The 72,089-nt window shown below is 36.5% G+C and overlaps 1 protein-coding gene across 1 annotated transcript; it reads right to left on the minus strand.

The window, feature by feature from the left end:
* Window positions 1-27,777: 27,777 nt before the first annotated feature.
* On the minus strand, window positions 27,778-29,450 carry LOC128639827 (uncharacterized). The gene is made up of 3 exons (XM_053692027.1): window positions 29,412-29,450; window positions 28,861-28,914; window positions 27,778-28,430 (listed from the first exon to the last, which is right to left on the minus strand). Exons 2-3 carry the CDS (start codon window positions 28,892-28,894, stop codon window positions 28,000-28,002), a joined length of 465 nt encoding a protein of 154 aa, XP_053548002.1. The 5' UTR covers window positions 28,895-28,914; window positions 29,412-29,450; the 3' UTR covers window positions 27,778-27,999.
* Window positions 29,451-72,089: the final 42,639 nt, after the last annotated feature.

The raw sequence follows: 72,089 nt of genomic DNA on the forward strand, positions 1-72,089 counted from the left end.
CGAGAGATTTAGAGATGTCCAACTCCTCCCTGATCTCTCGGCCCATACTCCTCAGCAACATCGGCAGTTCCAGCCTGTTACCACCATTCTCCACAAAACCAACATAAATACAGATGGGTCTACACCACTAGACTCATCCTTACCAACAGAGCCGGTGCTAGGATTTTTGACCACACAGACGAGGATACATTTTGCTGCCCCCCCCCCATTACATACCATCCCATTGCTAGTTAAAGGGATATAAAACCCAAATTTTTTAGAGCATGACATTTTAAGTAACTTTCTTATTTACTCCTATTATCAATTTTACTTCATTCTCTTGGTATCTTTATTTAAAAAGCAGGAATGTAAGCTTAGGAGCTGGCCCATTTTTGGTTCAGCACCTTGGTAGAGCTTGCTGATTGGTGGTTAAATTCAAATCAATCAGTGGTAGCGCAGCATAGCAAATCAAACAGTGGTAGTGCAGCAACACCAAACCAGACAGTGGTAGTGCAGCATAGCAAACCAGACAGTAGTAGTGCAGCATAGCAAACCAGACAGTGGTTGTGCTGCATAACAAATCAGTCAGTGGTTTTGCTGCAGAACAAATCAGTCAGTGGTTGTGCTGCATAGCAAATCAGACAGTGGTTGTGCTGCATAGCAAATCAGACAGTGGTTTTGCTGCCTAGCAAATCAGACAGTGGTTGTGCTGCCTAGCAAATCAGACAGTGGTTGTGCTGCCTAGCAAATCAGACAGTGGTTGTGCTGCCTAGAAAATCAGACAGTGGTTGTGCTGCATAACAAATCAGACAGTGGTTGTGCTGCATAGCAAATCAGACAGTGGTTGTGATGCCTAGCAAATCAGAAAGTGGTTGTGCTACCTAGCAAATCAGACAGTGGTTGTGCTGCATAACAAATATGACAGTGGGTGTGCTGCATAGCATATCAGACAGTGGGTGTGCTGCATAGCAAATCAGACAGGGGTTGTGCTGCATAGCAAATCAGACAGGGGTTGTGCTGCATAGCAAATCAGACAGTGGTTGTGCTGGCTAGCAAATCAGACAGGGGTTGTTCTGCCTAGCAAATCAGACAGTGGTTGTACTGCATAGCAAATCAGATAGTGGGTGTCCTGCATAACAAATAAGAAAGTGGGTGTGCTGCATAGCAAATCACATGTAAGAAATCACATGTAGGGAATACAGATGCTCTAGTCTAAGCTCTAACCAGACAACTGATGTGTGTAATGGGGTTTTTTACTATATGGGGTAAAGTATCACTGATGTGTGTAGTGGGGAGTTTTACTATATGGTGTAAAGTATCACGGATGTGTATAGTTGGGGTTACTGTATGGGGTACACTATAACTAATGAGTGTAGTGGGGTTTACTGTATGGGGTAAAGTATAACTGATGTGTGTAGTGGGGGTTACTGTATGGGGTACAGACAGTATAACTAATGTGTGTAGTGGGGGTTACTGTAAGGGGTAAAGTATCACTTATGTGTGTAGTGGGGGTTACTGTATGGCCCATACAGTAACCCCCACTACACACATCGGTTATACTTTACCCCATACAGACAGTAACCCCCACTATACACATCAGTGATACTTTACCCCATATAGTAACCCTCACTACACGCATCAGTTATACTTTACCCCATATTAACCCCCACTACACACATCAGTGATACTGTACCCCATATAGTAACTCTCACTACACACATCATTTACTTTACCCGTCCCCATACAGTAACCCACACTACACACATTAGTTATACTGTACCCCATACAGTAACCCCCACTACACACATCAGTGATACTTTACCCGATATAGTAATAACCCCCAAAACACACATCAGTTATACTTTACCCCATACAGTTTGAAGTAAAGTATAACTGATGTGTGTGGGGTTACTGTAGGGGGTAAAGTATAACTGATGTTTAGACCGATATGAAGGAAGCTGGACATCTTGTCAGCCAGCATGGTCACTCAGTGCAGCACCAAAAGCATGTGATGGTATATGCCCCTGCGACATGTTGCACGCACTCCCGCGCCCAGTGCCAGGCATTAAGGACAGGCAGGCAATGCAAAAACAGGCTCACTCACCTCTGTCACACCAGCAACGGCAGGCCAGGCTGCAGCCCTGCAACTTCTGCAAGGTGTTAGCAGGGAGGATGACTGGTGGTGGGTGGGTGCATGACAGAGCGCCGCAGGCACATTATGGTAGAGCAGGAGGAGGCGGAGCTTATACCGGAACGGCACACTGCTGGTCTGGCACCTTAGGGAAAGTTTGGAAAATGGTGCTGCTGCCAGCTGGGCCCTCCTAAGTAGCGGATATCCAGGGTCTGGTGGCCGCAAATGGATATGTTTATGCAACCTTTGGGACCCTGGAAGTTCCGCTGCTGATAAAATGTAAAAAAAAAACACTACACACATCGGTTATACTTTACCCCATACAGACACTAACCCCCACTATACACATCAGTGATACTTTACCCCATATAGTAACCCTCACTACACACATCAGTTATACTTTACCCCATAGTAACCCCCACTACACACATCAGTGATACTGTACCCCATATAGTAACTCTCACTACACACATCAGATACTTTACCCGTCCCCATACAGTAACCCCCACTACACACATTAGTCATACTGTACCCCATACAGTAACCCCCACTACACACATCAGTGATACTTTACCCCATATAGTAATAACCCCCACTACACACATCAGTTATACTTTACCCCATACAGTTTGAAGTAAAGTATAACTAATGTGTGTGGGGTTACTGTATGGGGTAAAGTATAACTGATGTTTAGACCGATATGAAGGAAGCTGGACATCTTGTCAGCCAGCATGGTCACTCAGTGCAGCACCAAAAGCATGTGATGGCATATGCCCCTGCGACATGTTGCACGCACTCCCGCGCCCAGTGCCAGACATTAAGGACAGACAGGCAATGCAAAAACAGGCTCACTCACCTCTGTCACACCGGCTACGGCAGGCCAGGCTGCAGCCCTGCAACTTCTACAAGGTGTTAGCAGGGAGGATGACTGGTGGTGGGTGGGTGTGTGACAGAGCGCCACAGGCACGTTATGGTAGAGCAGGAGGAGGCGGAGCTTATACCGGAATGGCACACTGCTGGTCTGGCACCTTAGGGAAAGTTTGGAAAATGGTGCTGCTGCCAGCTGGGCCCTCCTAAGTGGCGGATCTCCAGGGTCCGGTGGCCGCAAATGGATTGGTTTATGCAACCTTTGGGACCCTGGAAGTTCCGCCGCTGATAAAATGTAAAAAAAAATGTTTAAAAATAAAAAACACTGCTCGCTCTCCAATTTTGCGCCCTAAGGTGGTTGCAAGCACCGGGCCTGATTACCAAAGATAACCAAACCTCTGTAGCCGCTACCGTTTCCCAGGGACTCTCACTCCTTACATCTTGGGGTCTCTTCCATGAACCTCCGTCCACACAAGTGCCTCCTCATCCTAAACTGTGTGTCTCTGTGTCAGAATGGTCTGCAAAAGACCAAAAATTAAAGCACCCTAGGATGCATCAACCTCAGGATGCTATCAGATCTCTTGGGGATGCTACCTGATTCCATGGGCTACGGGTTATACCCTATGTAAACGTTCCTCTACATCACTTGTATGTCAGGGCAACCTGATAATTTATTACTTTTGCTGGACTGTTATTTTGTTCATACCTACAAATATTTAGATATGCACTTATCACAATGTACTTTATCTTATTTTGCACTGTTTAAGCCAAGGTTACCTGTTTACTAGTTATTGTCATAAGTTTCTTCTGCTCTTTAGCATAGTGTCCCCCCCCTAATTAGAAGCCCACTCTAGGGTTCCTTTGTGTTGAACTACTTCCACCACACCTTCAGACACTTTACTAGTGTCTAATCTACCCTACCTACCCTTACCCTGACTCCCTTTTCTCCCACCTATCCCTTATTAAATAGTTTGCATCTATCACTTTAGTTTTACCTGTATTTCAGTATATGGATAAGTCAACTCTACGAATTCTCACCCACAACGTTAGAGGTCTTAATTCTCCACATAAACTCAGTCTACTACTGCACTCACTAAAACACCACAACCCTGACATTGTTTTCCTGCAGGAAACACACTGGTTAGCGAACAAACCCCTCAGATTCTCCTCCAAGTCCTACACTCGCATCAAATATGCCCCCTTTATCAAGAAAGTCAGAGGTACTATTTTACTCCATAAGTGACTCGCATTTGAGTTAATCCAGGTCATTAAGGATTCCCAAGCAAGATATGTCATTTTGATCTGCAAATTGAATCAAGTAGTCTACACGCTGGCCTCTGTCTACCTCCCTAATACCCATCAGCCCAAATGCCTAAAACACATCCTCCAAGTAATTAATCAGGTCAAACAGGGTAGAGTTATTTTGGCTGGGGACTTTAACATGGTTTGGGGCCACAGGGCTGATAGGAAAACTACTGGTATAGACAAGGCAATTCGCCCCCTGAACTTTTGGCCAACAGGTTCCGCAATCTAATGTCTTGCTCAGGGTACTATGACATTTGAACGGATATCCACCCTAAGGACAAAGATTACACACATTTCTCACACCCACACAAACTGTATGCTAGACTTGACTACATATTTTCCATGGCTGACTCACTAGACCTAGTTACACAGGCTAAAATTTCCTTGTGTGCTTGGTCTGACCACGACCATGTCTTAGCTGATATGCACTCGGCAAACATCCCATATACTAGGGCTCCATGGCGTATGCCTTACCACGTCCTTGGAGATGTCGCGTTTAGAGAGATATCACACATTTTATACAGACTAATGATAATGCACTAGTCTGGGATGACACCTTATGGGGGGCTCAAAAGCCACTATAAGGGGGCTCATGATTGGTAAACAAGCGTACCTCAGAAAGCAAGCCTGCCTCACTCTATCACGAGCCCATATTAAGCTTAGAAACTTAGAAACACAAAATAGGAGTACCCCATCTGCAGCCTTAACACTCCAAATTACCAATGTCAAGAACCACATCTCTCAAACCAAGCTATGAAGAACACAACTTAACCTAACTAAATTTAAACAGTTATTCTGCTATAAAAGTAAAATCAGAAACAGGGTAGGTGCCTCTTGTATTCACAGTATACGTTCTTCACACTCATTCCTCAAAATCCCATCCCAAATAGGAGAAGAGTTTGCCAAGTATTACTCAAATCTGTATAATATAGATAGATCTGTAAGACCACAGACAACTTCTTTAGAAAACATACATGCATTTCTGGATTCTTTAAAGCTCCCTAAGCTTACTCCTGAACAGCGCGACCCTCTAAGCTCCCCTTTTTCACTTATGGAAATTCAGCGGGTTAGCAAAAATTCTTTCAAATTCCTATGGCCCAGATGGTTTCCCAGTTCATTTTTATAAAATCTTTATCCGGGAACTTTCCCCCCTATTACTTAGGCTCTACAATCTTGCAAGAGAGAAAGGCTGTTTTAAAAACGAATTTCTAGAAGCTACCATTGTTACTATCTTGAAATCAAATAAAGTCCCCTCTTTGTGTACCAGTTATAGGCCGATATCCCTCATTAACGCTGACATAAAGTTTTACTCTAAATTATTGGCTAACCTTGTAGCAAGTCTCTTACCATACCTTATCAACCCGGATCAGGTGGGGTTTGTCCCACAATGAGAAAGCCCGGATAATACTAGGAGTTTGTAAAATATACTTAGTCTTTCCTCCAACCTTAACAAGCCTTTATCGGTTATCTCTCTGGATGCCGAGAAGGCTTTTGACCATGTGCAGTGGCAGTTCCTATGGGAGGTCCTTGAGAATTTTCAGTTCCCCAGCAAAATGATTTCATTGGTTAAAGCTCTTTACTCTACTCCCACTGCTTCGGTGAGAGGTCTTGGTTTTCATTCTCCCCTGTTTTCTATAATGAACAGTACCAGACAGGGTTGCCCCCTGTCGCCCCTATTATTTGCGTTGGCCATTGAACCACAGGCGGATCAAATTAGAACTGATTGTCAAATTGAGGGAGTTACTTTATTCGGTACTGTGCATAAGATAGCATTGTTCGCAGATGACGTTACTCTCTTCTTGTCGGACCCTGCACATACTATCCCTAGGCTCGTGAAGATCTTGGACTCCTTTGGAGTCCACTCTTTTTATAAGTTAAATTTATCAAAAACAGAGATCTACACACAGGATATCCCATGTGATCAGTTATCACCCTTAAAAAACAGATTTTGCTTCAACTGGACAGGGAAGTCTATTTTGCACCTAGGAGTTAAACTTTCCAGTGGCTTTGCTAAGGTAATTAAGTGAACTGATTAAATACATTTGGCAGGGTAAGCCCCCTAGAGTGGTGCAAAAAATACTCCAACTTCCTAAGAACTCAGGAGGTATAGCGTCACCTTCTGTGATTTGGTACTATGAGGGAGCAATGCTCACCCACGTTGCACAATGGGGAGTTAAACACTCCCAGGGCAAATGGAGGTCAATCGAACAGGCCTCGCTACCTTATAACAACCACCTCCGAGACCTAGTATGGAGCCCCCCACACTTCTGCAGAGAATTAGACTTGATTAGCCCTGTAGTTTGTGAGTTTCTAGGTATGTGGGACAAGCTTCGACATTATCCCCACATAGCCCCGCATCCCTCCCCTATAACTTCAATGGTTGGTCTCCTCATGGGATTACAGGAAACCCACCCACATAAATGGGCTCAGCTGGGAGTCAATATGGTCTCAGACCTATGGCCCTCCCGCTTGCAGGATTGCTTTAAACATATTACCCAATTCGGAGTCGGGACCCGAATTCACCATATTTACCTTTCAAATTCCATAGAATTAAAAGCTTCTTAATCAGTTGTGGTTTCAAGCCAGGCTTAGCTCAACCACTGACCCCCTTGGGAAATTATCTGGAGCCAGGGTGACAGACTCCGCAGACCCTTATCCCTACATTATTCACTAATTGGGGGAACTCCATTCTCTGACATGTCGGTTCACCTGCAACAATGGGAGTCCCTTCTGGGTATCCCTGTACCCTCACGTATCTGGAGGCGCACCCTGGAACTCACTCAGAAAGCTATCCATTGTACAACACTATACGAAACCTTTTGCAAACTCCTAGCGCACTGGTATTACTTCCCCACTAGGTTAGCTAGAATGTTTCCGAGTGCATCCTCTGAATGCTGGAGAGGTTGTGGTCAGAGGGGCAGCACAATGCACATCTGGTGGGAGTGTCCTAAGATCTGACCTCTATGGAACACATGTTTCTTAGTTCTGTCCAACTTGGGTATACCCCTTCCCAGGTCCCCATCCATAGCCCTATAGCATATAGGCGTACATACCTTACCGAAGCATCATTCATATATATGTATTTACCTCTTCACAACAGTTAAAAATGTTATAGCTTGTGCATGGAAAAAAGAGTCCCTGCCAAACTGGGCCAAAGTTTGTAATACTAAGGCATATGTATATACCATGGAGAAGGATATATACTGGAAATTAGATAACTTAGACCTCTTTGAACTTGTTTGGTCGGACTGGAAAGACAAATATGACACAGAATCGAGACCTAATCTTTTGACTCCTGACTGAGTTAGAGACTGTAAGAGGGTAAGTGAGACTTACGTTGGAATCCCACATACAAGTTAGTAATTATCCCTATCCCCCTTTACCCTCCCCTCCTCCCTCTTCTTTCCCTGATTCAACAAACCAGAAATGTCAGGGACTTCTGGGTCCCTCCTGTGCTTTGATACTACAATTCTTTACGTTTTTTGAAAAGAAGTCAGTTTTCTGAATAATGGCCTAATATACTCTTGTGATTGGAATGTAAATATATGTCAATTTTTCGGGTCTCATGACCTTTTATGTACTCAGTTGATTTTCTATCCTTCTGTAATTCTTATTGAGCGATCAATAAAGCTTTTGAAAACTGAAAAAAGACACCCCAAAATAAAAACACCCCATAACCTAACAATAAACTACCAATAGCCCTTAAAAGGGCCTTTTGTAGGGCATTGCCCTAAGGTAAACATATTTTTTACCTTAAAAAATTACAAAATCCACCCTAAAAGTAAAACCCCCCACCCAACCAACTGCACAAAATAAAAAACCTAACTCTAAAAAATCCTAAGCTATCCATTGCATCTAAAGGCATTCAGCTCTTTTACAGACCATTAAAATAAAAAATAACTATTCTAAAAGAAAACACCCAAAAAACTAAAAACCCCAAATAGGTACTCATCGTTTCTGAAGTCCAGGTGAGAAGGTCTTCTTCCAGGTGGTGAAGTTTTCTTCCAGGCGGCGATATCTTCATCCAGGGCGAAGGTGGCGCTGAGCAGAGGGGACCGTGGAGCAGGACCGGCGAACGCGGAGCCATCCAGCGTGGACGATCCTCTTCATGTGATCGATGCCGCACACTGAAGCTTGAATGCAAGGTACCCTTTTATATTTGGGGTACCTTGCATTCCTATTGGCTGAATAATTAAAATCAGCTAATAGGATGACAGCTACTGAAATCCTATTGGCTGTTCAAATCAGCCAATAGTGTATTACTTAATGTAATAAGTAATAAAGTTTGGTCAAGTGAAAATATTTAGGACAGGGTGTCTATTTTTTTAAGTATAAACACAGTGAAATACTTATCTATGAAAAAAACAAAATATTTAACACAGAGAGAAAAGTTAACCTATCATAACCTAAAATAATGAGGTTTTCATGACACCTCCTCGGAAAAAACAACATGGCAATCCCAGATAATTGTTTCGGCCTTCCGTGTGCCTCGTCAGTGAGGTGCAGCTATATCCCTCTAAGCACACTGGGCAAGGAGTCCAGATATGATTTCCCACATCACCCATAGGGAGACTTCCCCAAGGTCATAATACAACTGCATACAGAACGAAACATAATAGAGTTCCTGAGAGAGCACTTCTCCTTTTGTATGGTGTTGCAAATATATACTTATGCTGCAAGGTAATAAAAAATATTAAAATATTTCAGCTTATTCAAATTTGTGCAAAAAAATATTTATAATTTTGAATCAAAATATTTTTAATGGACAAGGGCAATCTATTAATACAATTAAATACATTTAAATGATAACAGTGATGATGAATTTATTTATTTACTTATTATTGAAAAGGGGTTTAAAAATGGATGTTTTTCTAACAGTGATTTAAGATGAACTCATGAGATTTCCAAATGGTTATCTTGAAACGTGCCCTAATTTATGATGAGCTGCCATATAATTTATTTATGATCTTAGTTCTAAAAATGGACATAAACACTCAAAATAATTTCAGCTACATTAACTTCTTCCATATATGTTTTGATTATTTAATTTAATTTAATTTTTTCATTTATTTTTATTTTTGCTTGCCAAGTTTCTTATATTGTTGGAGTAGGGAAATGGGTCACAAACCGCCAGTCTTAAAAGTGTTTTGACAGTGCCAGTAAAGCACTATTCTCCAGAGGAAGAATGAGGTAAACATAACAAAATCTCTAGTGAGTTAGTTGTGCTATCTGTAAACTTCAATCTAGCTTTGCTTTTACACAACTCTGAATGTTAGATGAATTGACTAAGTGATTGTTGAAAAAAAATAACTGTTTAAGATAACTATTCAAGATTATTAAATAATAAATAACTGATGAAACAAAACCTTTCAATAAGTTACTAAATTTAAAGGTTTTTTTACACTGAAAATAAAAGAAATGTTTAGAAACCCTGTATGTAATTGTTATTTAAGCTTTAACTGACATAAAATAAACCCGGACAGGCAATGGTGGTGGGATATAATGAAAATAAAGATAAAATAAAAACCAGGGGATTAGAATGAAAATCTTAAAAGCTGTAAGCAAATGGAACATGGTTCTTGAGTATCCCTGGTGTAACTGCCCACTATTTGTTGTCCAAGTGGAGTAATTGTAGAGGAGGGAATGGGTAATTTATTTTGATGGAGGGGGTAGTTAAAACATTAATTTTTTTTTTCCTTTTCCATTTTTTTTTTTCAGACAATTTTCAAGGTCAATAATGATATGCACATTTTGTGATAAAGGGAAGGCTTTTATTTTGATAGCATTTGAATTACCCTTTTAAACTTCTGAACATTAGGCTTAACTCTAGGCAAGGTCAATACAACCTTTCATCCTTCTGAGATAATCATCATAGAAGATTATAAATTATCAGTTAAAATGCTTGACACTCCCTGCTAGCGGCCGATTGGCAGCGAATTTGCAGGGGGCAGCAATGCACAAGCAGTTCACCAGAACTGCTTGTGCAATGGTAAATTCCGACAGTGTATGCTGTCGGCATTCAGCGATGTCTGGCGGACATGATCCTCTACAGCGGATCATGTCCGCCAGACATTGATAAATCGGCCCCCTAGGGTGCTGTTTAATGCTCCCGCTCGAGCGTTAACTCTGCTAGAAGTAAGCTTTATACACGCGTCAGGTTGCGCTTATTTTCACTTAAGCACTAACTCAACATGCCTTAAAAGCCAAACTTAGAATATCTTGTGCGTAATATCGTATCTTCCTATAGAACTCAATGGAGCAAAAAAAGTTGAGAAAAAAATAGCATCCCAATAGCATATTCTCAAGTGCGCTAAACAAACAGAAAAATATGAATATTTCACAGTGCGGATCAGGTCCCACAGACATCGCTGAATGCGGAGAGCAATATGCTCTCCGTATTCAGCATTGCACCAGCAGCTCTTGTGAGCTGCTGGTGCAACGCCGCCCCCTGCAGACTTGCGGCGAATCGGCCGCCAGCAGGGGGTGTCAATCAATCCGATCGTACTTGATCGTGTTGAATTCCGGCGATTCCTGTCCGTCTCATCAGAGCAGGTGGACAGGGTTATGGAGCAGCAGCTTGTGATTTCGTTTTTAATCATTTTTATTAGCTAGTTATTATGATTGTAACTGTACATTGTAATGTATTTTTGATGTGGTTTGCGACACTTTTTTGTTTCGCGAAACAGTTAACCAGAGCTCTGAGGACGCAGTAATCATTCTAGTGTAAATCACGATTGCGCTCAAGTGATATCATTTACTTTCAACTTGTAATACGAGCAGAAAACCCAATGCGCGCAAACACCCGTGATAAAGCCATTAACGCGCCATTCGTAATCTGGCCCCAAATACATTATATAAGCATAGCATTAGGTTATTCCCCGCCTCCCTCTAGTCATGGGTCTCACCACGTTGATATTTAGCTTTCACTACATTCTAGTGTTGACGTGTTTGCATATGTGCAGCAACTCTTCAGATACCTGCAGTGTAACATAGGATCCAAAATGCCAGCACCTATTTAGAGGGAGGTGCACAACATGTAGTTAGTGTTTAATGTCTCTAACATTACCTGATCATTTTTGCTTAACATAAATATGCACAAATCCTTGGTTATTGAGTATCAAGATTTTGGATACTGTGTTCTGTCCAATACCATTGGCATTCTCTTAAACCCTTTACCCAATAGGACATATATATACGTCATGCGGTGCGAAGCTCATCATACCGCATAATGTATATATATGTTGGAGCTGCAGAAAGCTCCAGCAGTTTCGGTTGTAAAGTTACAGCAAATGACTGGAGTTCCTGAGCTCCAGGCATCTGCCTGCATATACAGGGAGTGCAGAATTATTAGGCAAATGAGTATTTTGACCACATCATCCTCTTTATGCATGTTGTCTTACTCCAAGCTGTATAGGCTCGAAAGCCTACTACCAATTAAGCATATTAGGTGATGTGCATCTCTGTAATGAGAAGGGGTGTGGTCTAATGACATCAACACCCTATATCAGGTGTGCATAATTATTAGGCAACTTCCTTTCCTTTGGCAAAATGGGTCAAAAGAAGGACTTGACAGGCTCAGAAAAGTAAAAAATAGTGAGATATCTTGCAGAGGGATGCAGCACTCTTAAAATTGCAAAGCTTCTGAAGCGTGATCATCGAACAATCAAGCGTTTCATTCAAAATAGTCAACAGGGTCGCAAGAAGCGTGTGGAAAAACCAAGGCGCAAAATAACTGCCCATGAACTAAGAAAAGTCAAGTGTGCAGCTGCCAAGATGCCACTTGCCACCAGTTTGGCCATATTTCAGAGCTGCAACCTCACTGGAGTTCCCAAAAGCACAAGGTGTGCAATACTCAGAGACATGGCCAAGGTAAGAAAGGCTGAAAGAAGACCACCACTGAACAAGACACACAAGCTGAAACGTCAAGACTGGGCCAAGAAATATCTCAAGACTGATTTTTCTAAGGTTTTATGGACTGATGAAATGAGAGTGAGTCTTGATGGGCCAGATGGATGGGCCCGTGGCTGGATTGGTAAAGGGCAGAGAGCTCCAGTCCGACTCAGACGCCAGCAAGGTGGAGGTGGAGTACTGGTTTGGGCTGGTATCATCAAAGATGAGCTTGTGGGGCCTTTTCGGGTTGATGATGGAGTCAAGCTCAACTCCCAGTCCTACTGCCAGTTTCTGGAAGACACCTTCTTCAAGCAGTGGTACAGGAAGAAGTCTGCATCCTTCAAGAAAAACATGATTTTCATGCAGGACAATGCTCCATCACACGCGTCCAAGTACTCCACAGCGTGGCTGGCAAGAAAGGGTATAAAAGAAGAAAATCTAATGACATGGCCTCCTTGTTCACCTGATCTGAACCCCATTGAGAACCTGTGGTCCATCATCAAATGTGAGATTTACAAGGAGGGAAAACAGTACACCTCTCTGAACAGTGTCTGGGAGGCTGTGGTTGCTGCTGCACGCAATGTTGATGGTGAACAGATCAAAACACTGACAGAATCCATGGATGGCAGGCTTTTGAGTGTCCTTGCAAAGAAAGGTGGCTATATTGGTCACTGATTTGTTTTTGTTTTGTTTTTGAATGTCAGAAATGTATATTTGTGAATGTTGAGATGTTATATTGGTTTCACTGGTAAAAATAAATAATTGAAATGGGTATATATTTGTTTTTTGTTAAGTTGCCTAATAATTATGCACAGTAATAGTCACCTGCACACACAGATATCCCCCTAAAATAGCTATAACTAAAAACAAACTAAAAACTACTTCCAAAACTATTCAGCTTTGATATTAATGAGTTTTTTGGGTTCATTGAGAACATGGTTGTTGTTCAATAATAAAATTAATCCTCAAAAATACAACTTGCCTAATAATTCTGCACTCCCTGTAGAACTGGAGTACAGTCGGAGCAGGCAGATGCCAGATCGTTACAGATGGTGACAATGTGTGTGTCACCGTCTTTAACGATCATCTGTTGGTGCAGGCGGGAGGTGTGGGAGGGAAAGTAAGAGGTGGGTGCTCTGCTCCCTGTTCTAATCACCAGTTCAGATATCTATCTATCTATCTATCTATCAAGTATTTATGCTAGGACTGAACACCTTATTATTTTTTACAGAATTTTTAAAACTGCTTCAGTATACATTTTCTGAAAATCATATTGCCACTCAATGATACATTGCACTGTTAAAAATGTTGTACTACTCACCATAGAACTCTATTTAATTAACCCAGCAATTGGGTTTAACACATAGGTTGAGGTCCTATTCTGGAGTCAAAAGCACTACAGCTCCCAAACTGAACATTGGGGGTGATTAGCAGGTTTTGCTACTACCAATGATATTTGGCTTAACAGCTGCTTGCTGCTGTAAAATAACCCACTTGCACTACATAGGGGGTTCAATAAATAAAAACAAGACAATAAAGTTACACTAGGACAGAAGTTCCACATGGAGCTTACTATTATGGCAAGAATTCTAAAGTTAGGCTAAAAAAAATGTTGGAACAGCTGAAGTTTAGGTTGCTGAGTTGTCAGCTTAACCAGCATGAGTAACTTCATGGATGTCAGAGATCTCAATTGAGTTCAGGCCTGCACCTCAATGGGGACCATCTGTCATGCAATCAGTATTCCTTTCTCTTCAATGTGGCCTTTTCGCGCCCGGTTTACACCTGCATCATGCCTATCTTTTTTTTTGTGCTCCCCTGTAAAATAGGGCCCGCATTGTAAAGAATGAGTATGCCTTTACAAATTTAGGTTCAAGGTTTCCAAGATGGCCAACACAGCAAAACCTGTCATCATAATTGTACGGGATGGCTGCGGAAGTACATATATATTTTGTAGACTAGCAAAGGGGAAAGGATGACTGCAGGACCAATGGCAGCCTTTGCCCTGGGGCCCAATATGAATTAATTATGCACCTGCACCACTTTGAAAACCTATTTTAAATATTTGGTCTAACTAATTCTGTCCTAGAAATGGTAGCTGACCCAGTAATATAAGTAGCCAGTACATCTTCAATGTTCCAAGCCAAACAGTATTGCTTTCTGGATGTCTGTATACATCAACATAAGTACATTCTTTAAACATAACAGTATTCCTTAAATCACAGTGAAGAGGCTCTTATGAGCTTTTTCCATCCAAGTACTCGCTAGTGTTCTTAGCAGCCTATATATATAGAGAGAGAGAAAAAAGTCATTCAATTCCAAACTTTTTCACATTAGTTACACAGGGAGAAACAGCTACTGATTTAAAGGAACATAAAACCCAAAAGTTTCATTCAGGATTCAGATAGAACATACAATTTTAAACAACTTTCCAATTTACTTCTGTTATCACATTTTCTTCATTTTCTTGTTATCCTTTGTTGAAAAGCAGGAAGGTAAGCTCAGGAGTGTGCACGTGTCTGCAGCACTATATGGCAGCAGTTTTGCAGCAATGTTATACATTAGCAAGAGCACTAGATGGCAGCACTGTTTCCTCTCATGTAAAGCTCCAGACATGCGCTCGCTACCTATTTAGATATCTCTTCAATAAAGAATAATGCAATTTTGATAATATAAGTAGATTGGAAACTTCTTTAAAAATGCATTCTCTATTTCAATAATGATAGAAAAAAATGTGGGTTTCATGTCCCTTTAAATGTACAAATGTATCTATCATCTATCTATCTGTGTGTATCTATAGTTTTGTATTTTTGCTGCTGTTAATTATTGTTATGGTTAAAGTTCAGAAGAATTATTACTTTGATCTCTTCAACAGCAATAACTATTTTCAACACTTCATAGGGATATTTGGTGTGGTTTTTTTTTTATCATCACTTCATTATGGTTCAAGTTATTTTCATTTTTAACCAAATTTTTTTGTAGCCTGCAATGGAAACAACATCAAAGAGCATAGATGAAAGTACCTGCCTTTGCCTTTGTATTAAGGAGAGATAGTGAAATTATGTTTTACGGTGCTAATCGTTTGCCCCTGTGAAAACTTTAGTAATAAATACAGTATGTTGTTAGAAATGTTACTGTCTAATAAACAAACTAAAGGAAATGTCAGCTTTATGAATATATATATATATATAGATGTAGAAAGAGAAAGTCAAAACAGAAAAAAAGGTGCACAGTATTATGTATGTATATAAACAGAACTGCAGTTGGTAGTCTATTCAGTCTTAGTGGCTGTACAGTTCAAAAAAATTATTATTTGTTAAACGTTCATATTCTTCTTTTTAGAAGTTGACTTCTTGAATAGGGTAAGTGTATTGTGCTTACCAGAAGGAACCTCAATCCTATGAGGTAAGTGAACAGCAGTAGAGATGTTATCTTGGCTCCTTATAGGATCGATAGCCTGATGTTTCCCTTTAGTAGCTTAGCCTTGAAATGGCGATCCTGGACTCTGGTTCCTGAAGTCCGGCGGAGAAGGTCCTGTTCCAGGCGGTGAAGTCTTCGTCCAAGCGCAACTGGAACTTTGTTGTGTCTGGTTATTTCAGGACTTCTAGTCTCAGCACCTGGCTTTTGGCTTTATTTTCAAAAATCATCAAAACTTCAGTGTGCAAGTAGTGCTGTCACTTTGAAGAAGAAGAGGTTGCGCTTGGAAGAAGACTTTGCCGCCTGGAACAGGACCTGGAACAGTAATGCAACAACTACCTATGCATTTCATACTTTCATACACAATATAATCACAGCTGAATACAGAAATCAACAATTTACAAACAGATAGGAGTGGAACCGCATACAGTGGGGGGTAGTTATCAAGCCGTCAACCTCAAATACGCTGCGTATTCCGCAGCGTATTTGTGGCGAGGCTGATACGCCTTAGTTATCAAAGGCTCGAGACCGGCAAAAGTAGAATTTTGTGACGTCAGCTTCGATCCGCCGGACTCAGTCCGACACAGATCGATTCTTACGTCACTCCAGATGTTCCGCACACAAGTGCGGCACATTCTCACTACTTTTGCTAGCTATCAAAAAACTAGCAGGTACGCTCGGCACTTTTACGGCCCAGCGTACCTGGTTTTCAAAGCGCCAGCCTGGAGGTGGCGGATCCCATAGGAATCAATGGGAGTCTGACCATAGCGAAAGTACAAGTTCGCTGCTGACAGACATCCCATTGATTTCTATGGGAGCTGTCTACACCTAACACCCTAACATGTACCCCGAGTCTAAACACCACTAATCTGACCCCCCCTACACCGCCGCAAATAAATAAAGTTATTACCCCCTAAACCGCCGCTCCCGGAGCCCACCGCAAGCTACTCTATACATATTAACCCCTAACCCGCCGCTCCCTGAACCCGCCGCAACCTATATTAAATGTATTAACCCCTATCCTGCCCCCCCTACACCGTCGCCACCTATAATAAATTTATTAACCCCTATCCTGCCCCCCACTACGCCGCCGCCACTGTAATAAAATGATTAACCCCTAAACCTAACCCTAACGCCCCCTAACTTAAATATTAATTCAATAAATCTAAATAAATTAACTCTTATTAACTAAATGAATCCTATTTAAAACTAAATACTTACCTTTAAAATAAACCCTAATATAGCTACAATATAAATAATAATTATATTCTAGCTATCTTAGGATTTATTTTTATTTTACAGGTACCTTTCAATTTATTTTAACCATGTACAATAACTATTAAATAGTTATTAACTATTTAATAGCTTACCTAGCTAAAATAAAGAGAAATGTACCTGTGAAATAAATCCTAACCTAAGTTACAATTACACCTAACAGTACACTATACTTTAATAAATTATTCCTATTTAAAAATAAATACTTACCTGTAAAATAAACCCTAAGATAGCTACAATATAATTAATAATTATATTCTAGCTATCTTAGGATTTATATTTATTTTACAGGTAACTTTGTATTTATTTTAGCTAGTTAGAATAGTTATTAAATAGTTATTAACTATTTAATAACTACCTAGCTAAAAGAAATATAAAATTACCTGTGAAATAAATCCTAACCTAAGTTACAATTAAACCTAATACTACACTATCATTAAATTAACTAAATAAACTACCTACAAAGAACTACAATGAAATACAATTACATAAACTAACTAAAGTACAAAAAATAAAAAAAGCTAAGTTACAAAAAATAAAAAATTAAGTTACAAACATGTTAAAAATATTACAACAATTTTAAGCTACTTACACCTAATCTAAGCCCCCTAATAAAATAACAAACCCCCCCAAAATAAAAAAAAATCCCTACCCTATTCTAAATTACATAAATTTCAAAGCTCTTTTACCTTACCAGCCCTTAAAAGGGCCATTTGTGGGGGCATGCCCCAAAAAGTTCAGCTCTTTTGCCTGTAAAAGAAAAATACAACCCCCCCCCCAACATTAAAACCCACCACCCACATACCCCTAATCTAACCCAAACCCCCCTTACAAAAACCTAACACTAATCCCCTGAAGATCATCCTACCTCGAGTCGTCTTCACTCAGCCGAGCCACCGATGGAACTGAAGAGGACATCCGGAGCGGAAGAAGTTAATCCTCGAAGCGGCGCTGAAGAAATCTTCCATCCGATGAAGTCATCATCCAGGCGGCGCTGAAGAAGTCTTCGATCCGGCCGATGTCATCTTCAAAGAGGCGCTGAAGAGGTCTTCTATCCGGGCGAAGTCATCTTCCAAGCCGGGTCTTGAATCTTCCTTCCGCCGACGCGGAACCACCTTCTTCACCGACGGACTACGATGAATGACGGCTCCTTTAAGGGACGTCATCCAAGATGGCGTCCCCTCAATTCCGATTGGCTGATAGGATTCTATCAGCCAATCGGAATTAAGGTAGGAAAATCTGATTGGCTGATGGAATCAGCCAATCAGATTGAGCTCGCATTCTATTGGCTGTTCCGATCAGCCAATAGAATGCGAGCTCAATCTGATTGGCTGATTGGATCAGCCAATCGGATTGAACTTGAATCTGATTGGCTGATTCCATCAGCCAATCAGATTTTCCTACCTTAATTCCGATTGGCTGATAGAATCCTATCAGCCAATCGGAATTGAGGGGACGCCATCTTGGATGACGTCCCTTAAAGGAGCCGTCATTCGTCGTAGTCCGTCGGTGAAGAAGGTGGTTCCGCGTCGGCGGAAGGAAGATTCAAGACCCGGCTTGGAAGATGACTTCGCCCGGATAGAAGACCTCTTCAGCGCCTCTTTGAAGATGACATCGGCCGGATCGAAGACTTCTTCAGCGCCGCCTGGATGATGACTTCATCGGATGGAAGATTTCTTCAGCGCCGCTTGGAGGATTAACTTCTTCCGCTCCGGATGTCCTCTTCAGTTCCATCGGTGGCTCGGCTGAGTGAAGACGACTCAAGGTAGGATGATCTTCAGGGGATTAGTGTTAGGTTTTTGTAAGGGGGGTTTGGGTTAGATTAGGGGTATGTGGGTGGTGGGTTTTAATGTTGGGGGGGGTTGTATTTTTCTTTTACAGGCAAAAGAGCTGAACTTTTTGGGGCATGCCCCCACAAATGGCCCTTTTAAGGGCTGGTAAGGTAAAAGAGCTTTGAAATTTATGTAATTTAGAATAGGGTAGGGATTTTATTTATTTTGGGGGGGTTTGTTATTTTATTAGGGGGCTTAGATTAGGTGTAAGTAGCTTAAAATTGTTGTAATATTTTTAACATGTTTGTAACTTAATTTTTTATTTTTTGTAACTTAGCTTTTTTTATTTTTTGTACTTTAGTTAGTTTATGTAATTGTATTTCATTGTAGTTCTTTGTAGGTAGTTTATTTAGTTAATTTAATGATAGTGTAGTATTAGGTTTAATTGTAACTTAAGTTAGGATTTATTTTACAGGTAATTTTGTATTTCTTTTAGCTAGGTAGTTATTAAATAGTTAATAACTATTTAATAACTATTCTAACTAGCTAAAATAAATACAAAGTAACCTGTAAAATAAATATAAATCCTAACGGCTAGATTTAGAGTTCGGCGGTAGATGGGCTGTTAACGCCACGCGTGTTTTATGTCTAACGCACGTCATTGTTTGACTCCGGTATTTAGAGTTAATATAAGACCATCTAACGATGCTCCTAACGCGTGTATGTCACACGCGTAATCCTGCCCGCGTTAGACAGTCTCCCATAGAGATCAATGGGAAAGGCAAAAAATAGCTTTTTTTACCTAACACTCGATCTCGCGAGAATACGCACAGCTCGGTCATATGACGCATACCACATCATGCACAACAATAACACGCCGCAAATGTCACAACATCAATCAATCAACAAAGCACACAAGCATTACACATTCACAAGCGGGGGAAGTTTTAATACTATTTATACGGGGAATACGCATATACTTTAAGATGCGGAAAATCGCACAATAACAACAAGGAATAAAAAATATATACATACACTAAAAAAAAAATCGCATTCAATATCATTATATATTATGAAAAACATACATATACAACACTTCACGAAGAACACACCATCGCAAATTCACATTTAAAAAGAATACTATTGGACAATGTTAGAGAAAACGACCACTATGACATCATCGCATTCTACACATTCCACAAATACCAACTCAAAATGAGCATGCGCAAATTAACACACCTAATACACATTGCAATAATATTAATTGCTAATAAAGCACACCTGAACACTAATTACAATGGAAATTGGGACATCATTAAACATTTACACAGGGTATATAAGCACCACACAAGCAGGGCTTCTTTGACTGTGTTGCTGGTGGGTCTTTGGAGATTTAAGAATAGAGATTTTGCGAATTTTTGAGAGTGTGTTAGCGTGAGATAGTCAGTTGGTAGTGTTAGCGTGAGAGAGTCAGTTGGTAGTGTTAGCGTGAGATAGTCAGTTGGTAGTGTTAGCGTGAGAGAGTGAGTGAGTTAGTGGGAGTTAGCGGGAGTGGGAGAGAGTCTGTTAGTGGGAGCGTGAGTGAGTTAGTGGGAGTTATTAGTGATAGTTGTTAGTGTGAGCGTCAGTTAGTGGTAGTTAGTGAGCGTTAGTGGGAGTGTTTGTTATTGAGAATTAGAAGTAGTGTTAGTTAGCGAGCGAGTGATTTATCTGTACACTTAACACATTTACACGCAAACACATTCAATACATACATACACTTATCAATAACACTACATACACTCCATACCCCCTACCCCCTCATACTACACTCCATACCCCATTCCTTGTAGTCCCATTCCCTTTCATCCCATTTACTCTTATCCCATACCCCATACCCATCCCATACCCATCCCCTAGTTACATTTAGTTTACATATCCTCCTTTTAGTCTTATTCTTTTCGTTTATTTAAATACTCCTTACCCTCTTTTTTTTTTACATCCCTCACACTTTAAGCACCTTTTTTGTCTTTTTAGTTCTTTATTTTGACCCCCTTTCATTTCATCACACTCACTTTTTTTTTATTATTTGGGGTTTAGTTTAGGGAGGAGATGGAGGCCAGGCAGGGGACAGGTAGAGGGGGGAGTAGAGGGAGGGGGAGAGGAACAGGGCAGGAAGGGGGGCAGGAAGGGGGGCAGGAAGCGGGGGTGGAAGCGGTGGGTGGACCCAGCCACTTGGTTCAAGATGACCAAGTGGCTGGGCCCAGTGGCGGTCAGAGTAGGGCTTCACAGTCCGGGAAACAGAGGGCATCGTCACAGGGGAAGGCCAAGGCGACTAGGGAGGCGAGGTTTACGATGGAGGAGAAGGAGGCCCTCGTAGAGGCCTATATGGCCAGGTATAGGATGCTGCAGCACCAGAAGACTACCCCGACTGACAGGAGGAGGCTCTGGAACGAGATTCGGAATGCAGTCAATGCAGTGGGTGGCCGGAACCGGGATATGGATTCCATCAAACATCGGTACCGGGACTGTAAACTTGAACTTAAAAAAAAGTTAAGCCTGGAGGCCCGACATGCTGCAGGGACCGGTGGCGGCCCTGCCCTTGAAATGGAGTACTGCAGATGGGAGGAAATGTTGCGGCCCAGCATCTCCGAGGTGGAAGTAGTCGGTATCGGAGGAATCGATACCGGGAACCTGCCACTCTCATCTGACGGTAAGCTCATTGAACAATAATTTCACATACGAATGTATTTCAATGGACACTATACGCAAACATTTACTTTCATGATTGAGGTAGCGAATACAATTTGACAAAACATTCAAATGTACTTATATTACATAATTTGAATCATTCTTGAGATATATTTTAATGAAGAAATAGCCATGCACACGGTGAAACAATCACAGGAGGCAGCTATATTCAGCTAACAATCAGAATCTTATAAACATATTTAGATATGCTTTTCATCAAAGAATATCCAGAGAATGAAGCTAATTAGATAACAAAAGTACATTCGAAAGTTTATACTAAATGTATGCTTATAAATCATGAAAGATAAAACATTGGGTTTCATGTGTTAAGGATCAGATTAATGCTATTACGCTGTTTACACGCATTCTATTACTTAGCGGTTACATCAGTATCTAGGCTATAGGTTAGGTGTGCATTTAAACAGACTGAAAACAAACGCAAAAACATTCACATTGACCAGATATCACAAACACTGTTTAGAAAAAGCGGAAATAGAATTGATTGTTTGTTAGATTTCAAAGTGGATTAATGATTCTGCATTTGTAATTGTATCGTAAGCTAAGTCATTTAAAACTTTATTTGCAAATATGCTAATATATACATTTCTTTTTTTCTTTTTTTTTTAATATACAGAGTCTGGGGACGAGGCAGCACAGCCTCCTGCATCTCCCCGGGATGAGAGTGGTGGTGAGGAATTCCCACTTCGGAGGGAAGAGGCCCCCCGTGACGAACAGCGCACGGGAGATGATCAAGAGGCCCCGGAAGCACAGGAGGATCCCGCTGAACCCGCGGAACCCGAGGTCCCTCAAAGACCCGCACTCCGCCGTGCACGGGCACCCCGCCGTGCACGGGTTCAACAGGCACAACAAGAAGAAATAGCGGAGGTGCGGGTTCTACTGGAGTACATAGACCAGATGCGTACCTCCCGGATAGAAAACATAGAAGGACGGCGCAGAATACTTGATGGGCAGAATCAAATAATTCAAGGCCAAACTGAAATAATCAGTATACTGAATACAATACAAGAAGGACAAACAAGAATGTTCAATCTTCATCAGGAAATGTTCACATTTTTCCGGGAGGCGCATGCTGGTCTACCTCCTGTTGCTGGGCCTCTTGTTGCTGGGCCTCTTGCTGCTGGGCCATCTCCTCCTGCCGGCCCATCTCATCATCCTCCTCCTCAGCCATCTACTCCTCCTCCTCCTCAGCCATCTACTCCTCCTCCTCCTCAGCCATCTTCTCCTCCTCATCCATCTTCTCCTCCTCCTCCTCAGCCATCTACTCCTCACCTTGGTCGTCCCAGTACTCTTCCTTCCACTCCTCCCACAACAGCTCCAAGGAGGACTCTTCGGAGTCGGCAGTTGCCTCTCCCAGAGCCTCAGCCCCGTGGGAAGAGGGGAAGGAAGAGGAAGTAAGTATTTTTTTCCATCTTAAATTATTTTTTTTGGGTAATGGATAGGTATGTGATGATGTGGTTTTCATACACTTGTGGACCACACTCTGTATATAATCGACTTCTATGGGACCGGGTCCATGGAGGAAGATTCTTTGCAGAGTGTGGGTTATAAGTGTGTGAAAACCACATCATCACATACCTATCCTTGTTCATGATATTGATTGGTTTCTGTGATGTGATGTCCAAACTGTTTCCCGAATCGCTAACTAAATTACCATAACAATTATCCATGATGGCATATTACTGTTTGAATGCCAATAACACAGCTTAAAGGGACAGTCAGAAAATTATTGATTACAAAGAAAACACTGTATTACGCATTATAAAGTTTGAAACAACAAAACATGGAGAAATACATGTGTGACTTATGTGCTTACCCTTGTATCTATGACTATGAAAAATGACCACTTATTTGTTGTTCTGACATAACAACATTTTAGATATCAATGATCAATACATGGTCAATAATATGCTGTATGAGCACAAGGTTTTACATATACAAATGCTATCCAAATGCCCTCTAGTGCTCAAATTGTATAATGATTACAAGCACTCTTCAAGATTTAAGAAATGAGCACACCAACCTCATAGGTTTAGATAGCAAATTTAAATAAACCCAGACAAATGTTCAATTGTTGAGAAACATTTGATATCCTTGTTATTACAGAATTTACTTTTCGAATAATGTAAAAAAAATTTTTTTCGAAACTGTCCCTTTAACAACATTACATATGCTAACACATTTTAAGCTTGTTGCTATATCTACATGTACTTTTTCCAAAAAAAAATTTGAAAATCACATTTATATTGACGTGTTAAATAAAGTCTATTTTCTTTAAGAGACATTATTGTGTTAATATTTTATTGTAACTATTTTTATTTTAACAATGAATATGGTTTAAATTCCTTTTAGGAGTGGGGGGGTGAAATATGCTAACAAAAATATATTTGAAGATTAAACTATGTGGATCTCATACATGATACAAAAAAACAACATTTGCATTCAAGGGACAGTATCCTATATTTTTTACATAACTGTATGTAATAGACACTACTACAAACAACAAGATTAACATATACTGATAGCAATATTAAAAAGCTTCAAACACTTGCAAATAAAATAGGGTTAGCTATATTTTAAATATAGATGAACCACCATTACAACCGTAAAACACAATACCCCATCATTAACATATGAAAAGAACCTTTACACAAACTGGACAAAGCTGGAGATGGTACTCACATGAAACTCATTGGCTTTGCGAGGAGTAAGAAAATAACTTACATTTTCTTACAACACAAGACAAAATAAACCTATTGGTTAAACAATGGACTATCTAACTATAGACAAAATCAAATATTTTTATTTATAATGTGAGTGTCTAATGAACCTTTCATAAAATATACAACGAAATTACATTTAGAAGAAGTCGGCATCATATATTTAGCATATGATAAATGCATATTGATTACTTTATTCAAACACAATAGCGCATATTTATTAATTAGATATGTTCAACATTAAACACAACATTAATTTTTAAGAAAAAGGAACATTGTTGACAAACATATTAAACATGGACTGTAGAGATTTGCACTTGCCTAGAAATATCCTATGCATGAAAACATTTTGCTTTCGTTCGTTGATTCAACCAGACATCCAGCAAAAGAGAATGTGTTGGTCTTTATCAGCTACGGGTCAACAATGTAACATGATGCAAATAATACATATTCGCAAGCTTTTTAAAATTGCATGCAGTCACAAACGTTTTTAACGTGCACAAATATTGCGGGACTACGCAATCCAATCACACGTTTTTTTAACTTTACATGTGCCGTCTTAACATGGCGCTTCCTTGATCACGTAAGAACGCCATCCAATGAAAGGCACATTATTGATCACGTAAGAACGCCCAAAAAAAAAAAGGCGCATCCTTGATCGCGTCAAAACGCAATCCAATAAAAGGCATATTCCTGATCACGTAAGAACGTCAGTCAATACAAGGAATCATTGGACAGCCTGGCAGGTGACGTCTTAAGCAAAATGGCGCATCCGAGATCGCTGAAAAACCGCAGACAATACAAGGACTCAGTGACATCTTGGCATATCATTAAGAAACGTATTTATATTTTATGAACTAGTATGTGTGTAGATTGCTATCTAGGAATGTCACCAAATCATGAATCATCTTTTCGGACTTGACTGTCCCTTGAACTATAGCTATGGTGTATATCTTTAACATTTAAAAGATACACATGAGAAATACATATGCCATTGATGTTTTAAGATATGTTTGGATTGTTGTTGAATAACAATAGTTATACATGTATTGATTAAACGTGTCATTTATTCAAGTTTAATTATGGTCAGCCTACCTATAGCCATATATGGGAGGAGATGTATTTTGTTAACATATTAGTTAACTAATATTCATCATCTACATTATTTGTATTACACACAGAGATTGATTTGGTTACACTTTGACAATAATATAGATTTGAAAATGAAATACAGGTGCTGTCAACATTACAATAAGATTGTTTATTAATAAAATTATATGTCCTTGTTCTTGTAAAAAGGACAAAAACGCTTTACAAATGGAAATACATTCATTTACAATAGTGATCAACATCACTTAAAGGGACATTATTTTGTTTTTAAAAAGAGCATACACATAGTCAATACTATTTAAATAAAATGAACACTTTACAGGGATTATATCATTGTATCAATACTCAGATCATTTTGTAAAGGTGCATCAATTCATGCAGAGTTTATAAATACACACATGGATATGAACATTTAAATATACATATATACACAAATACAAAAATATATATACATATATAAAGAAATTACTCTGCTAATCATAATCAGGCAATGATAGAGCTAAGAGAAAATAATATAAACACAAATAATAAGATTACATTGGAGATGTTAATCTTAAAGTCATTTACTATTGTCTTACATATATGATTTCATTATAACAAATAGATTTGTTAGGTCCCTTTAAGGATAAACAACATAAACTAGAGCTTGCAAAAAATAACAGGAAGAATGAGGACAAAGATTTGTGAAATAAAATTTATTTTATTAGTATGTAAGAAAACATACACAACGTTTATAAATAATCTTTTAAAAATAAGGAATATATGAGCCATATGACAAGGTAACACAGTGCATCACAGTCCATGAAGAGAGTTGCCAAGGGCCAGCATAGCCCCATTGGAGACACATGGCAAGGTAACACAGTGCATCACAGTCCATGAAGAGAGTTGCCAAGGGCCAGCATAGCCTCATTGGAGACACATGACAAGGTAACACAGTGCATCACAGTCCATGAAGAGAGTTGCCAAGGGCCAGCATAGCCTCATTGGAGACACATGACAAGGTAACACAGTGCATCACAGTCCATGAAGAGAGTTGCCAAGGGCCAGCATAGCCCCATTGGAGACACATGACAAGGTAACACAGTGCATCACAGTCCATGAAGAGAGTTGCCAAGGGCCAGCATAGCCCCATTGGAGACACATGACAAGGTAACACAGTGCATCACAGTCCATGAAGAGAGTTGCCAAGGGCCAGCATAGCCCCATTGGAGACACATGGCAAGGTAACACAGTGCATCACAGTCCATGAAGAGAGTTGCCAAGGGCCAGCATAGCTCCATTGGAGACACATGGCAAGGTAACACAGTGCATCACAGTCCATGAAGAGAGTTGCCAAGGGCCAGCATAGCCTCATTGGAGACACATGACAAGGTAACACAGTGCATCACAGTCCATGAAGAGAGTTGCCAAGGGCCAGCATAGCCTCATTGGAGACACATGACAAGGTAACACAGTGCATCACAGTCCATGAAGAGAGTTGCCAAGGGCCAGCATAGCCTCATTGGAGACACATGACAAGGTAACACAGTGCATCACAGTCCATGAAGAGAGTTGCCAAGGGCCAGCATAGCCTCATTGGAGACACATGACAAGGTAAAAGAGTGCAACAGGCACAACAAAAAACTGATAAAAAGGCCAAAGGGCAACAATATAAATACAAATTCAACATGTGGACGGAGGATTATTATCTGCCACCATGGAGCATATCCAGATCCTCCACTTACTGGTCATCCTCTTCATTGTCCTGTGCATGTCCAGCTCCAGATTCAGGCCTTGAACGTAATTGCATAATTTCACGCAGAGTCAAGTCCTGAACCCGGAGCTGGGCCTGCATGGTGTCGTTCATCCCTCTCAGGACAGCTGCGTTCCTCAACACGGCCTGCTCTACTCTTGCTATCCCTTCTAGCATGAGCCATGCTGAGTCACAGCCTAAAATAAAATAAAAATTAATATTAAGGATAATTACACAACAGAATAAAAGATTTTAATACATACATTGTCATCATAAAGACAAATAATTATTTACATCAATTATTTTTCATATATTCTTTACACATGAATTAGGTTATTCAGACAGACAGAAATCATTAAAGGCTCATGTTACTCAAACATGTTGAACCCTTTAATTGGTTTTAGATGATCCACTTATACAGCTTGAGTGTATCAAATCTTGTTAAAGGATTTACATTGTACTTACATCAGCAATTTAAAAATTCAATTTAGACTGTGGTAGGCACACCTATCCTTAAACATTTTGGCATTGAGGACAAGCTGTGTAAACATAGCAACCAGAAGAAATTACATTCCCACTGGGTTAGACAAGAGATAATGTATCCACATTTGGACATAAAATTTTGGATCCAAGTAGTGGTGTTTGGTATATGTAGTGATATCCAATTAAAGGGACACTGAACCTAAATATTTAATGGACTGATTCAGATAGAGCATGACATGACAAATCTTTAGAAATTACACATATTCATTATATGTTTTAATTGTCAAGCTATATTTTGAATGCAAGAATGTTGGTTTTTATGGAAGCCAATATTTGTTGATGAACCTTGTTTGTGCATGCTGGTTGATGGATACATTCATCCAACAATAAAGAAATGATGGCCACATTTATTTTATTGTTTAAACTAATTATAGGAATAAGTTGTTTTCAATAAATATATCAAGAGAATGACGAATAATTCATAAGAGTATTCTATGATACATTGGCTTAACATTGCATGCTGGATTTGAATCACAATTTAACCAATTTAACTTCACTGTACCTTTAAGTATCTTATAAAGTGTATTTAGAATGATACTTACAGCTGTGCCTGGGAAGGACAATCTGACACCCAGGACAATGAAGGTTTAAACAGGGGGAAGGGATGGGATTGGCTCGGGGAGGGATGGGAATGGCTTGGGGAGTGGTGAGCTGCTGCTCCAGGGTAGGCCGTACAGCTGGGGAGTGGGGAGTTTGGGTCTGGGCAGCTGTACGGGCCAGAATACGGGGAGAGCGGCGAAGGGGGGTGTATGGGCGTTTTTTGGGAGGGACAGGATATGAAAGATGGGAAGGGCTGGCAGTGGTCGGGGCATGGTCATGGGTTTGGTGATGGGAAGGGCTCTGGGTGTGTGCAGAGGTGTGGCCATGGTCAGGGGTGTGTGCACGGGGAGGGGTCTGTGACTGGGCAGGGGCGGAATCCAGATGACCAGAAGTGGTGGATCCATCTGAAAATGTAAAATAAATATATTAACATCTCATACATCCTGACATCAAATCAACGCATTTAAAATTGATTATGTTTTCAATATACCTCGAAGTGTGTTTGAATCTGTAAACTATTCTGAAATGAGGATATGGTATCTATATAGGCACTCAGATGAATCTCAATGACTGTCTGTACAATGTGAAACTTATTATTGTGTTTTGGCATGGAATATGCATGTGACATAATGATGGCATGAATTATATATTCTTACAAAAATATATACAAGCAGATTTTCATGCTGCCTGATATAGAAAGGGGGCAGTAGTGTATTTGAACAGACAAATAATATTCCTTTTTAAAGGGAAAAAGCTGTAGACTTTGAATGTCTTCAATAAAATGATTTCAAAAAAAGAAACATGTTGGAAACATGATAGATATATTTCACATACCATCAGACTCCAAGGCAGCCTCTTCCTCCTCCATCCCACATGTGACATCAATCTCTGTAAAACATAACATGTTGTGTACACCTTAAGATCAGATATTATAACATATGTTACTGTTGCTCAAATACGCACATCAATGTTGCATTAAAGATATACACACACAAAGTTATGATTTACATCATTTTGATGGAGCATACAAATGACAATAGATTTGTTATTGTCAATAAATCAGAATCTTAATGTATTGTTTGTCTTAATGTTAAATTCATAAAAGCATAGTACATAGAACATTTAAGATTTCTCATGTGTGTATCACTTGATGACTGTTGTTAAAAAAATTAAAAAATGAAAAAAACATATGTTAGACATCTTATGAATAACAAATGTGTAGAATAATAAAGTAGAAATTATTAATCGCTCAATATAAAAAATAAATATATAATCAGAAGATAAATTCTATGATTTTTTATAATGTTATGCTTCATCGGAATCATGATCATAATATTGATTAGCAATACACCTTCAATTACATATAAATGAGTCAATGGACTTACCAGGAGCCCGCAAAGGCGGCTCTATGTCACTGCTGGATTCCTGTGGGCTCCCCACACCAACTCTCTCTATGAATGATATAGATATATATTATTAAACACATTTTGGATATCACTAAATCACATCTGTCTAGAATTTTAACATTAATCAACTTTAAAATGTGAATAATAGAGCAGTCATTACACCAGAAAATGCTTGATTGAATCAAGGGGATTCTGTAAACATATCTGTATTCAACATATGTTTAATGTCAGACTACATTAGACATCAAATTCATCTCAGATGCTGCTATTGCATATCTAAATATACCCAATGATCAATGTTCTTAACCCTTTAAGGACACAGCTTTCACTTAGCTCAATTGTTTTATGACGGAATAATTCCGTCATATGTCCTTAAGAAGTTACAAGAATACACACAAACCACATATTGAGGAGCATCTGTTGACAAATCTAAACAAACATGTGTCACATCGAGCCATTTTTTCAATGTACAGTAATCTTGTTTAGGACACAACACATATTTATCACAATACATAACAAACTTTATTATTACTAATATGTAATCATGGTGCTGTTAGAGTATGCAGATATATATAAAGTAACTCCAACAGATAATTAGATTTATATATCAATAGTTTTTAATAAAAATAATGTAATGATGAATGAATCTATTTTGTCTTAAAGGGACACTGACATGATTAATTTAAATAATTGATTTCTATGTTCAAACTGTAAAAAATGATTTAACATTGACTCCTATTATAATTCGAATGTTGTTCGATATTAATCTTAAAGGCAGATAAGGAATATTGGATTCAATAAATATTGTTTGTTGAAGGTATCCACCAATCATCAATATAAACCCAGGTTGGTCAACAAATATTTAGATGCACATAAACGTACTTTCTTTATTTTAAACTACATTTAGCAATAGAATATGTCACATATGATGATAGTATTATATTTTATGTTTATTAATATTGCATACTGTATGTGAAAGACAATATTAATAATTGTAGTTCAGTATCCCTTTAATCTAAAATTAAATAGATTCCACAATGTTGTTGTTTGTTAATGAATTATCTACTCCATATGTTGATGTAATGAATGGTATTGAGCATGCAATTAAAATCAAATATGTTATTTAAGTATATCCGAATAATTATATAATTTTCATCTATTAAATAGACATTACATATAAATATAGAACAATGTGTATTTAGTATGTAATGTTCATTCCATGTTTCTAAGACAAATGTCAATTAAAATGAGACATACCATACTGTGACAAGCCCTGGCTTGAGGATCCAGCAGCCACATCCATATCTGTAATATATTAAATGAGGATTGCATATCATTAATACTAATCATGCCATGTTTAAAATATTTACATTAATAACAAATCAATAGAAAAATATTAATCCTTTGGTAGTCCCATGAGTTAATAGTTTCCGCAATTAAATGAATGATAAATATATCCTGGACTCTTATTTTCAATCAGTTGTGTTGTTTACTGTATCTTTAAGAATATATGCTTGTTATTACATAATCATCAATTGATGGCCATATGTTATAATTTATTAGTATTATTCGTTTTTTATTAGATATAATATTTAAAATAAGAATACTGTATTCTTCACTAATCTAAGATTTTCCATTTAATTTTTAACAACATGTATAAAGCAATGCCACTTTCCGCAAACCCATGTTAACGTGGATGAGAAATGCCATTTTCGCGATCATTGCGCAATGATTCCAAGCGGAATTACGCATCCGTCATTTGACCAACATGTATAAAGCAATGCCACTGTCCGCAAACCCATGTTAACGTGGATGAGAAATGCCATTTTCGCGATCATTGCGCAATGATTCCAAGCGGAATTACGCATCCGTCATTTGACCAACATGTATAAAGCAATGCCACTTTCCGCAAACCCATGTTAACGTGGATGAGAAATGCCATTTTCGCGATCATTGCGCAATGATTCCAAGCGGAATTACGCATCCGTCATTTGACCAACATGTATAAAGCAATGCCACTTTCCGCAAACCCATGTTAACGTGGATGAGAAATGCCATTTTCGCGATCATTGCGCAATGATTCCAAGCGGAATTACGCATCCGTCATTTGACCAACATGTATAAAGCAATGCCACTTTCCGCAAACCCATGTTAACGTGGATGAGAAATGCCATTTTCGCGATCATTGCGCAATGATTCCAAGCGGAATTACGCATCCGTCATTTGACCAACATGTATAAAGCAATGCCACTTTCCGCAAACCCATGTTAACGTGGATGAGAAATGCCATTTTCGCGATCATTGCGCAATGATTCCAAGCGGAATTACGCATCCGTCATTTGACCAACATGTATAAAGCAATGCCACTTTCCGCAAACCCATGTTAACGTGGATGAGAAATGCCATTTTCGCGATCATTGCGCAATGATTCCAAGCGGAATTACGCATCCGGCATTTGACCAACATGTATAAAGCAATGCCACTTTCCGCAAACCCATGTTAACGTGGATGAGAAATGCCATTTTCGCGATCATTGCGCAATGATTCCAAGCGGAATTACGCATCCGTCATTTGACCAACATGTATAAAGCAATGCCACTTTCCGCAAACCCATGTTAACGTGGATGCGAAATTACATTTCCGCTCTGTGACGCATATTCTGTAGAGCGCAAGAAACATCATTCCAATTTCATGTATCACTAATGTAAAATCAGATATCTAAACATCATATGTAGTGTATGTTGTGAGATCTGTATAGGTTTAGTATCTGACTAAATACAATTTTTGGATTTTTAACATTATAAATATTATATGAAGTTGGATAATTACCTGGTTCAGATTCTCTATCGGGTCCTCCCAGGCCACCGGACGGAGAAGCATCTGCCCTGTCCCCCGCGTCAGGACTTTCAGATCCCGCAGCTGGGAGGGAAGAAGAGGAGGCCGAGGATGGCGAGGATCTAAATCTTTTGGGGACCCGGAGATTGAGGAGCTCGCATAAAGTCACCTCATAAGGGAGTAGGTACAGTTTCCGCGGGGCCTTTCTTTGGCCCCCTCTTTTACGGGCTTGTACCCAGTCCCTTATGAGGTTGACTTTTTTCGATAAACGCAACCTCATATCTCCGAATCTCCTCATGATCTGATCCTGGGTCCTCTGGACGTCACACACCAATCTAACCGCATTGGTGATAGACTCCCAGAGGGCCTTCTTAACAGGCGCATCTGTCGAGCTCCTCTTGTTCCCAAACAGCTGGGGATAAAAGTCCTTGACGGCGTGGACCAGTGCAGCGCTCTCCTCCTTGGTGAACCTGGGAACTGACATGCCTGCTGGGTTGTATAATAATAATATATATTGCCTGCAGGCATTAGAGAACTGACAAAGATGGCAACGTGTAATGGACTTTTATATGGTGAAGTAAACATGAGATGCACCATGGGACAATTTATCTGTACATCTGATTGGATAAAAGTTTGAAATATTGTTATAATGTCTGTGAGACCATCCTGACTCAAGTTGTGTTTGTGTGATGAACTCTGATTGGCCGTTCCTTAATGTTTCATATCTTAGTAACTTCCTTACACATACCGCTTGGTGGTGCTGTAACTTCATTTTTCATGTAGACTTATTTGTAACTCATGGGCCTGTCATGCGGATATGTGTGACGCAGATTTAATATCCGTGATCCGTGAAATATTAATGATTAAATACTCTTTAAAATCTAATCCTGTCACATTATTAATGTTGTAGAAATTTCTCGGTTTAATAACGGTCTGTTTCTTTAATACAAATACACATTTAATATTGTATGTCTTTATTGTTCTTTAAATAAATTTATTGTGAAGTATTGACATTGCTCTATTAAATGTATTTATAATGCACATTGATTGTGTGCTATTGCGTGACATTACACTAATGTTTAAATATGCTAATCTGGTGTTTGAAGATGCGTTTCCCACGCAATATTTATTAATGTTAAAATTCCGGGAAGAATGTCAGTAACTTTGATAATCTGTTTATAAATGTTAAACTACAGCTTTGTTATTCGCAAATAAACCTCGAGCTTGTATTTCTCTGAAGTGCTCATATATGTTATTGTGCAATGGCGTCTTTAGTTTTAAAGAGACATTACAAACAATTGTATCAAATGATCTGTAGAGATAGAAGATTGTTTAGACTTTAAAATGTAAATCATTTTCTCTTAGTATTTATATATCCTCAACATAAGAAATTTAAATGCACATGGTTGAGCCAATCACATAAGGCATCTCTGTGCATCCACCAATCTTCATCTACTGAGCCTATCTCGATATGCTTTTCAAGCAAAGTATGTAAAGATAGGAAGAGAAGTAAATACACTATTTCAAGCTCTTAAAGGGACACTGTCCAAAAAAATTTACCATTGGTGATTGAGCATGAAATGTTAATCAACTTTATTATTTAATACGATTATCAAATGTTAAGTTATCTTGTTATGTTTCTTTGAAAAACAATAATGATATTTTATATTACGGACAATTGTTTAATAAAAACCTGGGTTGTCCTTGACGATTGTTGCATCAATTATTCCAAACAATCAAGTTCTGTCCAGAGTACTGAAGCAAATAAATTAGCTATTTACTGCCTTATTTCTAAAGTAATGATAGCAACATCACAATGAGCATTCATAATATGAGACAAGTTTTAAACTTGATTAAAATAGAATACTCATTCAGAATGTATAAATCTTTGTTTTTTTAAATGGCTACCTTTAAGTATATTTTGAGTTCATGTCCCTTTAAATAAACATTTCACAATAATGCTTAATATATCATAAACCTAGGCACCTTCCTTTTGCTAAATGAGTCTAACATATGAGTAAAGCAAATTTAGATTAACTTCTAGATTGTTTTACACACTGACTGAAATATATTTATTAAATGAGGTCTTTTTTAGCCTTCAGCGTAGAGGGACATTAAGCTATATGTTATGTATGCATTTTGTATCATAATCTTATATTTGACCAACTTTATATGTTTTGTTATTCAATTATTATATTGTAATTATATATATTCGTGGATTAAATACATCTCTACATAGGCTATTTTGATGCTGATTGTTGTTTGCATATAGATGCCTTATATCATTGACTAAGATATGTGCATTTATTTTTATTTTAACAAGTATATTTAAAGACTGAATGTAATTCTATAGTACATTCTAAATATGTTTAAATTCTTGTATGATATTTGTAACAATGTATACAAAATATACATTTTGAATGACCCCTTTAAGGACCCAAACATATTGTATTTTGATTTAACATTGACAAAATAAACTAAAGGGGAAATTACATTCTATATAGATATTTGATGTCTAACCCAAGAGGTAAGATTGTAATAAATACATAATATTACTAAGTATAGTTAAATGACTCCACTAGAAAATTACATAGATTAACCTGGCATCCAATAACTAATTATTAAAAATTATAAAGTTAAATGACCTACCATTTATAAATGTAATAATTGTAAAATATTTTCTAATAATGTTTTGAGATACCTAAGGAAGATACATGATCTTATACAATTCTTTTTACATTCAACAACACTGTCACTTTCATGTAATTGAACCACTTCACCTTATTAAATGTTAAAACAATCATAATATTAATACATATCCTAAATATTTTTAATATATACTTTTTCAATATAAAAGCATTGAAGAATATGACTCCCCAATTAATGTTAAAATATATCTTTTAATATTCTCTGAAGAATTTTATTTTCTACTATTAATGCATTATTTTCTCTTATGCATGTGCTTGTCAAATAGCCAACTATCAGTCATGGGAGTCCAAGTTTTATTTATTTACAGATTATATTGATATATATTAGAATCTGCTAAAAAAAAAAAATATATATTTAATAGAAAATAATTAAATATTCCATGAAGTCATCAGATGCCAATCTGAAATGACAAATAATAAAAATGGAACAAAGTTAATACACACGTTGTAAAATATTCATAAAATACATTTAAAATCATATGGTGTCTATGCTCTAACTTTGATCAACATTTTTTACACATAATCATTACATTCATTTTAAATTAATGAAATACATACACCATTATATTGTTGATTAAAAATAATATTTAAATTTCAAAAATTAAATTTATACATAATAATGTATATCACATGTAAACAATATATGTATGCTGAACATAAATGTAATATTTCATGTCCATTCAAATACCTCTATATCAACTATAATATGTATTCCTTTTTCTGATTGTGATCCCTAAATATCTAATTAAGAACTAAATATGACTAATGTATGTAAGCTACTAATATTCTACAGTCTTCACTAGCATGCATTGGTACACCAACCTGGACAATGCATGGTCTTTGAATGTCAATTCAGGGGTAAACAGTTGATCTTCAATAGGTGTCTTATTCATCAGTTCATTAAATAGAGGACTGGGAAATACCATCTAAAAAGGAAAATCATCTAAGTGTCTGATTGTGATCCCTAAATATCTAATTAAGAACTAAATATGACTAATGTATGTAAGCTACTAATATTCTACAGTCTTCACTAGCATGCATTGGTACACCAACCTGGACAATGCATGGTCTTTGAATGTCAATTCAGGGGTAAACAGTTGATCTTCAATAGGTGTCTTATTCATCAGTTCATTAAATAGAGGACTGGGAAATACCATCTAAAAAGGAAAATCATCTAAGTGTCTGATTGTGATCCCTAAATATCTAATTAAGAACTAAATATGACTAATGTATGTAAGCTACTAATATTCTACAGTCTTCACTAGCATGCATTGGTACACCAACCTGGACAATGCATGGTCTTTGAATGTCAATTCAGGGGTAAACAGTTGATCTTCAATAGGTGTCTTATTCATCAGTTCATTAAATAGAGGACTGGGAAATACCATCTAAAAAGGAAAATCATCTAAGTGTCTGATTGTGATCCCTAAATATCTAATTAAGAACTAAATATGACTAATGTATGTAAGCTACTAATATTCTACAGTCTTCACTAGCATGCATTGGTACACCAACCTGGACAATGCATGGTCTTTGAATGTCAATTCAGGGGTAAACAGTTGATCTTCAATAGGTGTCTTATTCATCAGTTCATTAAATAGAGGACTGGGAAATACCATCTACAAAATAGAAAATCATCTAAGTGTCTCCAATAGGATGTCTCCACAGCCTTATTCTATCAAATAGTTTGCACTTACCATGTGAACATGTCTTTGTATGGTTTTCAAGGTCAGCAGAATTTAAATATGCCAGACATGATCCCATTGGTATACTTCAATTTCAATCTTGGCTTTTTCCCCACTGTCAGTCTTGGAAATCTTCACTGTCAGGCTTCAAATTGTTCCCTTTCAGTCTTTATATTAAGTCATCTCCCTAATGTAAGAAATTATATATAAAGATTTCATACAAGTGTGTGAATCAGTTCTGTACCCCTCTCCCACCCCCCATTTCATAATAAATATCTATCACTAGCTTACTAAGCCTGTGTATGAACCTGTGTTATTTTCTATCAAGTGTGAAGATGAGTCATATTGAGCAGAACAAACCTCTGTGTGACATTGAACCATAGTCATTCTAGAGTATCCCTTTCTGATTATGTACATAAGTAATGTGTAAACAAAGTTATATTTTTAAAAATGTATGCCATATTATGTATTTGTGTACAAATCATGCCAGCAACAGTCCATACATTTCTACTTACCATCTGATGTCCTCTATAAAAACCAGGTGGCAAAGACTCGCTATAGGACCCAATGCCCAGAGCATCACCTATATTATGAGAAATAAATATTATTCTAACATTTGATCAATACTAACATGTTTGCACAATTCTCTACTTGTCATTTCCCTAGAGTTCACATCTATTGAAAATACTCCAGTGTAACTTCTATTATTTACCGTCTAAAGTGGCGGTTGATGACGTCTGCTCTGACATCAAGTCCCTCGTCCTGGAATTCCCCCTCTAGAACAGGATCATCCTCCTCATCTCTGAGGAGGTCTCTGTCCACCGGGACGGCCTGCAGCATCCCAGACCGCTGTGCAATATTATGCAGGACGCTACAGGCTACAACGATCTTAGCCACCTTCTTTGGGTTGTACTGGAGTGCTCCTCCAGAACGGTCCAGGCACCTGAATCTCATCTTCAGGAGCCCGAACATCCTTTCAACCACCGCCCTGGTTCTCTTATGAGCCCTATTGTAGCGCTCCTCAGACACATCAGTTGGGCTACGCAAGGGGGTAATGAGCCAAGGCCGGCTCATGTACCCAGAATCACCTATAAATTTAGAACAGAACATAATTCAAACAGAATACTTAAACTAGTATATTGTTGTATAAATATATTTTTTAAAAACCATAATCCATATTAAAAGTTGTCAGAAACATAAAGAAATTAAAAAAAATTATATATAAATCTGTATCTAGCCATTTCATCTAAGCCATGCTACATATGCATATTTCTCCTAAACCAAACCTTGTGTAAAATGCTAACTACATGTTTACATTGCATTCTCTATATGAACACTTAAGGTAAGACATGCTACATATCTGCATTTCAATAAAACTAGACATTAGCAGAAATAGACAATGACAGGGTTAAATTGCATGAGATAATATCTTGCTATTTCATCTAAGCCATGCTACATATGCGTATTTCTCCTAAAACAAACCTTGTGTAAAATGCTAACTACATGTTTACATTGCATTCTCTATATGAACACTTAAGGTAAGACATGCTACATATCTGCATTTCAATAAAACTAGACATTAGCAGAAATAGACAATGACAGGGTTAAATTGCATGAGATAATATCTTGCTATTTCATCTAAGACATGCTACATATGCGTATTTCTCCTAAAACAAACCTTGTGTAAAATGCTAACTACATGTTTACATTGCATTCTCTATATGAACACTTAAGGTAAGACATGCTACATATCTGCATTTCAATAAAACTAGACATTAGCAGAAAAAGACAATGACAGGGTTAAATTGCATGAGATAATATCTTGCCATTTCATCTAAGACATGCTACATATGCGTATTTCTCCTAAACCAAACCTTGTGTAAAATGCTAACTACATGTTTACATTGCATTCTCTATATGAACACTTAAGGTAAGACATGCTACATATCTGCATTTCAATAAAACTAGACATTAGCAGAAATAGACAATGACAGGGTTAAATTGCATGAGATAATATCTTGCTATTTCATCTAAGACATGCTACATATGCGTATTTCTCCTAAAACAAACCTTGTGTAAAATGCTAACTACATGTTTACATTGCATTCTCTATATGAACACTTAAGGTAAGACATGCTACATATCTGCATTTCAATAAAACTAGACATTAGCAGAAAAAGACAATGACAGGGTTAAATTGCATGAGATAATATCTTGCCATTTCATCTAAGACATGCTACATATGCGTATTTCTCCTAAACCAAACCTTGTGTAAAATGCTAACTACATGTTTACATTGCATTCTCTATATGAACACTTAAGGTAAGACATGCTACATATCTGCATTTCAATAAAACTAGACATTAGCAGAAAAAGACAATGACAGGGTTAAATTGCATGAGATAATATCTTGCCATTTCATCTAAGACATGCTACATATGCGTATTTCTCCTAAACCAAACCTTGTGTAAAATGCTAACTACATGTTTACATTGCATTCTCTATATGAACACTTAAGGTAAGACATGCTACATATCTGCATTTCAATAAAAATAGACATTAGCGTCGGTAAATAACAAATGGTTAAATTTAATCCTATAGCTGAACATGACGCTAACAGTTAAAAAATACAGGGGCAATTGTCAAAATAATTAACCATGTTGTGCACTAATACTCACCAACGAGATAACCAGGGGGCATTTGTCTTTCCTCAAACTGTCTCCACAGGGACGACAGAGAGAGGATGCGGGCATCATGACAAGCACCTCCAAAATTCGCATACACATGCATAATCCTCATCCGTGCGTCACAAACATACTGCACGTTGAGGCTATGAAAATGTTTGCGATTTCTGAAGGGCAAGTCATCAATTGGAGCACGCAGCGCAATGTGGGTACAATCAATGGCTCCCAAGACATTGGGCAATTGAGCAATATCAAAGAATTCCCGCTTCAGGCGCCTCCAATCACCATCATTCTGTGGGAATCCTATGTATTGCTTACTGATACGTACCATGGCGTTCAGAAAGTTATCAAACACCCCAGAGAATGTACCTTGAGCCAGGCCATGCATGTACAGTTCTCCGGATTGAAAACTCCCGGAGGCCAGGACGTATAGACAGCTTAGCATCTTACTCATGGGGGGAACAGCAGTCCTTATTTGTATACGTGGCTCCAAATGAGGTTTAAGAAGATCGTAAAGGCCAATGAGCTGTTCGCGATCGAGCCGATACTTATCAAAAACCTCAAAGTCACTCATGTTTTCCAAGGTGGGTCTCACCCTGTAGACACGAGGACCTCGAACCAGACGACCCCTTCGTCTCGGTCTGAGCCGCCGAGGCTGCCTGATTCGACCAACAGCTAGTTCGCCAATAGCACCACCAGCAGCGTCTACCATGTCATCGTCATCCATCTTTCAAAACAGCGTAACAAGGTAAGCACTTGATCTGATGTGGATCACAAGTGATGCATTGGCCATGTTGTTTGGGGGATTTATAGTACAATTAGTCCAATGGTAGTGAGTTTGTAATGATTGCTGATTGTATTCACCTGTTTGTATGTGAGCGGCGCCAATGCTTTGACAGTGGGCGTTTATTTGTTGTTTGCTGAAATGTTAGTTTCAAACAATGATTCTCAATGTGAAAGTGTCAAATATCACACATACAGTGCATGTTTGTAATGTTTGATCATATGCGTAATCAATATTTCCTAAACGCGATGTTATAGTAACAAGCACACGTCCAGGCTAACATGAATGAAAGTGCATAGTTGTGTATAATGTGCATCGAATGTGATCGATCAATGTTGCTGCAATATTGTTTGTAAATGATAAAGTAACATCTGTAGTATTGTATATATAAGTGATTTCAGAGCTGTCAATATTGTATGCGTCCCTTTCAAATCGCAATAATAATTCAGAACTTCCCGTCTGTCATCTGTAGTATTGTATATATAAGTGATTGCCGAGCTGTCAATATTGTACGCGTCCCTTTCAAATCGCAATAATAATTCCGAAATTCCCGTCTGCCATCTGTAGTATTGTATATATAAGTGATTGCCGAGCTGTCAATATTGTATGCGTCCCTTTCAAATCGCACTAATACTGAATAACTTCCGGCTGTCATCTGTAGTATTATATATATAAGTGATTGCTGAGATGTCAATATTGTATGCGTCCCTTTCAAATCGCACTAATACTGAATAACTTCCGGCTGTCATCTGTAGTATTGTATATATAAGTGATTGCCGAGATGTGAATATTGTACGCGTCCCTTTCAAATCGCACTAATACTGAATAACTTCCGGCTGTCATCTGTAGTATTATATATATAATTGATTTTCGATCTGACGATATTGTATGCGTCCCATAAAAATTGCACGAATACTGAATAACTTCCGGCTGTCATCTGTAGTATTATATATATAATTGATTTTCGATCTGACGATATTGTATGCGTCCCATAAAAATTGCACGAATACTGAATAACTTCCGGCTGTCATCTGTAGTATTATATATATAATTGATGTGCGATCTGACAATATTTCTGAATTGTCCCATTGAAATCTCCATAATAATGCTGTTCAAAAGTGTGTTTTACGTATATGTTGTATTGTAGTATTGAGTGTTAAAGTTCCTAAAGGGGCGGTACAGTGGTGAATCTGTGATGTGTATGGTTGAATCTTCTAATGACGTCATGATATTATTAACCTGCCTATGTAGTTGTGAAATCCTCATTGTGTTGTTGTATTGTGCTACATTGTTATTGTGTGCTGAATAAAATCTAAATGTGTGCTTTGTGGTTGCGTGATGGGTGATGCGTGTTATGTACATGTACGTATATATTGTGATTGTGTCCCACATATGCTGACTTGTATATAGCGGTCTGGCATTGTTGTTCCTTCCCATAAAGTGACATCTGTAATCTGGTGTAATGATGTTCGTGTTGTACGTAATTCCTAATGGTTTCTGGTGATGGAATCATGATGTTAAAAGTACAGTAAAATCCATATGTTGTGTTTTGTGATTCCTAGAGAGAATGTAATGTGTTTTTCCCCCATCATTTGAATGCACATGTATGAGTGAATGTTAAAAGTAATGTATGTGCATCCATGAGTGATCATGTGTTAAGCCTATGTAGATATGCAGTTGCTGCAAGCATATGAGTTGAATAACAGAAATGCAATAATAAAGGTAAATGAGAGATGTTTCCCATTGTGTAGTGTTTGTGAATCCAGAAATGTGTATTGATTTTTATTTTAATTGTAAATGTAATTTTATTGAAATAATAATGTGTTACTAGTGATGGGGATTTGTAGTTGATGTAATCTAAAAGTGTTAAAAATATTTATGGTGTGGTGAATATTTAATATTAAAAAACATAAGTCCACCATAGGGAAATAGTCATTTCTTTATCTATTTATCATAGCTGGGTCTAACGCATGAAATCATGTATTTTCTAGCGCTGGTATTTGGAGTTTTTCAGTCTACGCTATTTGCGTGCGTTAGGGAAATGAGGGTTTCGCGTGCACGAGCACGTCTTCCCAATAGAAGTCAATGGAGGCTCCAAAGATTTCTATATTTTTTTTTCTAAGACTGGTTTTCCTCGTAAAGTGAGTGACGTCATGAGCTTGTGTGAAAAAGTCGCTAAATCGTGTTCTTTTTGTAATAAATAAATATTTTGTGTATGTAATGTGGTGTATATTGTTTGTATGCATCGATGAGTGTATGTTTGTGATAATGTTATTCGTTAGATGTAGGTATATGAGGGTCTTTTCCCGTATGTCCATGTAAGTCAATGGGAAAATGGATTTGTGTGGATTTTTTTCAAACACCCGAGATCTCGCAACTTTAATCCTTTGTATTTTAAAGAAAAAATAAAAAATACGAAAAATAAAGATAGTGTTGTGTTTGTATGAGTGTAAGTGTACTTTGTGTAATATTTGTTTTGTGATTCGTGGATGTTTTTTTGTGCGGTATATGTTTACTACTGGGTCTGAGGTGGCGGTAGAAAGTTGAGCGTTAGGTGTATTTTGAGTCGCGGTAAATAAACTCTAAATACCGGAGTGCGTAAAAAACCCGCGTTAGGAGCCTCTAACGCTGGTTTTGACGGCTACCGCCGAACTCTAAATCTAGGCCTAAGATAGCTATAATATAATTATTAATTATATTGTAGCTATCTTAGGGTTTATTTTACAGGTAAGTATTTATTTTTAAATAGGAATAATTTATTAAAGTATAGTGTAGTGTTAGGTGTAATTGTAACTTAGGTTAGGATTTATTTCACAGGTACATTTCTCTTTATTTTAGCTAGGTAAGCTATTAAATAGTTAATAACTATTTAATAGTTATTGTACATGGTTAAAATAAATTGAAAGGTACCTGTAAAATAAAAATAAATCCTAAGATAGCTAGAATATAATTATTATTTATATTGTAGCTATATTAGGGTTTATTTTAAAGGTAAGTATTTAGTTTTAAATAGGATTCATTTAGTTAATAAGAGTTAATTTATTTAGATTTATTGAATTAATATTTAAGTTAGGGGGGCGTTATGGTTAGGGTTAGACTTAGGTTTAGGGGTTAATCATTTTATTACAGTGGCGGCGGCGTAGTGGGGGGCAGGATAGGGGTTAATAAATTTATTATAGGTTGCGGCGGGTTCATGGAGCGGCGGTTTAGGGGTTAAACTATTTATTTAGTTGCGGAGAGGTGCGGGATCAGCAGGATAGGGGTTAATAATTTTATAATAGAGGGCGACGGTATAGGGGGGGCAGGATAGGGGTTACTAGGTATAATGTAGGTGGCAGCGGTGTCCGGGAGCGGCGGTTTAGGGGTTAATACATTTATAAGAGTTGCGGCGGGGTCTAGGAGCGGCGGTTTAGGGGTTAATACATTTATAAGAGTTGCGGCGGGGTCTAGGAGCGGCGGTTTAGGGGTTAATACATTTATAAGAGTTGCGGCGGGGTCTAGGAGCGGCGGTTTAGGGGTTAGTAACTTTATTTAGTTGCGGGGGGCTCCGGGGGCGCCGGTATAGGGGGCAGAAAAGTGCAGTTTAGTGTGAGTGCTTAGTGACAGGCTAGCAATAAAGCTGGGAAAAAGCCGAAGGGCAGCGAGATCGGATGAGTGATTACTGTCACAGTCCGCTGCTCATCGCCCCGCGGCTTTTTGACAGCTTTATTTGATAACTTAGGCGAACGTATTCAAGGTCCGCGGCGGCGAAGGTAGGCGAGCTTAGGCGGACGTATTGGGCCGGCGAAGCCAGAAAAGTAGACGGCTTGATAACTAGCCCCCAGTATCTCAAAGTAACTTTATGGTACACTGAATTCACATTCACATTTTTTTCTCTTCATATTTTTCTTCATATTTTGGACATGGCCTATAGTAAAGATGGAAGAAAATGTTGAAAACATTGTGATATATTAGGAATGAGATGTAATTGCTGACAGCTTCTTAAAGGGAAAGTCAACATTTGAGATTTTTATATATAAAGGGCTAGATTATAAGTCAGACCTCTGGTTATTTTTTTAAAAAAAGTTCTCTAATTGCCCCCAAAGTAAAGTATTGTTTAGTTTATTTTATTTTTAAATAAAACCCCCCAGCAATAAGCAGTTTTTGGGGTTTAAAGTTGGCGGGTATGGGGTGTTAGAAAAGTGCCTTTACATGGAGATCTATAGGAACCGTCTGTTCCCAGTAAATATATATTTATTTGCTTATATACATATATATTTATGTGTTAATATGTGTATATATATTTATATTTGCTGCCCATCGCTGTGCGACTTACCCCTCCCAATAGAGCCTATGAAAGCACACTCTTGAGAGTGCAATGCTTCCGTGCAATGCAAATTTGAGGTTGCATCCGCATTGCACATCACTTGTAATACCAGAGCTCATTTGCATGTGCTGGTATTACTCAATTGAGTGCAAGTATCACTTTCGCGTAAGCAATATTTTGTGCTCAACTTCTAATCTGGCCCAAAATGTGTAGCAATGCACAGTAAAACATTTTTCCAATATACTTTCATTTTTGTTCCTTTTTTATACAATTTAATTCTGAAAGTGGTTTAATTTCTACTGCTCAGAGCAGGAAATGCACCCTACTCATGATCAAGGCTAAACCTGCTACATACCTTTCCTGTATTGACTTAAAGTGATGATAAATACAAGGATTTAACAAACACTAGGATTTACCATCACTAAAAATAAAGTTGAGTTTAAGTGATCAATTATTTTTAAAAAGGGATGCTAAACTCACCCTGACTGTGCTGCTGCATCTTATTAAACTCAGCGGCTCCGCTGCCCACGGCACAACGCTCTTCTTCAATAAGGGGACATTTGCCCCTCTAAACCAATGGCTGTGGATGTCATCTGACTTTTTTCTGTATGCTAGCATGGCTATTGGTTTAGAAGTGCAAATGTCACCTCATTGGTAGAAGAGCGCTGGGATGTGGGCGGCCATAGCCGCTGAGTTTAGCAAGGTGCAGCGGCACAGTCATGGTGAGTTTAGCACCCATCTTTTAATTAATGATCAACATCCTCTATTCTTATATATATGACATGAGTTATGAGCTGATAATAGTAATTTGTGTTTCCAGTTACTTATACGTATATAATATATGCAGATACACATGTCCTTACAGGCACTGCATAATATAGTTTGTACATTAATAAACAACTTATTGTGTGCATATGAATATTTTTATAAACAACCAGGGTATTGAATTAACAACATATGGGATGCTGAAATTGACAGCATCAATTAAACAAGAGCTAGAAAATTCAGGATTGCTCTCTGTATTTTTTGTTTAGGATGATTCCTGTGGATTATCTGGGAACTTGTATCTACTGCTGCTGACAGAATGCTCTAGTGATTCTGATCTGTCATTTCAGCAGCCTCTGCTTTCGAAAACAACTAAAGCTATATAAATCTTTAAAATTTTTACATGTCACTTTTGATAATGCCAACACTTTATGGGTAGAAATGCATTTCCCTGTTGAAAAGCTGTATTTGTTATACAATGGCGCCAGAGATTGGCATGCAGTTAGCTAAATTCCCTCTGGCAGTGTGTGTAGGAGGATTTTTTTGTATTTTTTGTATTCTCATTTGATGCAACTGAAGTCATAGCCTGAACTAAACAGGTTCACTTCAAATCACAAAACAAACACAAATTATTATCTAAAAAAGTAAAGTGAAACTTGACACATCATTATGACCCACTTTATAAATAAATTAAAGGAATATTAAAAACACTATATCAATTCTAGACTTATGATGCATTCAAAGCAAATATTAGTCTGAGAGTAATATCAAGATGTATTTTTTTTTAAAGTTATTTTAGCTTTTAAAATATGGACGAACTCAGTATAAAGTTTAAAGAGATAAAAAAAAAAACGGTTTCATGGTTTGGATACAACATACAATTTTAAACAACTTTCCAATTTTATTTTATTTTGTATTATCAATTTTACTTCTTTTCTTGGTATCCTTTGTTGGAAAGCAGGAAGATAAGTTTAGGATAAAACTATTATACACTAGAAAGAGCACTAGATGGCAGCATTATTTCCTGTCATGTAGTGCTGCAGTCGTGGACGCTACCTATCTAGATATCCCTTCAACAAAGAATAACATGAGAATGACACAAATTTTATAATAGAAGTAAATTGGAAACTTTTAAAAATTGTATTATCTATCAGAATCATGAAAGAAAGTATTTGGGTTTTATGTCCCTTTCAGTTTATATAAAATAAAGTTATATGTCACGTTGTAACCTAGGTTTAAAAGTCTGCCCTCTTTATCTTATCTACATACTAGGGTAAACATTCTAACCGTTTAAAGGGACAGTAAACACCTTGTAATTACAAGACATTTCTGCTGTGTTGCTATAGAACAACATATCAGCCACGTCTTAACATTTTCAAAAGAAATTAACATCTAACTTACTGCAGTTATTTTTCAGTAGGCAAACTCCACCCATCATTTGCCTTATTATGAGGATCCAATCTGGGCTTTAGTCCACAGACAACAAGACTAGCAGCTGTCATAAAGGTAGTATAAAGGGCACCCTGGATAGTGCTTGCTTATTGGTGGCTACATTTAGCCACCAATAAGCAAGTGTAACCCAGGTTCTGAATACAAAATGGGATGGCTCCTATGCTTTACATTCCTGCTTTTTAAATAAAGATAGCAAGAAAATGAAGAAAATTGATAATAGGAGTAAATTAGAAAGTTGCTTAAAATTGCATGCTCTATCTGAATCATTAAAGAAAACATTTGGGTTTAGTTTCCCTTTATGTTCCTTAAGATAAGGAGGGACATCAAGTGATTATGACTGCACATGCCAGCTGCAGGCTCCCTTGGTCCCAGGACAAGAATCCTGATTGGATGCTTTCAGTTTATTCATAATGGTATGTGGCTACGGAGGATTTTTTTAGGTAAATTATCTTCTTCTCTTAGCACCATAGAGATGTTCAAGTGATATTTTCTAGTCTTCTTTTTCCAGATATCCCGCAAGTGATTCAGAATTTGTGTACCCTTTTAAAAATAAACTGGTTGACCTTGCCATCCATTGTTTAAAAAGGGCCTTGAAAGCAGTATACATCCTTATATAAGGCCTGTATCTGAAATGGGTTAAATACTGCTCTTTACCTGGATGTTAGAAATTAGTCAGTCTGTGTATAATTGAGTTTGTGCATGTTTGTGTTTATGTGTGTGCGTGTGTGTATGTGCATGTGTGTATGTTTGAGTGTGCATGTGCGTGTTATATGTGCATGTGCGTGTTGTATGTGTATTTGCATGCGTGTATGTGTGTGCGTGTATGTGCGTGCGTGCATGTGCGTGCATGTATGTGTTATGAGACATTGAGAAATGTAAATATGCAGGCAACTAAAAGATTCATGGTTTTACTAATAAGGGCGCCATGTACTAAACGGCGGGCGGACAGCTTCTTAACTCGCGAAGCTGTCCGCCCGCTTCCGCTACACACGCGCAGCGGATCTGTTGATTCGCTTGCCCGTATGTATCATTACACACTCATTGGCGTGTGTAATGCCCGCCCCTTCAATCGCGCGACCAATCACGCGACTGAAGGGGCTGTCAATCGTCAATCACCGAGAGCGAGCGCGCTCTCTGTGATTTTGCTTTGCCACCTAAGAGGTGGTTTAGGAAGCAGCGGTCTAATGACCGCTGCTTCTTACATTGCGGGAAGCAGGCTCGCATATGAGAACCTGCCCTGCAAAGGCTCCGGAGCAGCTTTCGCTGCTTCGTACATGGAGCCCAAAGAGAGTAATTTGTGTTTAGGTGTACCTTAGTTGCAGATTTGTCTGGAACATAAAATATCACAAACAAAGCATATACCCTTGGTTTGCATTGTTTGTTTATATGCATTATCCAGCTGTGTTTTGTATTTTATCTTATTTATCTTAATTTTTTAGTTCTCAAAACACAGTTGTTGTTTTTTCCTTTTCCTTATGCAAATTCAGGCAACTATCCATACACATATGAAACATAACTATTATTATTATGATTATTATTAATAATACTAATGATTGATAATACTAATGATAATAATACTAATAATAATATAAAATGAAAGTTCCTGAACTGATATTTTCTTTCTTATGTTTGTTATTCCACTATCCACTATTATGTTTATCAGGCAAAAGGCAATTAGTTTTACACAAACATGCACTTTCTGTTAGCTTCATAAACTAAAAATACCACAACTTATATATACAAGATTTGTGTAATAGTTATCTGTCCCTTTAAATCTGGACTATGAAAATTATATATTTTTTATATTTAGCATAATGGCCTATAATTATAGTCTAGAAAACCATGGAAAATCATCTCTGAAAAATTGAATTCATTCTTTTTGTACTTTTTAATGCATGTTTGAGAATGTAAGCCTCATAATACAGAGATTTAAATTTCAGTGTTATTACAGGAGGCAATAGTGTGCATTTTAATCAGCTGGTAAATTATTTCTCTTTGCAGTTGAATTAAAAAAAGCTAATACATTAGCACTGTAATCTGTTAAGATGTCCATCATTCTGGAAATATTGTAAAGAAATAGGAAAGAGCTGTTACTAGAAATATAAACCATTACTATTAATATTATTGCTCTTTTCAACAATACCAGAAGAAAAGAGAATATACAGTACTTTTATTAGAACATTATGATCTTTGAGGTTCACATTTTTTTTGCACTAGGGATACATACTGGGCTCGATTAATAGATTCTCATTAGGCTCCTATGGTGTTTTGTTGTTCTGTCGAGACCATGTTCGAATTCATTAGGTCTCACATAACGTATCTTTTCAAGCCTATCACCAGTTGGTGTTCCTACTATTAACATGTGTAATCACATGAGCTGCACAATACGTGATATCTCGCCAACCATACTAGAACTGTTACCAATGCAAAAGAAACTGTAATTACATCCACAACAGTTTGAAAACACATTTGCAAAACAGGTTCTGTAACTATATGGGATTGCTAATATACTGTGTATGTCTGTCTGTTAAAGTAGTCTCGCTAGATAGAACAATAGTTTAATCTCGGAAATCCCACAGAGGCCAACAAGGGTCTGACCGCGGGCATACTAGGATGTTCTGAGCCATTTTCTAAGGCACCTGGCTCAATTATAAAAAAAACTTGCCGGCATGGAGCGAAATTATGGAAAAAAAATATCTTTGTGTCCTTCACACCCAGAAACTGCCTAGTAAGATAAATATCTCTCAAACTAAAATGTGCTTTTCTACAATTTTTGGAAGGACCTCACAGTACTGATGAGACTTCATAGATAATCTCACCAGACTAGACAGCTCTAGGGAATTAGGTCCATGGTTTGTATTTTCACCTAACTCATGGGAAATTGATAAAGATCTGATTGCCCCTGTGAATTACCTCACCTTGAGGTGTGTCTCGCTGTTTCAAAGCTGACAAAGATATCTCATTTCTATTTCATTTTATCTTTTTTAACTTTATTTTACATTTTCCTTTTATCCATAATTCAAACATTCTTAAGAATTGAAACAAAACTTGTCCAGCCATACTGTATTAAGTTATTTAAAGTAAAAATTGAAATGAGGAATAGGAAAATGTGATAAAGGCGTTACACTAAGATATATATACATATATGCATATAACTCAGGTTATTGTGGAAATGCTTTACATTTTTTTACTACTAAAGTATTATGTCTCCCAAAAATTCCATTGTACAACATAACAGGTCTCAAAACAAGATATTAAAAAAAATGTTAAAATTTGTAAAATCTTTCAAAAAGTCACAAATTACTGAAAGTTAGGCTTGTTAAAAACATGATCATAGTAATGTGTAACAACTAATCTTATTTATGCACAAGCAAGGCCTCAAACAAAACGTGTTCATGGTTTGTCAACTCCATCAGTTAAAAAAATGTTATATATCAGGCACATCAAAAGATAGCTAAGTTCTTAGGACCCCATTCATATTACCTACTGCTTTCGAGTTAAAAATAATTGCAACTGGTCTGGTAATATTTAAAATTTGGATAATCCTCCCCCAAAAAATATTTAACTATGGTCACAACCATAAGTTGTCCACTCAATCATCCATATCTATTTTTATTTAATATTGATTTTATGAACAAAATCTGTTTATTTTGGATTAGGTTGTAGTACTGGTTAGGAAAGAGTGAAAATCAAAATGGTTGTTTCCTGTTCTGTTTTGTTTTGGGGCAAAATGTGGAGCTAACAAACACATTATTTTTCTTTTATTATCAACTGTTACTAGCAAAAAAAAGGTTAATTAAAAAGAATGTAATAGAAGAGAATACAAATAATTTAGATTATTCATATACAGTCTGTTAGAACACCCTTATTGCTTTCATGCACAATTGGATATTCATATTATACCATAAACTATAGTATGTATATCAAATTCTGCATGTATAACCATCAAATATTGAATAGTAAAGCAATTTGACAAACAAAAATATAATTTGTGTTAAATGTTTGTTTTATAGGCAAGTATGGCATTTGAAAAAAATTGTCATTAGAGAAGAAAAGGAAAAGAAAATCTCCTTCCATAATCAAATTTTCTTTGTTCTCTAGTTATCCTTAGTTGAAGAGTAAATCTATGTAGACTCATAATATCTCAGTACCGTGCACTTGTCTTTAACACTCTATGGTAGCAGAGTTTGCAATATTTTTAGCGGTGCTATACATTGTTGCAAACACTTCTGCCAGAGGGTGCTTTGGAAATTGTAATATTATTATGCAGACTTTTACTAAATTAATTAAAGTAAACATCATTAAAATGTTATTTTGAATTTGAGTAGAAAAAGATAGGTGCTTGGTTGGATAGCTTGTTCATGGGCTCTGATGCCAACTCCATCAGATAGATGTCAACTGCATAAGATTGATTATTCAATTAATAATATTGAAATTGTAATATTAAGATTGTTCACAGAAACAGATTTGATATGAAAAATACTTGTTATTTAACACCTAGGGGTAGATTTATCATGCAGTGTATGCTGTTGTTTCCGGGCGAGCTTTCAGGCTCGCCGGAAACATAAGTTAAGAAGCAGTGGTCGTGAGACCGCTGCTCCTTAACTCATCAACCATCTCTGAGGTGGCGGACTGCAATCAACCCAATTGGATACCATCAGGATGATTGACACCCCCTGCTAGCAAGATGCTAATTGCAGACAGCGTAAGCTATCAGCATTTATTGATGTTGGGGGGACATGATAGGCTACAGCGGATCATGTCTGTCCGACATTTGATAAATCTACCTTCAAGTATTTTCATTTGATATTTATCTAATAAAAGAGTGTAGTATTTCATTACCAACTGATAATAAATGTATATCACACACTTTTATCACATATTTCCAGTCACATTAATTAAAATCTTGGGTTAAACTTCTCTTAGATTGTTTTTATTGAAATAAAATTTAGTTTCCTAGTGTCTGGAGAAGTTGACCAAAAACTGATCTTCAATTACAAAAAAAAAGCTTTAAAAAAAATGCAAAATTCAGGATGTTGCTACTTTTACTTAATTGGTAGGTCATATGGGACATGCATAAGGCTATCTTAAAAAAAGTAACGTAATATGAGTTGATTTAATGGGTCTTTTCGGTTCTTTTCTACCATCAAATTCTATGCTTCTATGTTTCTTTGTCTATCCAAAAATCAATTTATAATTTACCCTAAACAAATTGTGAAAAAAAGTAAATTTTGCACTTTTTTTTAAGAATGCCTAAATTATAGAAGAGTTGAAATTGAAACTTGCCTTGCAGCAATTGCAAAGATTTTTTGCGTTTTTTTTCCAGTGAGATATTATTTTTAAAAACAGTTTTTTATCGAATCTAGGCCAATAACTGATATAAGTTAACAGACATATGTATGTATGTATGGATACATACTATATATATATATATATATATATATATATATATATATATATATATAAATATATATACTGTATATTAAGAACTGCAGATGTATATTTTTCACTGTACTGCTTAAATGGCAGTGCCAGAATCGATCAAGATAATACACAGCAAAAATGTAAGCAATGTCATGGATTTATTATTAACCCGTCCATAGAAGCGTCTAACATCCGATACGATTGTAGTGAAAGTCCAAAAAAGTATCAATGACAATTACTATATTGTGTGTGTTCTTATCAGCTGCACAATGCGTCATGAGGCCATATTGTCACCATTTTAAAACATCAGTGGGCTGTTGTCAAGTGAAGCACACAAGCAATTAAATTTGTCAAGTAGCAAAGGGGAGCAAAGAAGGATATGTGTCCCTAGAGAGGTCTTGTGACATTAGCAGCTTTTAGAGAGAGGAAAAAGCATATAAATGTGATTTTAAAAAATATAAAGAACTAACTGTTGCTACATGATCTCAGCATCTCCTAATTTCCCTATTACTCTAGCATACGTTATTGGTCCAATCAGTCTATAAAGATTTGTACAAAACTAAACAGACATATGAGGAAATGTATAAAAATATGCTTTACTACCCTGTAATAGGCAAGTTATTTAGTTCATTATTCCAATTGATAAATTTTTAATTACTTTTTTAATCTTTTTTTTTTATTCAGCAGCCTGGGTAGTGCTTGCTTATTGGTGGCACCCAGGTGCTGAACCAAAAATATCATTTAAAAAAGGGAAACAACATGATATTTAACCTGTGAAATTCATGGTAAACGATTATACATTTTTACATAATTTTAAAATTACAAATGCACAAATTATCCAAAGTATGTAAAGAACTTCTATAAGAATGTGTAATAAGACTACTTTAAAATAGGTTCCTCAAGGTTTTTTTATGTGAAATGATCTAGTGTAAGGTATATTGTGGCTTCATAATACTGTTTGTAAGGTTCAAGTGAGCCTTATATGCTCCATTTGATATCAGAGGACGACGTTTGCTGTCATGAATTTTGCCTGCCCAGCCTTGCAGCAAGTGGGCAGCAAAGCCTGCATTTAACATTGCACAAGCCGCTGCTTGTGTAATGCCGCCCCCTGCTTACGCGCAATCAATCGGGTGCTGTTAATCATCCTGATCAGATCTGATCAGGATTGATTGAAATCGACGACACTTTAAGTGCCAGAGAGGTTAAAGGGACACTGAACCCAAATTTGTTTCTTTTGTGATTCAGATAGAGCATGCAATTTTAAGCAACTTTCTAATTTACTCCTATTAGCAAATGTTCTTCATTCTCTTGGTATCTTTATTTGAAAAGGAAGAATGTAAGTTCAGATGCCGGCCCATTTTTAGTGAATAACCTGGGTTGTTCTTCCTGATTGGTGGATAAATTCATCCACCAATAAACAAGTGCTTCCCAGGGTTCTGGGCTTTCTTTTCAAATAAAGATAGCAAGAGAACAAAGAAAAATTGATAATAGGAGTAAATTATAAAAATTAATAATTATTAAATTGCGTGCTCTATCTGAATCAGGAAAGAAAAAATTTGGGTTCAATATCCGCTGCTACTTAGCTAGCATTTCAGGCTCACTCACAGGAACCTGAAATGCTGGGTCTCCAAGGCAGCTATCGTAGCTTAGTAAATGGAGCTGTATTTTAAAGTTATTCAAAAGATTACAACTATGGAATAGCCACTAAAATTGGCTGAAATTTTGCATTTAACCTCCGACTGATAGTTTCTACAACCCCTCAAAATTGAAATAAAAAATGATTTATTTAGATTTTCATATACATATTTAAATATATGCATTTATCTTTGTCATCCAAAATGCAGATTATAGCCCTAGCAATCTACAGAGATTTTTAAGAGACATTATCATCACAAATGCTCTGTCATCCATAGGAAAGATTAGTATTTAAACACGCTGACATATTTATTGCTAGAATATTACAATTTAAACTAATGTGTCAGTTCTGTATTTCCAACTAATGCGCTGGAACGTATAGTTACTTCTTACTATGTACATTAGCAGATGTACTATTCCACCAATAAGAATTTATAGGAAGTACGGAACAGTCAATGAGAATTAGTAAGAGGTACGCAACTGTTTTGACTGTATTGATTTTAATTCACATTCTTCACATTTTTTCTTGCAAAAAAAAAAAAAGGAAAGGAAAGAAATTTAGTATTTTAAACATTGCTCTTTCGCATAAATGTCTTAGTGCAACATCCCCATAACGGACATTTTAGTTTTATGAATCCTGCAGGGGAATCTTGAAGACTTGATGGATCTCAAAATAACAAAGAAGCAGAGCAAACAAGTTTCAATGCATCCAGTTGTATGAGTTTGTTTATTAGGGTTTATTGATGTCACAAAGACAAAAGGTGAGGCACCCCCCCCCCCCCTATTGACATAAAATTATCAAATGATGGTATGAACCATAAAGGAAATAAACAAGACCATGGTTTTCTGGAAAGCAACTTTATGATCCTCTGACATGCAATGGAATTGGAAAAGTATAAATCAGTGTAAATTAATTTAGTAACTTTTTTTATACATATTTCGAAGACTCCTAAAATGTAATACTAAACAGCAAATCATAAATGTTTTCATACCTGTGATTTATTGCATGCATATTATGATTTAAAATGTCAGATATAAAAAAGATTCCTATCATTGCTGTATGCAAAATTCTACAAATGCAAAAATGAAATCACTTTTATGATCTTTCACGCTTGAAATTTACTTCCTCCTGAGTCATGAATATAGTTTTCAAAATGCAACCTAGCTCTGTATTGCATGTGGAAAATCAAGTGATAAGATGTCCGGATTTATCATATATAGGCTGACCATATTGCCGCTTTAAGAAGGAACACTTATGAAAAATACATATGTGAGGGTTCTTATACAAAACCATTTCTTTAAACAGCCCTGAAAACAGCCCTGACATATGTATTTTTTATATGTGTCCCTTTTAAAGCGGCAATATGGTCAGCCTAATCATCTATCTGTGATGTTCTTGTCTTTTTTCCTTATCTGCATATTTTATATATCATGCAACACTATGCAGTAGTGTCAGTGATGCATATGTAGGCCGGGTATAGGAGATTACATTTCAAATATACTGTATCCATTTACTTGACTAATAACAAACTTTAGCAATATTTCACGTTTCAGTTTTCTCATTTGTCTGACCAAATATATATAATGAGTGTACCCACTTGTCATTTTACCTGTAGCTGGTACAGATTACTTGGTTGTTCCCTTTATTTATGCTATAGAGAAGTATATTGTTTTAAATATTTTTAATGAAACTAAGATATAAAATTATTTGTTCTAAAATCTTGATTCTATAAAAAAAACCACACAAAATATTTGTTAAAAAAAATAAAGAATTAAAAATATTTTAACTAATTTCTTTGCCTTAAAAATGTGAGGTTAAAGATCTTTAAATTTACCGTAGTTTGGAACAGATACAGGTCTATTAATTATGTACTTCCTGCTTTAGATCATAGGCTGATAGGAACTTCCTGCTGCCCATTAGCTCATATGTACTTTTTGCAGCTCCTTAGATCATTGGTAATTCTTGCTGCTCATTAGCTTATAGGTATTTCCTACTAAAGATTTTTTAGCTCACCATTTACTTAAAGGGACACTGAACCCAATTTTTTTTCTTTCGTGATTCAGATAGAGCATGCAATTTTAAGCAACTTTCTAATTTACTCCTATTATCAATTTTTCTCCATTCTCTTGCTATCTTTATTTGAAAAAGAAAGGCATCTAAGCTAAGGAGCCAGCCAATTTTTGGTTCAGAAAACATGGACAGCACTCAGCAAGGACAACCCAGGTTGTTCACCAAAAATGGGAAGGCATCTAAACTTACATTCTTGCTTTTCAAATAAAGATATCAAGAGAATGAAGAAAATTTGATAATAGGAGTAAATTAGTGTCAGTATATGGCCGGGTTATAATACAATATATTTAATAATTATTCTTTAAAACAAACCCCAAATAAAATGCATATACAAAACAATTAAAATTAATATAAATTCCTAAATTCTTTTTATTAGTTCAATTTATAAATTTATAAATAAATTATATTTATAGAAAACCAGATTATGAATCAAACTATACAAGCTTAAACTGTTACAATATTCTTTACAAATCATAAAAATATATCTTTACAATTTACCTTATTCACAATAATCACATTAAAATACCATTTTAAAATACCAGAATCTTCTGTTATTAACCAATAACTCTAGTTCAATACTCAATATGGATTACCAACTCACTATGCTTTATTAATATATAACTACCAGGGATATAATCACAATAACCAGTTTATATACAGTTCTGAAAGCGTTCACTATAATAACTGACTTATAAATCTGGAGTATAAAACCCTGTCTAGTAAATAAATTATTTAGCAATAATGACTAGTTAAAACTACAAAGGACTATGAAACACGCGCTTAAAATAATAATTGTGTCCTTTTAAAATGACTAACTTCAATATATATATATATCAATCGCGTATACTTTACCAAACTTAACCAAAACAATATTTCAGCTTCCAGAACTTCTTGTTTCACCTCATATGAATAAGGGTATTGCAATATGGATAATAAAAGGTATCCCAGTTTTGCTTATAGTGACTGTGTTCCAAAGCAGCAAAATTATCAGTCATAAGTTCAGCAAATAGTCAGCCAGCCACCCTCTTCTATCCTCTTGTATGAGCTTATATCACGTGATAATCCCCCCTCCCTTTTATTATTCTAATCATCGGTGAAACAATATGATAGGCCTTCGGAGGTTGTCTCTGATTCGCCCTTGGATCTGAACATCTCATAGGTTATTTTGGGAAATACCTCCCTGAGCAGCCAAATGCCTTTTGGCTGCAATACCATTTTTGAACCATAGGTGGCAGCATATACACAGAAATGCAGTTTTATCATCAATGCTGCTATAGTTTAATATGGATTAATGTATATATTTTTACAATGTATTATATTTTCTAGTATTAATAAGTCACATGTTCCATGTGTAATGGACCACGTCACACCACTCACCCTGAGCATTTCAAGACCAGATATGATATATTTCTCATAATACAAAGTAATTCTTATACATTTAAAATATGTGGGTATTTAAAAGGATTTTAATACTTTTTAGCATGGATCAAATTAATATCTCAGCCATCATCTTAACATCACATACATACCTTGAGATTAGCAAACATATGTGGTTTCATATTTGCATATTTCTTGTTGAGTGTATAAAACATATGATATTATTTGAAGCACCAATTATCTATGTACTTATTAGATGCCTCAAAAATATAAAGAATAGGTTACCAAATTCAAAACAAATTGGACATTTTAAATTGACTGCACAGCTACTTATTAAACTCAGCATATACAGTATACATTGCAATTTGTCCCTTAGATGTCTGAAAGACAGAAAAAAAATATGTTATATATTTTAAAGTGGGACCACCACAATTATTATTTAATCCTCTACAATCTGAATTGCATTTCCCCAGATCCATACATAGACATTTAATACAGTATAAGGCATATTTTACTTGAAATCTAAATACAAGTTGTATTTTAAAAATTAATTTGTGAGTTACAATGCAATAAATGTGTCTCTGTTAGCCAGCACAGATGTGGATCCAAGGTCTAGGGGTAATTAACAGGTATGTGCTAATTACTATATTCCTGGGCCTTAGTGAGTTTCAAAGCGATTCCCACAGACATCTAGGCTCCTTCATTCCATGATGTATGCTGGCTTGGTTGATTATCAGACGCCTGCTGAGTTGTGAGCTTCAAAAGCTAAACCATTTGTTTTTAGCTGAAGTATTGTAATCAGGAAAAAGGGGGGTTAGGGCTGGTCTGTTATGAGACCAATTCACATCAAATTAGGCTTTAGCCAAAAATGAAACACTAGACTCTATAATACATCTGTAGTTTATTTAATGCTATTCACAGATACCCTGACATTAGAAAGTTGCTTAAAATTGCATGCTCTATCTGAATCCTGAAAGAAAAAATTTGGGTTCAGTGTCCCTTTAAGCTGGGGAATGGGTAGTAAAGGTGTTATCTATCTTTTCAAACAATAAAAAAAATCAAGTAGACTGTCCCTTTATTGAATGTAATGTACCTCTGTATAGTGCTGTGCAAAAATGTTGGTGCTTTATAAAAAAAAAGGTTAATAATAAAAATCTGTTTATAACTATACTCTTTCTGCGATTGAGATGTAGTTTTGAATTATTTCTTGAAATGTAAAGTTATGTTTTAAAACATTAAGAAGTTGAACACTTCAAAACAATTAAAGGCTCAGTGAAAATATTGATTCATCAGTCAAAATTTTAGGCCTCATACAGTAAGCTGTAAAGAATCTTCCAGTTCATTTAAATTGGCGGTCATTTTTCTCTGCTCAGCACCATTAAGTAAATGCAAGTTTTTATTTCTTTTGCAAACCATTAAAATAACCAGATGTATTCATTAAATTGGCATCTAATATTTCATAGAATATGATGGATTAAACTTTCCGTCCACGGCAGAGGAGGTGTAGAGAGCTGCTTCACATCAGACCATCAATTAATCTCTATGACAGGCAGTAATGACCCAGAATCATATACTAACACCCATAATTATTAATTCTCTGAGTGTAATGTAAAGTGACTTGATTCCAGCATATTGTATCAAATACTCTGACATGTTCATATCAATGCATGTGTTTTGAAAAAGAGAATAACAAATATAAAACAAAATACACAAATGTGTGAGCAAAGTTATGCTTAACAAAAATATTTTTGGTGTAAAAAACAAAATCATTAAAATGTTTTAACTGCCTGAGGAAAAACACTTAAATATATTTTGTGATAAATTATAATTTTTAGTTTTTTTCCCCTGATGAACTGATATAGTTCAGCAGTATGAAAAGAATAAAGATTTTAAAATTTGAATGGATTGCATTTTCGTAACTACTAACATAGAGTCTTTCTGGGAAAGGGAGATAAGGTGATTTGGTGGAAGTGGCCCACTGGCGTTTTGTGGGTGGAGCCTAAATGGGAGGGGCGGACTGTGGCTGTGTCATGGATGGGCCAGTTGTATATAACCAACACGGTTATATTAATATACTTAAGTATCTAAGCCTCTGCAGACTGCCCCCTTATTTCAGTCCTTTTGACAGACCTGCATTTTAGCCAATCACTGCTGAATCCTAGGTAAATTCACAGGTGGGAGCTCAATTTTATCTATATGGCACACATGAACTAATGCCCTCTAGTTGTGAAAAAATGTCATCATGCATTCAGATAAGAGACGGCCTTCAAGGGCTAAGAAATTTGCATATGTGCCTCCTAGGTTTAGCTTTCAACTAAGAAGGCCAAGACAACAAAGCAAAATTGATGATAAAAGTAAATTGAAGATTTTTCACTGCTCCCAGAAAAACTACAGTACATTATGATTAATTCATATTCCTAACACTCATATAGGCTGCAAATTTGTGGTTTATCAGTGCAGGAGCTCATTTATATCTGCCAAAGAAGAGGAGATACAATAAATACCCCTCAAGAAGCTTTTCAAGGGCTTTGTCTCTGAACTGCCAAACATCATACATTTTGCAAAGCAGCGAATAATAATTGTGGACTGATATAAAAAATAGTTATTTTGACAAGACAGTGATTAATTTTGGATTGATATATATATATATATATATATATAAAATTATAGAGTTTTTAACATAGATATTACACACAATCATTTCCTGGTTTAATAAAAAGTTAAATAATAAAGCTTAAATAAAAAATAAAAATAAAGTATGAAACATTTATAGAAATAACATTGGCTTGTCAAAATATTTATTTGGGATTATAATGAAGACATAAGACTTTAAATGGATATGAAACCCTATTTTTTTAGAATTGAGAATTTGTTTTTAGACAATTGAGCTATTTACTTCTGTTGTCAATCTTGCTTAATTATCTTGGCATTCTTTTTTGAAGGAGCAGCAATGCACTACTTGGAGCTAGCTATACAGATATGTAAACAAAATGCCAAGAGGCATATATGTGCAGCCACCAATTATCAGCTTGCTCCCATCTTATGAGCCTACCTAGGTATACTTTTCAATATATGATGTCAAAAGAATTAAGCAAATTAGATAATAGAAGTAAATAGGACATTTTTTTTAAATTGTATGCTCTATCTTAATCATGAAGGAACATTTTTGGATTTCATGTGTCTTTAAAAGGTTTAGTAAAACTAATACAAAATTATATGAAATGTTTTTTTTGTTTTTTTAAGGTTAGCAGAACTTTACTTCTCAATACAGAGGTTATACACAAGTATACAGATTCATTAATAAGCTTAAACTATTAAGGAGCATCATTACATGTGTCATTGCAATGCTTATACAGTATATATAGGTGAACAAATGTTTTAGACCAGAAGCCTAACTACAGTGGTCCCAGAGGTCTTAATTGAGAGATGGGCCCGCACCTCTAGGGGATTAGTAGGAAGTACAAAACCAATAGTCACATTTGTTTAAATTTAGCTTAAAGGGATAGTCTAATTCAAATTAAACTCATGATTCAGAAAGAGCATGTCATTTTAAACAACTTTCAGATTTACTTTATCATCAAATTAGCTTTGTTCTCTTGGTATTCTTTGTTGAAATCTAAACCTAGGTAGGCTCATATGCTCATTTCTAAGCCCTTGAAGGCATTTTGACAGTTTTCCCATGACAGACAGCGCTAGTTCATGTATGCCATATAGATAAAAATTGGGCTTACTCCCATGGAGTCAGCACTGATTGGCTAAAATGCAAGTCTGTCCAAAGAACTGAGATAAGGGTGCAGTCTGCAGAGGTCAAAAATATATTAATATAACATGTTGGTTATACAAAACTGGCGAAAGGGTAATAAAGAGATTAGCTATCTTTTTAAACAATAAAAATTCTAGTGTAGAATGTCCCTTTACAACAGCTTTTACTTCTTTTGTATCCAAAATTATATTTTTGACATACAAATGTTGCTCTTTGACATGTATGAGAAAAATAAAAGTTGAGTACAATGTCCCTTTAACTAACTAAAATAGTAATCATTTCATAGAATTGGAAGAGAAACATTCACACAATTAAAAAGGGGACAAGTATATTGCTTATATTTGTTTTTAATTTATTCTACTAATTCTAAGAACAATTACTTTATGTAAGCAAATTCTGTATTTATTAAAAGGTATTAAGTTATTTGAAATTCTTACAAACTCTAATACCTTAATAAGAAAAAATAAGTATTTGAAATGTGCCCTTGTATTTAATGTTATAAAGATCACAGCAGTGTTCCTTGCTTTATTGTTTTAGGATAATTTTGATTACTAGGGCATTAAGGTCCCTAAGCAACTTGTAGTGTAGTTATGCATTTTCTTTAATAAAAGGGATATAAATGTCAAAATTAAGCTGTCACCAAACAAAAAAAAAAAACCAACACAAGTTTCTAACCTATTTTGTTAATTTTTTACCTCCTTGGTTGAAACTTACCCCCCTTTCAAGTCAACATACTGAAGTATGCTCAGGAGTGTATATGTGTCTTGATCACAATATGGCAGCAATGTTTGCAAGCGCCAAGCAACTAGTTGATTGAGCCTTAGGGTGCAGCTTCTTTAGGCTCTCATTGTAGAATTCAATGGTAGACTACACAAGTGAACATTAGAGCTGCATACTGAATAAATATAACAGGACTCAAGCTGAGAGTAAGTTAAAGGGACATAATACTCATATGCTAAATCACTTGAAAATGATACAGCATAACTGTAAAAAGCTGACAGGAAAATATCACCTGAGCATCTCTATGTAAAAAGGAAGGTATTTTACCTCAAAATTTCTTCAGCTCACCAGAGTAAGTGCTGTGTAAACATTTATACTTCACCTGCTGTCCAGTTGCAAGTTGATAAAAAAAACAATAGCCAATCAGAATCAGCAGTGCTGAGGTAATGATTTGCCTTTTTTGTGAGATTTCATAGAACTTACTTAAACTGAATAGGAAAATAACATGACTGTGCCTGCACATGACAGATGCTCACTCCCTAGCTTGTCCTGGGACAAGAATCCTGACTGGCTCTTTGTAAAGACTCTTTACAGTGGGCTGTGAATACTTAGGAAATTTAAGGTAAAATATCTTCCTTTTTTATATAGAGAGCTTTTTACAGCTATGTTGCATCAGTTGATAGTGCTTCAACATTTGGATGTCATGTCCCTTTAAGGCAGAGTCGTGGGTCTTCACTGCCTCCCTCTACAGGTTGCTTATATAACATTGTTACACACACTGCTGCCATGTTGTGCTCAACACTTGTGCATTCTATTGAACCTACTGCAGGGCCTATAAATTAACTTTATGCCATTTCTTATGTAACTCATTCCTTTTGACTAAATGTACTTTTTTCTCTTGGTATCTTTTGTTGAAAAGCATACACATGTAGGATCAAGAGCAGCAATGCATTACTGGGAGCTAGCTGCTAATTGCTGTCTATGTACATACATCTCTTGTCATTGCCTCACCAGATATGATCAGCTAGCTCCCAGCAGTGCATTGCTGCCCTGGGGCTGACTTTAAAAATATAGTTTAATCCCTTTACAGATTAAAAAAAAACTAGATTTATATGCATGCAATAGTACAGTAAACCCATTTCTAACTCATTAGAGCATTTTCTTTGCATTTGTATGACCCTTTAAATTGTGTATTCTTTATATGTGTTACATTTTAATCTTCTGTACTTTTCTTTGTATCTACTATCTTTTCTCTGGAGTAGCACTTTTTCAAATTCCCCTTGAAACCTAAACAATTCAACTTCAACTCATGTTCTAATATCCATATGTTTCTGAATAATGATTCTGTCAGTGATCAGCACTCTGCAATAAAAAATCTCAGCTGTCCTGTGTGCTATTTTTACCACTAGTTAAAAGACATAGCATATGGTAGAAATGTATCTCTCACTTTCTATAACTTTTCTCTCATTCATTCCTTTCTCTTACTTGTTCTCTGTTAGACATACAGGGCTAAATTACAAGTGGAGCACTCAATTATTATTTTTCTATTAAAAACAACTGCACTGGGCAATTTTTGGGGCCTAAAGTTGGTAGGAGTGAGGTGTTAGAAAAAAAGGCACTAAAAAGTGCCTTTACATTGCGGTCTATGGTAACTGTGTCTTCCCATAGACGGAAATGTAAATATATATGTATATGACTATATACATAAATGTATGTGTTAATATTTGTATATACACATATTAACACATAAATATATATGAATATATTTATATAAGTATATATTAACTAACTGCTGCCCATCGCTGCACTACTTACCCCTTCGCTGTGCGAGGTTCTGATGCCATCTGTAACAGCATCAGAACAAGGCTCCCATAGGAGCCTATGGAAGCATGCTCTCGTGAGTGCAATGCTTCCTAGCAACACAAATGCAACCTCACGTTCGCATTGCCATTAACTTGTAATACCAGCGCACATTATCGTGCGCTGGCATTACAAAGTAAAGCGCTATTTTCATTTGCTTGCAAATTATATTTAGCGCTCCACTTGTAATCTGGCCCACAGTATCTTTCTTTAATACTGTCTCTGGCTATTTCTCTTTCCTATCACACACACAACCACACATACAAACAAACACACAAGACACACATGCAAACACACGCATACTCAATTGCAAGCACATTCTCATACTCACACACATCCACTCTTAAGTATACACACACACACAAAGTACACACATTCACATATGCACACACTCGTAAACAAACATACACACAGAATAGCATTCTCACGCACACACGCACATATACACACAGGCATTTACACACTTACACTTCACATATACTCATGCTCACAAATATCCATACATACACACAGAATAACATTCTCACACACGCATGCACATAATCATGTAGAGACACATACACACTCACACATAAACACACACGCAAATATAACCACTCACACACAGGCACACACCTGCACATACACACATTCTCAAACACACATACATACACAAAGTATAATATTCTCACACATACACACACTCACATATACAAACATACTCACATAATCACTCACATATACAATAAAATTTACACACACATATATACAAACTCAAGCATATATACACATAGAAAAAAATTCTCACACATGCACGCACTCACATATACACATTCACATGCTCACATATACACACATACATACATACACACAGAATAACATTCTCTCACACACATGCTAACAAACATAAACTCATAATAACATTCACACACACTCCTCACATAAATACACGCATAGACACACACAGCAAGATTTGTTTAATAATTTTACATATTTATTACAATTTGTTTACCTCGAGCAGTACAGCATTTCCATTGTTTTGCAATATATTCTGCATGTTAGAGCTAAGAAACAGCAATATCAGAATGAGTTCTTTGCTCTGCCTGGCCTTTTGACTTTATGAAATTTTGTGCAACTTCATATTTGAAAAATAGGAAGATAGAAATCTAATCTACGGTGGACTTCCTTTGATTTTATAACCTAATAGGTCATGTTTTACTTATTCCTTTTGCAGTCAGAGCAGCAAATGAAAAATTGCTGAGGCTATGCGTGTACATACTGTGCTAGAAGGTGCATTACCACCCAACACAATGACCTTGGTGACTTCCTAACAGGATTAGGTGCGACATAATTTAATAATACAGGGCTTGTATCATGATATACTTCTCCAAAAACAAGGAAAGTGATGAAAATGCATTTTTTTCCTTACTTTTTTTGTCTAAAGAAAGAGGTCAGAACACTTTTGTCTTTCATGCAGTAACTCTTAGAGAACATGGATTTACCGGGCATTAGATGAGATAAGGAACTTTGCAGCAATGATATATATTACTCTTAGTAACATTTGTGAAAAACTGACACTTATGACATAAGTATAATACATATTAAAAACTCCCCATTTATTTTATACAGATATGTCCAATTAGCATCATAGTTATGATAACAAAGTGAGAGAAATGTTGCTATTGCAAGAGAGATAAAAACATGTCTCTACTGCAGTTTGATGATAGAGGATTCAGGCTATTCTTACGGCTTAAAGGGACAGTCTACACCAGTATTTTTATTGTTTAAAAAGATAGATAATCCCTTTATTACCCATTCCACACTTTTGCATAACCAACACTGTTATATTACCTTGCATCTAAGCCTCTGCAGATTGCCCCCTTATCTCAGTGCTTTTGGCAGACATGCAGTTTAGCCATTCAGTAACTCCTAAATAACTCCACGGAAGTGAGCACAATGGTATCTATATGACACACATTAGCTAGTACTGTCTAACTGTGAAAAACTTTCAAAATGCTCTGAGCAAAGAGGCAGTTTTCAATGCTTTAGAAATCAGTTTGAGCCTACCTAGGTTTAGCTTTTCAAAAATACCACCAAGGGAACAAAGCAAATATAATAAGTCAATTGGAACGTTGTTTAAAATGGCATACCCTATCTGAATCATGAAAGTTTAATTTTGACTTGACTGTCCCTTTATTTTCAAAATCTCACTTTCATGGGGGGATATAATCATGCAGACCATCTTAAGGGAAGGGACCTTACTCAATTCTATAAAAAATAAATGTTAATACCTCAAAGTTCTGACGTGTCGAGAGTTTCTTCCCTTAGAAAGTAAGGAAGCTCTCTGGAATGGAGACTGTCATAGCGAAAATCAAATTTAAAAGGAAACACTTGGCACTAATTACACATTTTGTAAAGCAAATACAAATTATATTGATGTGTTTTTTGTGTACTTTAACTTGTATTTGCTTCTAGTTCACATATGTGTCTGTCAGTGTAATAAGTGCATTATGTATTTTTAGACAAACTCACTAGCATGTATGTGGCATGATATAACAGCAAGACCTACAAGGGAAATATGGTTCCAGAATATGGTGAAACCTGTGTGAGAACTTCAAATACATCCAAGAACTGACCCTGTTTAGGCTATGAGAGTTATTTTACATTAGACAAAATAGTATCTTTTGAAATGTTGTACTTTTTAGTGCAAGTTTACCTTGTATTTTGAAATTATAATACAAATTAAATATGATCTTTACTGTGTACATGTTTTTTTTTCTTGAAAAAAAATACTACATAATTTATATTAAAAATACTATTAAATTTAAATTTAATTTTTTTGTTGCATACTTTTAATAAAAATGAATTTGCTTTATCAATATGATTTGTCATGCATACTTTCATTAAGAGTTTACTTTTTTCAATAGGAGTTTCTCATTCACATAAAGAAATGTACGAAATAACCCTTAGTCAAATTCACAGCTCTTAAGGTAAAATTTGCCTTTCCAGAATTCTATGAAGAATTTCCTAGCACTGACAGGAAACATTAATGATTGGAGACCTTAAGGTTAATATTATTTCACAGGTGTCAGATGGTATCCATAGATCAAAAGACAATTAAAAAAATCATTCTTTACGTTTTCATCTTAGTGGGGACAATTTGGTCTGGGGTCAGTGGTAAGTGGTAAGATCAATTTTATAAAAATTAGACAATAATTCAACCAAATTGTTTGAATTGTGCACTGGTAGGTTAGCCTTCGGACCTCAACAAAAGCAGTGGGCATGTAAAAGGGGCAAAGTATTAGGTGTTATCCTGATCAGACATCAAATGAAACCCCAGTTGCATAGTTTATTGTATATGAACTATCAGTAGACATGAACTATCAGTAGGGCCTTTATTTATCAAAGGTCTTGCGGACCTGATCCAACAGTGCGGATCAGGTCCTCAAGACCTCGCTAAATGCGGAGAGCATTATGCTCTCCGCATTTAACATTGCACCAGCAGCTCACAAGAGCTGCTGGTGCAACGCCGCCCCCTGCTGACTCGACGCCAATCGCCTGCCAGCAGGGAGGTGTCAATCAACCCAATCGTACTCAGAGCAAGTGGACAGGGTTATGGAGCAGCGGTCTTTAAACCGCTGCGTCATAACTTGTGTTTCTGGCGAGTCTGAAGACTCACCAGAAACACGGGCCCACAAGCTCCGTACGGAGCTTGATAAATATGGGCCACTGAGGCAAAATTATCATTGTCCGGACAAAGTTCGAATCACTGCTTCACAAATATCAGTTGCAGACTTGCCCTTTTTTATATCTGCCCCAATGTGCAAATTAAAGGGGTGTATTTAGTTTGTATATCTTTCTCAAGGCACTGTGGATGTTATTGCCCCCATACCCCAACAATTTTAGTTTATATTTGCCTCATATCATTCTCAAACTAACAGGCCAAGAAAACAGCGAGGGGTTCACCCCTATTAGAAAAGCAGACTCACTGAAATGTAAAAAAAAAATTCATGAAAATATTTGAGTAATATAAAAGTAGGAAGGAATCAAGCCATAGAATGATTTAGCAAAATTTGCTGCTTTCCCCCTAAGTCCTTCATCCCTAGACAGAGGCTTAGTTGGCCTAGGTCAAAATGCACTCATTGGTAATTAAATTTTATTTAAAGGGATATTAAACACTAAACATATTTTATATGCATCATTTTGAGTTTATTCCTTGTCTCCTAGTCACGGGTGCTGCCATGGTGAAATCTATTTTCCACTACATTCCAGTGCTGACTCGTTTGCAAAAAACTGTGTAAGGTGTCCTGTTAATATTGAAGAGCCTTTAAGAAAAATATATAATTACATTAAAAATAAAACATTAGCACTTACTCTGAATGTTAAATGGGCAATAGATTTTTTGCTAACAAATTTAAATATTTCCTTTAATCTGCCACCCCCTGTATCATGTGACAGCCATCAGCCCATCAGACTCATACGTATACACTGTGAGCACATGCATTGCTCAGTAGTAGCTGGTGCCTCAGAAAGTGTGCATATAAAAACTGTGCGTAATTTAATAATGGAAGGATATTGGAAAGCTTCTAAAAATTGCATGCTTTATCTGAATCATGAAAGTTTAATTTTGACTTTAGTGTCCCTGTACTTCACTGTTTTAAAAACATTTTATTTTTCTGTACTTCAATTATGTTCCCTGACAATAATATTTGACATTTTATTCAAGATATATTTTGAAGAAAACCAGGGCAGATACAGCATGTTTTTAATTGGAATCCATTCATTAAAGGGATATGGAAGTCAAAATTAATGAATCAGATAGAGTCAATTCATAAAATAAAATCCCATTTACGTCTAGTCTCTGTTAGCTCATTCTTTTGGTATCCTTTGTTGCAACTTAGCTCCTTTCCATAAGAGGATAGTGAGGAAGGCTCAGGGATGTGCATGTGTCACACACTTTAGGGTAGTTATTAGGGATAGGGGAATGTGGTGAAAGTGCAATTGGCTTGGTAAAATGAATAGTCCTGTTGACATTTATTTTGGACAATTGAATGTTGATAAGAATAAAAATCAATTAAAATGAGATAATCAAATGTTATTTCTATTTTTCAAAAGTTACTTAGTTTAAAATGTTCATAATTAGATCGCAAATCCACATTCAAAATTTTGAATGTAAAATTTGATTCAACAAACAATCAGAATTTCAATAGTTCATATGGTACATTATAGATACAAAAATATTGATTCACATTTTTCTAATTCAAATATTGCATAATTCGATTCAAATTATGCAATATTCAAATAAGACAAATTTGAATTGTATATTACATTTAAAGATAGCATTAGAAATACCATTAGATTAACTGAATGTTAGAATGTTGTAGAAATGTTTACATTTTTCAAATGTTTCACAACATTCTCCCATCTCTAGTAATTATATTGCAATGCTATTATGTATGTAACAATGTTATGCATACAGTCCTCAAAAACTTTATTTTTACTATCTGAACCATGAAAGTTACCTTTTGATTGTTGTATGCCTTTGAGAAAGATGTTTTTTTGGTAACAGCTTTGATAACCTCCGTAACTGTAATGCTGTACCATGCTTGCACTAAATACTTAATGACATTTTCATTTTTAGCTGTTCAATTTTGGCATTCCCATGAATTTAAGCTTTATTAACAATTGGTTTTATGATTTAATTTATTGGTGAAAATGGCCATAATAGTTGAAAAATGACACAATCTTATTTGTTAGAGCCTGTCATTTTAAGACTATTGACCCTACAATACTGTATGTTAAACCTCCACAAAAGGGTTAAACACACAATAGAACGGAGCACTGCTGGTCCAGAGCAGAAACCGCTACTGATCCAATTAGAAGTGCTAGTTGCACATCTGAGTCATTCAACTAGAGCTGCTGATTGGATCAGCTGCAGGTTTCGCTTGGGACCAGCAGGGGTTAAACAAACAGTGGTATAGGTTTAATAGTCTTAAAATGCTATAAGAAACTAGAGCATGTCATTTTTAAACTATTATGACCCTTTAAAGATTACAGTGGGCTTGTATGTAGTAATTTAATGATAAGAAGATTTGTGGCAATTTGTTTTTTATATGGTTTATATAAATTTAGTTTGTTAACTGTCTCTGGCAAATTACTATATTTTATAATAACTTATTTAAACTGAATCTTATGGAATTACTACTAAAGGATATACCATTTTTTTAGATATTTAATTTAAATGATATGTACCAGTTAATAAAAAAGAAAAGAAAAGCTGAACTGTTAAGATGTGTTAAATTAATTTTGATTTGTAACTTCTAGTTCCATCCACTAGAGGGGAGAGAATAGGCAACTGAATTATACAATTCTCTTCAGGATCATTAAGCACCTGTTAACTTTACCATAAAAACAAAAGCTGACAGATACACAGCATGTAGCAGTGTCATCCTATAAAATATTGTAGTGTTTTATTTTAATTGTGTTTATTTGCAATTTGTTATACATTTACAATGTAACATATTTCAGCTCTTGAAGGCACATAAAGACACAATTTTTCTTTCATGATTTAGATAGAGCATAACATTTTAGACAACTTTCCAAATGTTTTCTGTTCTCTTATTTGCTTTTTTTTTTTTTTGTTCTTTGTTGAGTGCACTACTGGGAGCTTGCTGAACATATTGGGTGAGCCAGTGACAAAGGCATGAATTTGCAGCCAACAATCAGCAGCTAGCTCGCAGTAGTGCAATTAAATTTTTTTTCCTTAAAAGGATAGAAAATTCAAAATTAAAAGTGCATAATTCAGATAGCGCATGCAATTTAAAGAGACTTTTAAATTCACTTCTATATTCAAATGTACTTTGTTCTATTGGTATCCATTGTTGAAAAAAATAATATGTACATATCCTACTCTAGAGGAAGCTATCTGGTGATTGGTGCCTGCACACATTTGTCTTTTGCGATTGGTTGACTAGGTGTGTTCAGCTAGCTCTTAGTGTTGTTCCTTCAGCAAAGGTTATCAAGGGAATGAAGCAAATTTGATGAAAGAAATAAAATGGAAAAATGTTTAAAACTGGGCGTTCTATCTGAATCCTGGAAAGAATGGGTTTTATGTGCCTTTAAGGCTCTGATAAAATTAAAAACCAATTTTTACATTTTATAAGTAGGTTTCAATTAAATTGAGATATTAGTAAACAAGTAAATGTAAATGTTTGGATTTGAATTCTATGGGGCCGATTTGACAATGGCTGGTGGACATGATATGCTGCAGCATATCATGTCCATTGTCCACCAGATATCGCTGAATTCGGACAGCATACGCGCAGAAACAGGGAGATTTGGCCCCATTTGGGCCATCATAAATCAGCCCCTAAATGTGCTTTCCAAATGCAGCAGTAACTAGTAGTATTATGTTTATCATTATTTGTGTAGCATCTAACATATTCCACAGTAATGCAAAACAATACAATAAGAATTTTAAATAGAAAAGAAAAAATGTTTTCTTTTTGTTAGGAGATATGAATAATGAATTTTGAAGTTTTCCACTGCACAAATAAAGTAATTACATGTTAACAAACATGTAATCATCATCAAATTAGATCAGAACGTTGGCAGCATATCGCATTATTGTTTAATTTTTTTTCTTGCATTCAGTGGTTGTCATCTGTTCCAAATATAGTAACCTGTTTTATTATGTTTAGTTGAAATACTATTGTTTTTGTGCACATTCTATGTTCTTCCATTTTGTGGGGTACTTTGATTATTTTGTACTAAAATATATTGAGCTAGATTACAAGTGGAGCGCTAAATTATCACACTCCTGCAAATGGGCAAATTTGCCCGTTTTGTGGGACCGTGATAATTAACCAGCCATTACAAGCGGCTGGTTATTGCTACCGCAAGCTTGCGGTAGCAATTAGCGCTCCAAAAATTAACCAAAGATTAGATCTCTGGCTAATTTTCTGAAAGTGCCTCAAATGCCCTCAAAATAGAGGGCATTGTAGTTTTTAATTTAAAAAAATAAAATAAAACCAATTGCACCAGGCAGTTTTTGGGAGTGCTGTGCTATAAAGAAAAAACAGCACTGAAAAGTACCTTTACACTGCGCATATACACATATTAACACATAAATATATATGTAAATAATCATTTACATATATAATTAAAAATGATTCCCATCACTGCGCTACTTACCCACTTCACTGTGAGAGGTTCTGATGCCGTCTGTGATGGCATCAGAACGAGGCTCCCATAGGAACCTATGGAAGCGCTCTCTTGTTAGCTCTCTAGCTTCCTAGCAATGCGAATGCGAGCTCGCATTCGCATTGCAATTTACTTGTAATACCAACGCACATTATGGTGCACTGATATTACAAAGTGGAGCAATAATATCGCTTTCTCGCAAGCAATATTTAGCACTCCACTTGTAATATGGCCCGTTGTTGGCTTTTGAGATATTGTTAAAGTTTAGGGTGAGATGTGAAAACAACTAGGAGGAATTATCAACTTAAAGGGACATGAAACCTACATTTTTTCTTTCATGATTTAGGTAGAACATACAATTTTAAACAACTTTCCAGTTTACTTCTATTATCAAATTTGCTTCATTC

The sequence above is a fragment of the Bombina bombina genome, chromosome 1 (assembly GCF_027579735.1).
Source record: "Bombina bombina isolate aBomBom1 chromosome 1, aBomBom1.pri, whole genome shotgun sequence".
Lineage (NCBI taxonomy): Eukaryota > Metazoa > Chordata > Amphibia > Anura > Bombinatoridae > Bombina > Bombina bombina.

Coding starts and splice junctions, on each gene's coding strand:
- LOC128639827 (XM_053692027.1), bottom strand. CDS start 28,894: ATGGAGGAGGAAGAGGCTGCCTTGGAGTCTGATG. Junction 28,431..28,860: donor GGCTGCCTTGGAGTCTGATG/GTATGTGAAATA, acceptor TTACATTTTCAG/ATGGATCCACCACTTCTGGT.